Source organism: Onychomys torridus, chromosome 8 (assembly GCF_903995425.1).
Source record: "Onychomys torridus chromosome 8, mOncTor1.1, whole genome shotgun sequence".
NCBI classification, from domain to species: Eukaryota; Metazoa; Chordata; class Mammalia; order Rodentia; family Cricetidae; genus Onychomys; species Onychomys torridus.
Window position 1 is genome coordinate 77,055,900 of NC_050450.1, and position 63,021 is coordinate 77,118,920.

Sequence of the window (63,021 nt, forward strand, 5' to 3'; positions counted from 1 at the left end):
GTCCTCTGACCCCCACATGTGTGCTGCCCACCACCACACCCCTCATCCACACACTAAAAACAAAGTCTGAAAGATGTTATTGGGGTTATGAAACAAAATGAGAGTGCTTTCAATCAAGACAATGGGAAAGTAGACAGTACGGCTGCGCACATACACCAAGGCTCAAGTCTCTTACGTCAAACGGCATCGTAATTGCATGTAACCTGTGCCCATCCTGTACACTAGACTCTCCCTTGATTACACACAGCACCTAATGCAATGTTGCCATTAGACTATATTGTTTATGGAATATTGACGGGAGAGGGTGTGTGCGCATAGCTAACATGGCTACAATTTCTTTCCTGTCTACTTTCAAAATCTACAGAGAAATAGATGGATACTGGTTGTTGACTGTGTAGCACAGAAACCTGAAGAGAAGGAAGCGGGGAGAGCGAGGAGGCTGAGGCAGTTGCTGCCTATTCTAATGTGGCTCTAGTGAGCCTTCATGGAAGGAGCTAGTGGATGGACCAGAAGTGTGAGCCTGTTTCTAAAAGTGATAGCTGAGATAGCGATGTGACTACATCAGGGAAATGAGCTAGAAGAGGGCATGAGTGAGCAGAGTTCTCCAATGTAGCAGACAGTGTGTGTGTAGATTTAAGATGTAAAATAAAGAAATGTTGGCATTTACTTAGGGATCGGAACTTCAGGAACGGCAGCTCAGAGGGTGAGCAGCAGCTGCTCTGGGGATTGCGCTGGAAGAAAAGACTCCCTGACATAAATACATCCAGGGCTGAGGATAGCTCAATAGGTAACGTGTGTGCTGTGCAAGCCTGTTGACCTGAGGGTGGATCCCCCAGAACCCACATGAAAGCCAGGCCCAGTAGTGGCACACCCCTGTAATCCCAGCACCACTACCGGGAGATGGGAGGTGGAGACCAGGGCATCTCCTGAAGCTCCAGGGCCAGCTAGCCTGGTGCAAGTAGCCATGAAGAGAGCCAGTCTCCAGCAAAGTAGAAGGTGAGGACCAACCCCTAAGGTTGTCTTCTGACAGCCACATGTGGGCTGTGGCATACACACATCTACACACATGTCATGTACACACATATCCATACAAAATTCCACAGAAAGCAGTTACATGTCCTATGCTCTGTTGATGTGTGATAAGTAAAATAGAGATGTAGCAATCTGTGTCAGATTGGGAAGCACCCTGCTTCTGCTACGGTGATACCAGGAGGAGCTTGGCGCACCAGTGCTGACACCTGAGTGGGAGATGGAACAGAGAAGAGCTGGCAGGACAGCCTTGCCAGCAGCGTAGGGATCTGCAGGGCTAGCCCTTGTGCCTTCCTGTGGTGACTCTCCTTAGCCCTCCAACTAAGCCAGAATTCAAATGCAGGCAGTCTGCACACAATTCCACACCACAATGAATTTTCTTTAAAGCATATTCTTTTTTGTTTTTCAAGACCGAGTTTCTCTGTGTAACCCTGGCTATCCTGGAACTCTCTTTGTAGACCAGGCAGGCTGCAAACTCACAAAGATCCATCTATCTTTGCCTCCCAAGTGCTGGGATAAAAGGTGTGCACCACCACACCCAGCTCTAAAAAGCATATTCTTATCAATACTACATATTGATGGCTTTAAAGAAATGTGTTTAAATTACCTCTGAGCCATTCCATGCTGCTGCTCAATAATTGCTTTTCTATTATTGTTGTCTTTTCTAGGCTTTGTCTATGTGACACCCAATTTTACTTAGGTCTGATCCTTGTACAGGTTTGGAAGCATTCTTACCTGCCACAAATGGTGTTGCTTGCCTCATAATTATCTGTTTTAATGGCTGCATAATATGCGGGATCATTTTTAATTAATCACAGTACCCTGTGTTAACGGTTCATTATAATGTCAAGTATTTATTTTTTATTTATCTCCATTATGGGGCTGTTCCATTTACATAATGCTTTGTCAACAACCTGACATCTTCACAGTATATACCAGGGACAGACATAAAGCACTTTTTCCCCTTGAAAATGGGGAAACTAAGGACCGGAGAGATCAAGCATCATACAGACAGCAAGGATGGGGTAGCATGGGCACGGGCTTCCAGGGCCCTGGTCTCTATGCCTGCTTCTCTGGGTCTGAGCATCACTTGGCACATTCATGGCACCTGGTCTCTTCTACTTTACAGATGGAGATGCCAAGGTCCGGAGTGAGAAGATAAACTTACCCAGTGTTCCATGGGGTCAAACTGACTCCAAAGCCCGATCTCTTCCCCATAATCACACGACTGCCGAACTCAGAGGGACTCTCCCGTATGGCTCCCTACCTTGGATGTCATTTTCTTGACCTCTTCTACCTGTTTCTACACACATCCTGGTGAGCTTTGGCTGCACAGCTCTGCTTACTGTGTAGCCCTGCTGGCCTTCAACTTGACCTTCCTGTCTCCATCCCCCAAAGCGCTGGGATTACAGTGTGTGCCCTCACGACCAGTTTATGTGGTGCTGGGGATTGAACCCAGGGCCTTGTGAATGCTAGGCAGACAGTCTGTCAACTGGGCTACATCGTTAGTACTTCCTCCTTGCTTTTTGATTTCCAGCTTTCTCCCATTTGAGTAATTGGCACTTTTTCTGTGATAAAATACACACAGTGTAAAATTTACATTGTGACTGTACAGTCACAGGTTGTTGAGTGTGTTCACTGAGGGAGGCATAGCCATCAGCATCCTCTAGCTCCACAACTTCCTACATTTGCACAACTGCCCCATTTGCAAGTCTGTATCCATTAAACCCTGACCCCTCATTTCCCCATCTCTCCTCACGGGTGCCTCAGCCCTCATGCTAATTCTTGGCTCTATGAATTTGACTAAGTAGCTCATGTAAATGGAATCATGGAATATTTATCTTTTGTCTCTGGCTTATTTCACTCAATGCTAAATCCTCAAGATTAGTTATCCATGTTAGCAAATACCGGAATTTTCACTGGTGGGTGGGGGGAGAGACAGTGGGGAAGGGGAGAGAGAGTGAGCTGTCCAACAAGCCCCAGGCACCAACACTGGAATTAGAAATATATGCCACCATGCCTAGTTTTTTAAATTTTTAACATGAATTCTGGGACTTGAACTCAGGTCATTGGCTTGCAAGGCACACACTTTACTGACTGAGCTATCTCTATAGGCCATAAATTTCATTTTTTTAAAACAAACTTATTTTTTTATACATTGGTTTTTTTTAAAGATTTATTTATTTATTATCTATACAGTATTCAGCCTGCATGTGTCCCTGCAGGCCAGAAGAGGGCACCAGATCTCATTACAAGTGGTTGTGAGCCACCATGTGGTTGCTGGGAATTGAACTCAGGACCTCTGGACCTCTGGAAGAGCAGTTGGTGCTCTTAACCACTGAGCCATCTCTCCAGCCCTAAAACAAACTTTTAAGATTTATCTTTTTTATGTGTTTGAGTGTTTACTTTCATGTATATCTGTGCACCACATGTGTGCCTGGTCCCTGCTGAGTTCAAAGAGGGCATAAGATCACCTGGAACTGAGTTAAAGATGGTTGTGAACTACCATGTGCAAAAACAAGCGCTCTTGACCACTAAGCCATCTCTCCAACCCCAAATTTCATGATTTTTTTTAAAGCTCAATACTATTCCACTGTGTGTGTTCACTGTTCACTTATCCACACATCCATTAATGGTCTTAAGCACTATTGCCAATGGTGCTGATATGAACATTGGTGTATGGGTCTCTCTTTCGGTCTCCGCTGTCTTTTAGATCTCTGCCCAGAAGCTGATGAGTTTAAAGCAAAAGTCTTCCATTCTTTCTCCAATGTTACAGGAGTCACAGAGGGGAGTGAGCACTGTGTAGGAGTGGGTGGTTGGGAAAAGGGGATTGGATCCTAAGTGCACACTCGGGCATGCACATTAGTTTTTTGTTTGTTTTTTTTTTTTTCACTACTGTGACAAAATGCTGGACAAAAGCAATTTGAGCAGGGAGGGTTTATTTGGGCTCATGTGTTGAGGAGACAGAGTTTGTCACGGCAGGAAGATGGGTGTTGGAAGCCTGAGAAAGCAGACCAGGTGCATCCACAATCAGGAAGCAAATAGAAGCAAATGCTGGTGCTCAGCTGGCTTCCTCCTCGTCTGCTTTTTGTTCAGTCTAGGCCCCCAGTCCATGGGATGGTATTACCTACATCCAGGATTAGTCTTCCCTTAGGTGAGCCGCTCTGGAAACAGCCGAGGGTGTGTCTCCTAGGTAATTCCAAATCCAGGCAAACTGATGATGAAGATGAACCATCACAATGTGTATTTTAAAAACATCTCCTGAGCCAACAAGACAGCTCCACACATAAATGCACCTCCTTTCCCAGCCTGATGACATGAGTTCAACCCCTATGTTCCATGCGGTGGAAGGAACAAACCAGCTCTCACAAGTTCCCCTCTGACCTCCATTCATGCACCACAATGAAGGAATGAAATAAATAAATCAGTTCAATATAAGCTTAAGAAAAAGTTTGTGCTGGGTGGTGGTGGTGCACGCCTTTAATCCCAGTGCTCAGGAGGCAGAGGCAGGCAGAGCTCTGAGCTCAAGGCCAGCCTGGTCTACAGAGTGAGTCCCAGGATAGCCAAGGCTACACAGAGAAACCCTGTTCAAAAACAAAAACAAAAACAAAAACAAACAAACAAAAAGGAAAAAAATTAAGAAAAGAAAAGGAAAGGAAAGAAAAAAAAAAACTCTTGTGAGGTTCTGGATTTGTTTCCAGCCCCACCAAAGAAGGGAGAAAAACCCTCTCACAACTCATTAATAAAAGAGCATAACCCAATCTAAAAATAAGCAAAGACAGAGGGATCTTTTTCTAAGAAGATGAGCAAGTGGCAAATGAGCAACATGGAAAGATATTTTGTGATCATCAGGAAAATGCAAAATACGCACAGTGAGATTAGATGCCTGCCACCCCACCCCACCCCACTCCCCTGCACAGTGAGATGCCTGCCACCCCACCCCACCCCACTCCCCTGCACAGTGAGATGCCCGCCACCCCACTCCCACTAGGATAACCAGGATAAAACAATCAATAACAACAAGCATTGTAGAGGATGTGGGGAAATTAAAAGTCTTCTTTACTTCTGGTGGGAAGGCAAAGTGATAATTATTTTGGAAAATAGGCTAGCAGTTTACCATATGATTTATTAAGCACAGAGTTACCATTTGACCCAAAGAACAGAAAGTAGGCTCAGCTTTCACTCAGATAAAAATTTTCAAGGATGTTCACAGCAACACTCCTCACAAAAGGAGGAAGTCACCCAGTGGCCATCAGTGAAGTGGGTGAATATATCCATCCAGTGGAATATCACTGAAGCACCAAAAGGAATGATACATGGTAGGTATGTGGTTGCCCTAACTGGGAAGCAACCAAGCCTCAGTCAGCAAGTGAACAGGTAAATAACTGTGGCACAAGCTGACAATCAGATATTGTGGTGAGCTGACAAGGAGTAAGGGACCACACTGTGAGAAGACATGTCCCCAAGTAGAAGAAGCTGGGGTGAAGAAGACCCCAAACTGTGTGACATTCAGGAACAGGAACTGCACAGAAATGGTGAAAAGAGCAGCAATCGCTCTGGACGAGGGGACAGGAAAGAGTGCAGGGTCTTCAGGATGGTGAAACTTTTCTGTCTGATACTTTAAAGGTGGATACTTGTCATTATGTGTCATTAAAAGTCACCAAGAAAAAAGTGCAAAGCCAAGGGTGAGCCCAGCATGGTGACCCACATCTCTAATCCCACTACTCAGGAGGATTTCTGTAATTTTGAGGTCAGCCTGGTCTACATAAAGAGTCATTGAGCCGGGCAGTGGTGGTTCACGCCTGTAATCCCAGCACTCGGGAGGCAGAGGCAGGTGGATCTCTTGTGAGTTTGAGGCCAGCCTGGGCTACAGACTAGTCCAGGACAGGCTCCAAAGCTACAGAGAAACCTTGCTTCGAAAACCAAAAAAAAAAAAAGAGTCCTGGCCAGTCAGGGCTGCATATATCCTGTCTCAGAACAAAATAACACACACACACACACACACACACACACACACACACACACACACACACACACCTTTCAAAGATGAACCTCAGTTTACTCTATGGACTTCAGCTGATGGGTTGGCTCATTAATTGTAACCAATGTGGGCAATCTGATGTGGACATTGATGATGAGATATGGTGCATGGGAGGACATGGGGATGGGGTAGAATGGGAAACATCTGCTTTCTGTTCAGCTTCACTATGAATCGAAAAGTGTAACTGTCCCAGCAGATGTGATTTTTTTTAAGAGTAATTTTATTTTATATGAGTGGGTATTTTGCCTGCATGCATTGAAAGAAAGTCCCCCACAGGGGATCTTTCCTCAAGAGAGACCCCCAAACCCAAGGAACACACCGAGACCACGGATCAGATGCAAACAGCAAGAGGGTTTATTTGAATACACAGGTACCTGGGGCGACAAGTCTTTCGGAGGACTTGCGCGCCTTCCTAGGGGAAGGGGGACTTCTTATAGAGTCCTGGGGGCAGAAGCACGGTTATAGAAGCGAGAAGCATAGTTACAGGGTTCCCATTGGTTAATTCAAATAAGGCCAGGGTGAACTTGGGGGCTATCTTTAATTTTCAGGAATGTGCAGCTGTCTGTTCTCCAAGGCCAGGTAGCCAATTATAGATATCTTGTTCTGACTCAAGGTTTGTTCCTCCCAAGACCGGGTGTTTGATATCTCCTGCCTTGACTCAAGGTTATTTTCCCAATTATCTTTCTCAAGGCCGTTTCTTAGGCTAAGTTACTGAGACGGGGGGCCTTTCATTCCCCCATTTTCTTTTGTTTTAAATGGAATCTTTCATTTTAGGATGGAGAATAAGGGGTCGGCTCCATCTTTGATTCTCGGAGCCTCTGATATTGTTGGGTTAGGACCAAAGCCTGGACAACAGAAATCCTATCCTTGACAAATTGCACCAATCTGTTGAAGATGCCTGGCCCAAATAATAAAATGAGCAGGACTCTGGTGATGCCCCTCCTAACGTTAGGAGGGCTATTAGGGGGATTAGGGGAACCCATAGGTAAGTCTTATCTTTAGTGGGTTTGGGGAGCGTTGAACTTTCCATGTAGATGTCTTGGTGTTCTCAGCTTTGTCGGGTTCTTTGACGGCCTTCATATGTGACACGTGGACCCAGACAGAGTTTTCAATCTTGAATGGGTGAGACATCACCGGGCGATTCAGTTGCTCCCAGTAGGCATCTGCCTGGGGTTTCCACACCGTCTTTTGTACCAGTTGGAGGGCTTGAAGGTGTGCCTCCAGGGTAGGGCTAGTGGCAAAAGAGGAGATATCAGGGTGAAGGAAGTTTATTATTGGTGGGGGAGTCCCATATAAAATCTCAAACGGGGTTAGGCCGTGAGGCCCAGGAGTATTCCGGGCTCGGTAAAGGGCTAGTGGGAGTAGGAGCACCCAATCTCTAGTGCCAGTTGCGAGCGTTAATTTGGTCAAAGTCTCCTTAATGTTTTTATTTATGCGTTCTATCTATCCTGAGCTCTGGGGGTGGTATGCACAATGGAGTTTCCAATCGATCCCCAATAGCCTGGCCATCTTCTGACTTACCTGGGAGATGAAGGCGGGCCCATTGTCTGACCCCAATATCTGGGGCATTCCATACCTGGGAAAGATGTCATCCAGGAGTTTCTGGGTTACCATGGTAGCAGTTTCTTTCTTGGTAGGGAAGGCCTCCGTCCATCCTGAAAAAGTGTCTACAAAAACCAGAAAGTATCTGCATCCATATAGCCCGGGTTTTACCTCAGTGAAGTCAAGTTCCCAATGGACTCCGGGGTGGTGGCCTCGCAGGCGGCTTCCTCTGTTCAGATGGGTTTTTTTTCTGGGTTGACTTGGGCACAAGCAGGGCAGCTGGAAGTCACCTGTTGGAGGACCTGTTCCTGATTTAATAATACAGTGTTCGAGGCCTCATCAGTCAGACGGGCCTTCATCTATGATGTTAGCTTGTCGTTCGGGGCTCCATTCCACCCCCATTTTCTTTGCTAGTTCCTGGTCCTCCGGGCTGTAGAGCATGGGGTCCCTGTTTGGCTGTTGGTCGTCTTGCATGACCAGCAGCTTGTCACCCCTGGGGGTTGTAAGGCCATTGTCCAGGCCGTCAGATCGGCCAGCCGATTTTCCCGCGCTATTACAGAGTCATCCTTTTGGTGCCCGGGACAGTGTATGATGCTGAGCTGTCCAGATGTCAGCTGAACCTTTTTCTCGGTGGTCTATCGATATCTCCTGCTACCCGTGGCCCCCTGGACCAAAGCTGTGCAGTCATTGAGAGAACCTCCGGTGTGGGTCAGGACTGAATGTTGAGCTCCGGTGTCCATCAGGAAGGTCACTGGCTGCCCCCCGATCTTGAGAGTTATCCTAGGCTCAGGGGGGGGGCTCCTGGCCTTGACCTCCCTAATCTTCCAGATTGAGGAGGTCCGTGGCTCCTGTCTTAGTTTTTCCAGGCCCTCGAGGTTTCTTTGGGCAGTCACGAGCCCAATGTCCTCTCGCACTGGTCTTTGTCAAGGGGTGTCCTTCTTTGATCTTTCTTCCTAACTCCCTCCCTGACCTGTCCCTGAGACACTACAGCGGCCAGGACTTTAGTTATTTTCCTATGACGTTTCTTATCTCTTTCTTCCTGTCTCTGCCATATTCTCTCCTCCCGCTCTTCGGGAGTTTCTCTTTTATTAGAAGCTTTTTCTGCCTCCTTCAATAAATCTGACAAATTGAACGAATTCAATCCCTCTAGTCTCTGTAACTTGGCCCTTATATCTGGACTTGACTGATAGATGAAAGACAAGATGACGCTCGGCACCTGTCCTGGATCTTCCGGATCATATGGGGTATACATTCTATAGGCCTCTTTAAGTCTTTCCAGGAATGCTGCCGGCGTTTCATCTTTTCCCTGGATCATATTTCTAACCTGAGCCAAATTGGTGGGGCGCCTAGCAGTCCCCCGGAGACCCCTAAGAGCAACTGGCGAAAGAGACGTAGGTGCTCCCTACCTTCTGGGGTCATGAAGTCCCAGTTCGGGCGGGTGAGGGGAAAGGCTGCATCAATAACATTAGGCAGTTGTGTGGGTCTTCCATCATCCCCAGGAACCTGCTTCCGGGCCTCTAGGAAGACTCGCTGCTTCTCCTCCACTGTCAGGAGGTTTGCAGTAACTGCTGACAGTCATCCCATGGGCTGGGTGGTCACTAAAATGGATTCAATCAAGTTAGTCAAGGCAACAGGGTCCTTAAAGAAAGGAGGGTTATTGGCACACTGTATTACCCCACTCATATGACACTTGATCAGGCAAAACCTAGCAGTAACAATAGCAGCCATAATGTTGTTATGGGTGTATGGGTACTCAGAAGGGACATGAGAAGACCATGTGAGCATCAGAAATAGCCTGAGCTAGATAGTGATTGCAGGGGTACATTTTTTGTTTGTTTGTTTGTTTGTTTGTTTGTTTTGAGACAGGGTTTCTCTGTGTAGCTTTGCACCTTTCCTGGAACTCACTTGGTAGCCCAGGCTGGCCTCAAACTCACAGAGATCCACCTGGCTCTGCCTCCCTCGAGTGGGATTAAAGGCATGTGCCACCACCGACTGGCCATATTTTTAAAATGCATCACCCAAGGTCTGGAGAGATAGTATAAAAGTTAAAAGCACATATCACACTTTCAGAGGGCCCAAGTTCTGATCCCAGCATTCACATGAGGCAGCTCAAACCATCTGTAACTCCAGTTCTAGGGGACCTGACACCCTCTTCTGGCCTCCATGGGCACTGCACTCACTTGCACATATACACACAGAGATGCACACTTTTACAAAAATAAATAAAATCTCTATAAAAATCTGAATCATTATTAAACAAGGACTGTGATGAGATAGCTCAGTCTGTAAGTGTTTGCCATGCGAGGGTCAAGACCTGAGTTTAGATCTGCAGCATTTAGATAACAAGCTGGGTGGGGCAACCCTTCTATAATCTCAGCACTAGGGAGGAAGAGACAGGAGGGTGGTGAGCTCCTAAGACTCACTGGCTAGTAGTCTGGCTGATTCAGGGAATACCAAGTTCAGTGAGAGATAGGTGGGGATGGCCAAGACAGTTCAGCAGGTAAATGCATTGGTCCTACAAGCCTGGCAATGTAAGTTTAACACCTAAGTTTTTTCCCTTAAAGGTGGGAGAAAAGAAACCACTCCACATAATTGCCCTTTGACCTCGATATTTGTGCTCTGGCAGGAGTGCGCATGTGCACACAGAGACACCCGACAATAAATAAACATTTTTTACAGGAGTTGGAGAGCAAATAAGGATGACACCTAGTGTTGACCTCTGGTCTCAGCACATACACACTCACAAATGTACAAGCAGACCCACATGTGCACGTACATATACTTCAATTTTCAAAGAAAAAATGTAAACAACAGTTCTTGCATTTTGACTTCCTACAAATGTGACAGCTAACCCTGCAGGTGTCAGAATGATGTTAACAGCCACACATGCAGAATCAGCCTGACCCAGGTGCAGCTCAGTTTCCTATGAGATAAGGCATGGAAACCAATTACTTAATCTCCATGCCTCAGTTTCTAACCAGTCATATGGAGGTAATAGCAGGACCATCCTCCAGAAGGTGTTTGGAGAATACAATCAACCCTCAGCTCTGGCATTGGACCATGGCAGGTGCTTGGTGTGGTTCACAGCCTGACCATGTGATGGTGGTGGGTCATGGAGGCAGCAAGCTCTCGCTGTCTCCACAGTCCTAGCAAGAGGCCCTGAGATGAACGCCCCACATCCCATTTGCTCTCTCTGCAGCCCTAGGTCTGACACCAGCTGCATCCCTACACCTCAGGAGAAATGTGTTCTCATCAACTCACAAAAGCCTGGCCTCAGCCACCAGAGAGGGCCCGAAATGCTCTAAGGTAATACATCAGCTACAAGTTATCTAGTCCATCTTTGATTTGGGGTTCACTGAAGCATGGCTGATGCCTGGTTATCTTGGGTCCTATAAGGCTCTCCAGTAAATAGACTTTTGCAAGGAAAAAAAAAGGCTGTCTTGGAAAACCTGAAATAAATCCCACAACAGCAGGAGTACATTTTCTTTGTAACCATTCCCAAAAACATGGACAGGCTGGGGAACGCCCAGGAGCAGCCTGGTTGTTCATGTGTGAGCTCTTGCTTGAATTCACCCTTGGGAGCCCCAGTGCATGCCCTTACAAACCAGAAGTCTATAATGTTGGGTACAGACTTGGGGGCCAAACTCTGCTCACATGTGCTGGTTCACACCACCACTGTTGTGTGGCCTGGGACAGCAGTCTGGGCCACTCTAGAATTTGGTGTCATCTATCACGAAGGACAGTGGCTCCCACCTCAGGGACAAACCAAGATGACATCTGTGGAGTTCACAGGCTGGTGCCTGACTCTGTGGAGTTCACAGGCTGGTGCCTGGCTCTGTGGAGTTCACAGGCTGGTGACTGGCTCTTAGCCAGTACAGGAAACAATGTCTGCAGATCCAAGTGACTAGCATCATGCTCCAGTCACTCAGACCCCCAAAAGTAACAGTACTGGATATTGCTATTGTTATTTAGTCTACCCCAAGGACTTGGCTCATAGTGGATACAAACCCCTTCTATGGAAGCTTATAGAAGGTAGGAGATCCATGAGTAATACCAGTGATCAGTTGAGAACTACAGAAACCATCAATTAACTGAGCTCTCCTAATCTCTCCCACTCAAGATGACCACAGACCTCAGGGTCATTTAAACATGACAGCCCAAGACGGGCTTTGTAGCCAGGGAGTCCAGGTTTTCATTTACACATAAGGAACTCAAAGACAAAGGCAAGTGACTTTCCCAAGGTCACACAGTAAAACAGATGAGCTGAGCACATAGCTCAGGGTTCTGGCTTTACGTGGCCCTGCCCAGCCCAGCCCTGCTACAGCCCCTTTGCCCTTCTCCATCCATGGGCTTTCTTCCAGGTTACAGGCTCATCGGATTCTTGGCTACGTTCTCCTGGAGACCCATTTTTCTTACTGAATCAGGCCGCCATTTGGTCCTGAAAGCCTCATAAGTCTTCAAAGGATGAGCAGACTCCTTAATCTATTATCCCAGAGTTCTGTTTATATATGTTTATCCATATGGCTATATAAATGGGGCTTTGAGACATATACGTGGTGGGTTATTGCTGTAGCATGGTTGTTCTCCCCAAGAGGAAAACAAAAATGATCTACAGCAGAGGCTCTTTCCCAGGCGCGGGCTCCCGGCTGATTTATTAAGAGCTAGGTTGCAGTCACATGCTCTGAAGTAGGGAATCTATTACAAAGTGATCCAAGAACAAAACACTCTGAGCTCCAGACTCAAAAAAACGCAAGTTTAGGGATGGGAGAAATTCAGGGACAGCAGCCACTCCTTAAGAATCTGCTGCTCCCTGTATACAAACTGGTTTGTGTGTGTGTGTGTGTGTGTGTGTGTGTGTGTGTGTGTGTGTGTGTGTGAAAGCACAAACACGTGTGTACATGTATATGGAGGCCAGCAGTGGGCATCTGGTGCCTTCCTCTATTGTTCCCCATATTTATTTTATTTTATTTTATTTTTGGTTTTTCAAGTCAGGGTTTCTCTGTGTAGCTTTGTGCCTTTCCTGGAATTCACTTGGTAGCCCAGGCTGGCCTTGAACTCACAGAGATCCACCTGCCTCTGCCTCCTAAGTGCTGGGATTAAAGGCGTGCGCCACCACCGCCCGGCTGTTCCCTATATTTTTTATTATTGTTGTTGTATTGAGAGTGTTCTCAATATGTAACCTTGGCTGGCATGGAACGCACTATGTAAACCAGACTGGACTTGAATTCATAGAGATCTACCTGCCTCTGCCTCTTAAGTGCTGGGACTACAGGCATGCATCACCATACCTGGCTATGTGCCTTGTTTTTTGAGACAGGGACTCACACTTAATCTGAAGCTGGACTGGCTGGCCAGCAGGGATCCCTCAGCAACACTCGGGTTGCAGGTGTGCACCATGCCCAGCATTTGACATGCTTTCTGGGGATCCAGACCCAGGTCCCCACGCTTATATAGCAAGCACTTTCCCAGCCATCCATTTCCCTCGCTCTCCCAATCTAGTGGTTTTCCGGTTGCAAGTTTAAGTTAAAAAGTTGACACGGGGAGCTTGGGTGTCTGTGGAGCAAGGACAAGAATGGAGGCAGATGTGGGAGGAGCCTTTCTCCAATGCCAGGCTCGCGGCAAGGTGAGATGGCTTTCCATTTCGTTCACAGTGCAGACCTGGGAAGGCCTCAGTCCCTCTGTGTTTCAACGTCTCCATCTATAAAATCAAAAGCTAAAGAAGCTGGTCATGGTGATGCAGGCCTTTAATCCCAGTAGAGACAGAAGCAGGCGGATCTCTGTGAGTTCGAGGCCAGCCTGGTCTACAGAGTGAGTTCCAGGACAGCCAGGGCTGTTACACAGAGAAACCCCGTCTCAAACACACAAACAAACAAAAAGGAGTTGGTTGTTACTACTATTCACCGACAGATTCTGGGTGCCTAATCAATGCCTGTCACATGGTCATGTCCAGTACCCATCTATTGGGTAAGGAAATGGAGAACTCCCCCAAACCTGAGGGAAGATTGATTGAGATGATAAGAGTCAGAACCTGAGAGCATTTGTGGGTACAGCTCTGCCACCCAGGGTTGATATCTGTAGACACTTGGAACAGCACCCGTGTGTACAGAAGTGACTTGCCCGAGATTGTGAAGTAGCCTGTTAGGTGCCTTTTTTTTATTGCTGTGACCAAATGCCTGACAAGAAACAACTCATGGAAGGAAGGGACATCCAGTCCATCATGGCTGGAAGGCAGGCAGCAGAAGCCCAAGGCGCTAGTCACATCTTACACAGTCAGGAAGCAGAGAGAGAGAGAGCAGGAAAAGGGGCTGGGCTATAAAACCTGAAGGTCCGCCCCCAGTGACCCACTTCCTCTAGTGAGACTCCACTTTTTTTGGTTTTGGTTTTTTGAGACAAGTTTTCTCTGTGTAGCCTGGTTGTCTAGGAACTTGCTCTGTAGACCAGTCTGGCCTCGAACTCACAGAGATCTGTCTACCCCTGCCTCCTGAGTGCTGGGATTAAAGGTGTACACCACTACTCCCTGGTGATACTATAACCTTCCCAAATATCACCACCAGCTGGGGACCCTGTGTTCAAACACATGGACCTCTGGGGACATTTCACATTCAAGCCACAACAGGTAACAACCTGGGTCCAGTTATCGCCAAACATGGACAGGAAGGTCGGGAGCTAAGAAGAAGGGGGGAGCGTGGCATGTGGGCAGGGTGTGCATCTACAGATCAAAAAGTCATCAGGTTAGCTGACTGCACACCCAGGTAACACCATCATGGTAGCGCAGACCTGTAACCCCAGCTACTCATGAAGCTAAAGTTGGAGGGTCACAAGATCAAGGCCATACTCTCTTAAAAACAATTTTAAAAAAGGGGCAGGTGAGGTGACTCAGTAGGTAAAAGGTGCTTGCTGGGTAAACCTGACATCCTGAGTTTGATCCCTAGATCCCATGATGGAAGGAAAGACCTGGCTCTTGAAAGTTGACCTCTGGCTTCCACACACTCATTCATGGCTTGCACATGCCTCCCCCCTCCCTGCCCCCATCACCATCATAATTTAAAATTTTCAAGTTGCATTTATTTGTGTGTATGTGCTCATATACACATGTGGAGTTAGAGGCCATCTTTCAGAAATCAATTCTCTCCTTCTTCTACCAGATGGGCTTCAGAGAGTGAATTCAGGTTTCCAGACTTGGTGATAAGCTCCTCTATCCACTGAGCCCTATTGTTGCCTCCTGATAATATTTTTTTTTTTCTCGAGACAGGTTTCTCTATGTAGTTTTGATGATCTTGCTCTGTAGACCAGGCTGGCTTCAAACTCATAAAGATCTGCCTGGCTCTGCCTCACCAGTGCTGGGATTAAAGTCATGTGCCACCACTGCCCAGCAATAATTTTTTTAATTATGAAATTAAAGAGGGGCTAGAGATCTAGTTTAGAAGCGGGGTGATGGACACTTGTAATCTCAGCACTTGGAAGACCAAACAGGAGAATGGAGAGTTCAAGGTCATCCTCAGCTACAGAGTGAGTTTATGGCCATCCAGGGCTATGTGAGACTGTCTCAAAACAAAATCAAAATCAAAAAACAAGTCATCTTTTAGAATTATTTTAAAACTGCTAACAACAGCAACAAAAAACCCCACACCCCCATGTCCTTAACAAATGGTGACCTACAGACTTGCACTGCACTAACATAGTGTCTACACCCCTCCGTTCTTCTAGGAATTCAGGGGGTCTGAGACCACAATGCAAGGAGCCCTCCAAATCCGATGCCATTTTCAACAGCTTGATGGTGAGAGGCAAAATTTCTCTCAATATTGTGGAGTCAAAGCAAAGGGTAGCAGTAATTGGTGAATAGAAGGAGCTCCTTGCCATCCGTAGCCAGGGCCTTGGATCTTTATTTGTCTGTTTGTGGAATCTATTCACGGATGCCATAAAGGCTTGGAGAGAACGCTTTCCTCCATGGTCATTTCTATTTGCAGGAAAATGGCAGCTTCTAAGTGAGTTTCCTCAGCACTGTTTTCTCCGAACACTGCCATTGAACATAACGTAAGTAACACAGCTCGGCCCTCAGAACTGAGAGCCCCCGGGGCAGCTGTGAAAAGGGGACTAACTCCATTGTTTCTTCAGTCTTCACAGCTTTTCCATTGAGGGCCTCCTCTTCTCAGGTTCAATCCCGACATCACATCGAATTTAATCCAATTTGTGTTCTCATCCGTCTCAATAACCTTCATTTAACAGGTAAATTCCTATACACATCAACATGCAAATGTGCTTGATTTTTAACTTTTATTTGTTATGGGCTGAGGTCAAACTTCATGCATGTCAGGCAAGTGCTCTACCACTGAGCTACACCCTTAGCCCAAGCATGGAAACTTATACAAATAAAATATTTATTTTGTATATTTTTCATAATGGAGTTTGGGAAGATTTCTTTGAAGAAAGGAAGAAGAAATCCATTATAAAAATATTCACTGGGCATGTTGGCAAAAGCCTTTAATCCCAGCATTCTGGAGTCAGAGACAGGTGGATCTCTAGTCATTCCAGGCCAGCCTGGTCAACATAGGAGTTCCAGGCCAGTCAAGGTTGCATAGAGAAACCCTATCTCAATTTTTAAAAAAAAGTTTATTCACTCTGCTAAATAGTTTTATGTCAACTTCACACAAGCTAAAGTCACTTGAGTGGAGGAGCCTCAATTGAGAAAATGCCTCCATCAGGCTGTAGGCAAGCCTGTAGGGCATTTTCTTAATTAATGGTTGATTTGGGAGGGCCTAGTCCATGTAGATGGTGCCATTCCTGGGCTAATGGTCCTGGGTTCTATAGGAAAGCAAGTTGAAGCTGGGCAGTGGTGGTGTAAACCTTTAAACCCACCATTCAGGAAGCAGAGGCAGGCAGATCTCTGTGAGTTCAAAGTCAGCCTGGTCTACAGAGTGAGTTCCAGGACAACTAGAGCTACACAAAGGAACCCTTCGAAAGAAAGAAAGAAAGAAAGAAAGAAAGAAAGAAAGAAAGAAAGAAAGAAAGGAAGGAAGGAAGGAAGGAAGGAAGAAAGCTGGAAAGATGATTCAGAGGTTAAGAGCACTGACTGCTCTTCCAGAGGTCCTGAGTTCAATTCCCAGGAACCACATGGTGGCTCACAATTATTTATAATGAGATATGATGCCAGCAGAACACTATACATAATAAATAAATAAATCTTAAAAGAGAGAAAGAAAGAAGAAAGAAAGAAAGAAAGAAAGAAAGAAAGAAAGAAAGAAAGAAAGGTTGAGCAAGTCACACAGAGCAAGTCAGTAAGCAGCACTCCTTCATGGCCTCTGCACCAGCTCCTGCCTCCAGGTTCCTGCCCTGCTTGAGTTCCTGTCCTGATGTTCATCCTCCAGTGATGAACAATGACATGCAAGTGTAAGCCAAATAAACCCTTTCCTCCCCAAGTTGCTTTTGATCATGGTGTTTCATCATGGCAATAGGAACCCTAACTTAACACATCATCCATCACTTTTTTTGGCCTGGGAATGGAACCCAGGGCATTTGGTGGCACATACCTGTAGTCTCAGTGCTCCAGAGTCTGAGGCAGAAAGATTAAAAATTCAAGGTCATCCAAGGCTACAAACACATTCCACTGCACTTTCAAGAATGTAGCCAGGCATGATAGCATACTCTGGTAATTCAAGTATCCAGGAACGAGGAGGAGGAGGAGGAGGAGGAGGAGGAGGAGGAGGAGGAGGAGGAGGAGGAGGAGGAGGTGTTCATTGCCATTCTGATCTACAGAGCAAGTTCTACCCTAGCCACGCCTACACAGTAGGATCATATCTATATCTATATCATCTATCTATATCTATATCATCTATTACCTATATTTATATCTATGTCATATTATCTATATCATCTACCTCTATATCATCTATTATCTATATCTATATCATCTATATATATAGAGAGACAGGGAGACAGGGACTGCAGCCAGTTGAAAGCACCTATAAACCTCAGGAGGCTGAGGCAGGAGAGTTTCTGTTTGAGAACAGTCTGGGAAATTAAGCAAAAATGTCTCTCAAAATAAAAAAAAGGGGGGGGGGGGTGGGGACTTAGCTCAGTGGTAGAGTGCTCGCCTAGCAAGCGCAAGGCCCTGGGTTCGATCCCCAGCTCAAAAACAAACAAACAAACAAACAAACAAACAAATAAATAAATAAATTTTATAAAGCTTCAAAGGACTGGAGCTGAGGATGCTCCTGGGAGCAGTCTCGAGTTAGGGGCCATACTGCAGTGTCTCCTAGCCAGCCAGCCGCTGCACAGGACCTGTGAGTGGTCCTTGGTCCAGAGACCTCTCCTCATCCACCACCCATCCCAGCCTTCTCTTTTCCTGCTCCCTTGTGCCCTCCCTCCTCGGTGCCCCTCCCCATGGGGTCCCTTCCTCTGTACCTCCAGAGCATGATGTTTTGCTGGCCCACAACCGGCTCCTAAACTCTCCAGTGCTTGGCAACAAGAGGCTAACAAGGAGGGCAAGCCAGGGCTGCCAGGGCTGCCCTTGTTTGTTTCATTTTCGGCCTCCCACACAGCAGGTCTCTAAGCAAGTGGAGGGTGCACCTGTCTCTCTATATTTACATGCACACTTGCCCCCAGACACAAGAAATGGGGCTTGAGAGCTGAGGCCAGCTCTCCTGTCCCCTCCCCTGCTCTACCCACCCCCATCCTTTTCCTTCCTCTCCCCTGCTCTCAGTTCCCCTTCCCTCCCCATGCTCATGGTCCCAGTCCTGGTCCCCAGGACCCTGAGGATTCCTGTCTAGCCCCATCCTCCTCTGGAGCGTCTCACTTCCTGTCCTAAACTGTTGCTCTGAGCCCCCTACGTCCCCGTGCTTTGCCTCTGAGGGCCCCGTTTCTTGAGTAAGTAGCAAGCCAGCCAGTACAAAGGCTGAATAAACAGTCAGTAGAAATTAACTTGAACGTTCAGGGAGGCGAACAAAGACTTCCGACGTGGGCCAGGGAAGGAATGGTAATTGCCAGAGAGAGCGAGGGGCGGCTGGGAGTGAGCACGGGTTGCAGGAGACAGGAGACGGGGGAGCAGGGATGTTGACAGTGGCAGAGACAGGCAGGCTCGATGCTGACTTGATAAGTGGGAGAGTGAGAATTCTAATTCAAGGAAGATGCTGATAGAAAGGGGAATGGGGACGGAGAGGAGGGGCAGCTGAGGGGTCCAAAGGCAAATGGTGAAAAGTCCTTGCTCCTGCCTGGGCATCCTTGCCAGGGCCCCCAGCCCAGCGTGGATGTTCTAATGGGAACACTAACAACAGCTGAGCAGATGCGCATGGAGACTCTAGGGTAGGGGGACAGGCAAAGGCAACTGGCATTGTGTCTCCAAGGGTGGGAGAAATGATGAGCCCGACGGACCCAGAGAACGGAGGAGTGCCCCCACCCTAGGGCCCATGGGAGCAGATGATGGGGACCCTCTTAAGAGACTTCTACAGAGAAGCAATTGGTGGGTCCTATTCTGTGCCCCCCCCCCCCCCCCCCGTGTTGTCTTACAATCGGGTGTGAGTGTTTGGGATTCAAGTTCCGAGCCAAGCCCGGAGAAGGACGCTTCAGGGCAGAATCTTAAAGAAGCGTGCATTGTGGAGAAGGGTCCTCGGGGACAGCCTGAGATGAGAGAACAGGTTTCAGGTTTCTGTAGCTTGCAGGAACTCAGAACTGAAGGAAAGAGAGAAGTGGAGTCCGGAAGCTGAGGAGGCTGGACACATGGTGTCCAGGGACTTCTGAGGGAGGGGAGACTGGTTGGTCCCAGCGTCCATCCCAGAAACGGGACAGAAGGGAACTTCCTGGAGAGTCTCCCTTAGCAGAAAGGAGGCAGTTCCCCAAGTCTGTGGTTGGGTCTATCAGGCTAGTCTGAAAGATCTGAGCGCCAGCATTTGCTGGAGGGAGGCCACGCCAGGCCACCCAATCTCCAGGGACCAACAGGAGGGACGGACAACTGGGTCCCTGTTGCCATAGGTGTCCTACCAGAGTTCACATTCTTTGCTTCTGGACACAACACACATATTCATGGCTGGAAAGTCAGGGTGACTGCCCACGAGCTCAAGAAGCATCCATGGGAGACAAGCAGGCTTTCATCCTTGAACGACTCAGGCCTTTTAATGCCGGGTCAAGGCTCCCAGGAAGGGCTCTACCTTTGAAAACCCCGGCTTCTTTCATTTGTGTGGCAAAAGACATCTCCATGCTCTGTGGCCTCTTAATTCCGTAGATGGTAAAGTGCAGAGAATTAGAGAATCAATGGGCAATTAAGGAGGCACTGGCAGGTTCTGGCCAAGAGCATATTATTTATTTATTCAGCCAGCCACACTCATTTTTAAGGAGCTAACTTCCATTTTGTTGCTGACATCAAAAATAAATCAAGCTAAAAAACTGTACACATCATAGCTGAAAAAAAATTATTTGCATGATATGTTACCCCTTTGAAGCCTCAGTAGCGACCTGCAAAAGGAATTTTTATCAGTGTCAAAAAAAAAAAAAAAAAAGGTAGATATGAATTCATTCTGCACTGGCCTTCCCCGAGGGTACAGATGGGATCGAAAAGACAAAAATAAGGTTTTAATTCGCTAGTGATTTTCCCACCCCCATCTCAAGCTTCTTTTTGATTTCTGAGCATCCATTTTCCGAGGCTGTCTTGGGAGGGTTGCAAGATTTCAATCCATTAACACAGTAGTAGGCTGGTGCAATTTCAGAACAGGCTGAGATGAACGGCCACAGTGAGGACACAGACTGCCCTGGGGGTCCCGGCAAAACTCAGACAGCCTGTGTTCCAGCTCCTAGCTCACGATCTGTCTCCCTAAAGGAGGGGGGTCCCTTTGGAGAGCCCTCCTTTCTCTCCACTACTCCCCCAACCCCACTTGAATTTACCCCATTTGGAAGAAAAATAGCCTTATTCCTCAGTCAGTCCCCATCAGCTTCCTGTTTTGGACAGCTCCTTGGCATTAATTATACCTGCATCAATGACCTTCTTCCACCCTCCACACGCCTTTCCTCACCATCCCCCCCCCCCCCACACACACACCAAACAAGCATTCTTGGCTTCCTATGGCCATACTTCCCAAGGTACCCCAAGGTTGATTCTAGGATAGCAGCTCTCAAATTTAAGTCTGCATCTAAACCATCTGGACAGAGTGCTGCATAGTTCTCATTCAGTAGTTCTGGGGTACTCGCTGGAAATTTGCATCCCTAATAAGTTTAATAATGAGACCATGCTTGGAGAACCTCTGTTCTCAGATAGTGATGAGGCCAAGGGAGGGAATAACTACATTACCTTGTGCTGTGGCGCCATCTAGTGGCTGGAGATCGCAATAGCAGCAATCTGCCCTGTGCAGATTCAAAAACTTCAAAATTCTTCAAAAACTTCAAAAACATATTCTCTTTTATTGTCTCTACTTTTTAAGGCAGACTTTTTACTGTTTAAATGACCCCTTTTCTATCACCTCGAAATATACAGGAGAATAGGACCATTACAAACTATGCTCTGCCCGTGGTAGAAATGAAACAGGAGGCTGGGTGTTGTGGGTCTAGAAACTTAACTGCGACAACCTTTGATAACTGTGCTCCAGGTACATTTGACCTAAGGCATAACACCAAACACACGGCAGAAAGCAGACCAGCACCCAGATTACACAACAATTAACTCCAACTCCAAGCCAAGTCACCGCAGTAACCAAGGATTCCATTTGTCTCAACCCAGAGAGGGAACATACCTGCTTCAGAAGAAACTGAGGCCCAGGGATGTGGCTCTGTTGGTAGAGAACGTGCCTTGCCTATGTGGAGCCCTAGGTTTGCTCTCCAGCGCCACGTAATCTGGGTATAGCGGTCACACCTGTAATCCCAGCCCTGGCAGTGGCGAGGGTTAGAAGTTCAAGGTCATCCTTCTATAGAGGGAGTTTGAAACTCAAACTCAAAGGAAAAACAATAAACAAAAGGAAAGGGCAGGGTCACAAGCTCAGGGCCTGCCTCCACCACCTGGACTACAGAGTGAGTTCAAGGTTGCCTTGGACAACTGTCTCAAAACGAAAATGTGAAAAGGGCTGGCGATGTAGCCTAGTGGCAGAGCACGCGTGAAGGCCCGTGTTCGCGCCCCAGAACTGAAAAATAAAATGTAGGTTTCAAAGTCCTACTCTTTTTGTTTGTTTGTTTTGTTTTTCAAGACAGGGTTTCTCTGTGTAGTTTTTGGTGCCTGTCATGGAACTCACTTGGTAGCCCAGGCTGGCCTCCAACTCACAGAGATCCACCTGGCTCTGCCTCCTGAGTGCTGGGATTAAAGGCGTGCGCCACCACTGCCCGGCTTTCAAAGTCCCATTCTTTTTTTTAAAGGTTTATTTATTTATTTATTTATTTATTTATTTATTTATTTATTATGTGTACAGTATTCTGCCTGCATGTGTCCCTACAGGCCAGAAGAGGGTGCCAGATATCATTACAGGTGGTTGTGAGCCACCATGTGGTTGCTGGGAACTGAACTCAGGACCTTTGGAAGAACGGTCGGTGCTCTTAATCACTGAGCCATCTCTCCAGCCCCAAAATCCCATTCTTAAGAATTACTGGTTCTGTGGGCCTGCGCCAGGACCCAGCCTCTTGCAAGCATTATAAGCAAACTGAAGCAAATGGTCAGTGCCTCTAATGTGAGCCACTGACTAAAGGGCTGTGACCTCCTGTCACTCACTATCCAACAGAAACATATGTGCAACACGGGCTGCACATGTGACCATGCATGTCCAATTAGCCACCATTTAAACATCAAAGGGGTGGAGGTGGGACTGGAGAGGTGATACAGTTGTTAAAAGCACCGGGTGTTCTTCCAAGGGATCTAGGTTTAAGTTCTCAGCACCTACAAGGCAGCTCACGACCATCTGTCACTCCAGTTCCAAGGAACCTGCTGATGTCCTCATATGACTTCTTCAGGTACCAGGCAGGCAAGCACACCCATACACATAAAATATTTGTTTTTAAAGTCAAAGAAGGAACTGGGCATGTGGCTGCATTGGTAGAGTGCCTGCCTACCATGAATGAAGTCCTAAATTTGATCCCTGGCACTGCGGAGTGAGGCATGGTGCTGCATACCTGTGTTCTCAGCACTTCTGAATGTGTGCGGTGGTGTAAAAGAAAATGGCCTCCAAAGAGAGTGGCACTATCAGGAGGTGTGGCCTTGTTGGAGGAAGTGTGTCACTGTGGGGGCGGCCTTTGAGGTCTTTTGCTCAAGTTTCCCTTAGTGTAACAGTCAGTTGACTTCTTGTTGCCTGCAAGATGTAGCACTCTCTGCTCCAGCACCACATCTGCCTGCACACCGCCATGCTCCCCACCATGATGATCATGGACTGAACCTCTGAATCTGTAAACAAGCTGCCCCAATAAATGTTTCCTTTATAAGAATTGCTGAAGTCATGGTGTCTCTTCACAGCAATGAAAACCCAAACTAATACAATGTGGAAAGATCAGAAGTTCAAGATCATCCATGGCTAACATAGGGGATTCAAGGCCAGCTTAGGCTACATGAGATCTTCTATTGAAAACCAAATAAATAAATAAAGCCTGTCTATTTTACTCACTGTGTCCAAGATACTATTTTGCAATCATGCTTTTTCTGATACAATCTACTTTACATTTGTCACACTGCCATCAGCTACCACAGTCACTAAGAGCACTAAGCATCATAGTAGCTTTTATACATAATGGCCTAAAACCAGCTTGAATGAACATGAGCCGAAGGGTGGGTGGTCAGTGAACTGCAGCACGTTCTGAGTGAGATATATACATGCACCAACTCACACATTGTTGAGTGGATACAAACCAAACAGAAACGGAATGGGATTGACTGGACAGGGCACAAAGGAACTCTGGGACCCTAGAAACAACCCGTCCGCACCTTCTGAAGGTCACTGGGATATGTGCAGAAGTGAGAGAGGGAGGCACTCCACACTTCAGACTTTCATGTGTTTGTTATATTCCAAAGGTAATAACAGGGAGGGCAGGAGTGGACTTGCATGTGAGTGCAGTGCCCTCAGAGGCCAGAGACATCAGAGACCCTGGAACTGGAGTTACATGTGATTACGAGCCTGATGTGGGCACCGGGAACTGAACCCAGGACCTCTACAAGTACATTACATGATCTTAACCACTGAGCCATCTCTTTAAGTCCCACCCTGGCTTTTTTATGTGGACTGAGGATTAGATCCTCAGACATGCTCAAACAATCATTTTACTAAGCCATCTACCTGCCCTCCAAATAATCTTTTAAAATATGTCATTTTATTTGTGTGTCTGTATGTATATGTGCATGTGTATGTAAGTACCCACAGAGGCCACTAGAGGGCATCAGACCTCCTGTGGTTGGGGTTACCATGTGTAGCTGCTAGGAACCTGACTCTAGTCCTCTGGAAGAGCAGCAAGCATTCTTCACTGCTGAACAGTCTCTCCAGTCCCCCAAAGGTAATGATGTTGAATTATCACTGTGTGTTGCTTCATTTCAGACCAGTTCAATCTGCATATCTGAGAGTGGGCCGCAAGCATTTGGAGGTTTCATGGTAAGTCAAATCTGTAGCCATCATAGACCTCCACAGCTCTGGGGAAGTACTCAAACTTTGATGATGAGCAAAGGAACAGACTCTGAATCATTAAAATGAAGATAAAGAACCAGGTATAGTGGCTTATGCTTATGAAGGCTCAGTTACTTGGGAATTTTGGCACCCAAGCACCCATAGAGAGCAGATTCTGAGCCTAGTCCCTACCTCACCAGAGATTACCAGGATCCCATACAGAAGTGAAGGAAGGACCCTACTTAGACTAGCACCATCTGTTAGAATCACTGGCACACTTCCTCAGAGATGCTTCCTGAAGACTCTGGGTTTGTCTCAGCTTTGCAGCCCCCAGCAGGCTTGGCGTACATACACGGGCACTTGGTGGAGAAACCCACAGGAGCAGTCAGATGCCTTTGCTGTCATCCTGCCAGGGAGACCAGAGAAGACAAGAACTCCATCCCAAGCTCAGGTAGGAAATACCAGCCTCCCTTGCCCAGGGCACCAGGGCTTCTCCAATGCCGTCTGTCTCCACCAGATGTCAGCTGGGCCTGCTCTATCAAGAAACAGCCAAGATCTCGCTTATAGAACTCTTTGTAACGCTACATTAAGAGGAATCTTCAGTTTGTCCTTGTCTGTGGAACAGACTAGCCCCAAATCAAACCTGGCAAGTTCATCAACAGTCACCTTCATTTAAAATATATAGGTAAAAGCTGGGCTGTGGTGGCACACACCTTTAATCCCAACACTTGAGAGGTAGAGGCAGGTGGATCTCTGTGAGTTGAAGGACAAAGCACCAGAACTGGTCTACAAAACAGGCCGTGTCGGGTTGGGGATTTAGCTCAGTGGTAGAGCGCTTGCCTAGCAAGCCCTGTGTTTGATCTTCAGCTAAAAACAAAACAAAACAAAACAAAACAAAAACAAACAAACAAAAAAACCAGCCCGAGTTATTACACAAACCATCTAAAAAAAACCGTGTGTGTGTGTGTGTGTGTGTGTGTGTATACATATATATGTGACTATTGTATGGTGTGTGCGTCCAGGAGCACACTAATGTCACAGCACACTTATGGATGGAGGTCAGAGGACAAGTGTTGGACCCCGAGACAGGTAGGTTTGCACATTGCTACACCAGGCTAGCTGCCCCAAGAGCCTCTGGGGATTGTGGTCTCCTCCTCCCATCGTGGGCACACTGGGATCACAGGTGCACATTACAACATACAGCTCTATGTGGAGTCTGGGATCCAAACTTGGGTCCTCCCATTTGCAGTGGACCATCTGCGCAGCCCATCACCTCCAGAGTGAGAATTATGGGAACAGAGAGCAGGGAACTTGCCCAAGTCAAGCAGAATATGGTGCAGATGACCCTGTGGCCAGAGTTCTGTCTTCGGGGAAAAGGTTGGAGGCTGTGGTTGTTTGAATAGGAATGGCCCCATAGGCTCATAGATTTTAATGTTTGGTCACTAGGAAGTGGAGCTACTTGTCAGGGATTAGGAGATGTGGCCTTGTTGGAGTTACTAGGAATGGGTTTTGCAGGTTCAAAGCCCAAGCTAATCCCAGTGGTTTAGTGTCTCTTCCTGCTGCCTGCTAATCTGGATGTAGAACTCTCAGCTACCTCTCCTGCACCATGTCAGCCTGAGTGGTGCCATGCTTCCCACCATGACAATATATATATATATATACACACACACATATATACATATATACATGTGTATATATACACATATATGTGTGTGTGTATATGTATGTATGTATGTATGTATGTATGTATGTATGTATGTATATATATATATATTTGGAGACAGGGTTTCTCTGTGTAGTTTCGCACCTTTCCTGGGACTTGCTTTGTAGACCAGGCTGGCCTCAAATTCACAGAGACCCACCTGCCTCTGCCTCCCCCACCATGATAATAATGGACAAATCTGTGAAACTGTAAGCCAGTCCCAATTAAATGTTTTCCTTTATAAGAGTTGCTGTGGTCATGGAATCTCTTCACAACCATAGAACATGGACTAAGACAAGTGCCTAAACCACCACCATCAAGCGGGCTGAGCTAGAGCAGATCACATGACACACAAACCCCATCTTGGTGGCTTGTGACAGTTCTGTTTCTCACCCCTACCTCCATCAAGGGTTAGCTAAGCATGGCTGACCCTGAGCAGGAGGAAAGCCCAAACTGCTCTTGTAACTATGGTCCCTGAGACACATGTCACCTCTACCTCCATCGGCCAGAAGGGGCCCTAAGTCCAAAAAGAGCTGAAGGGCACATTTTTGTTGTGGAGCGGACAGAATTCCTGGCAAGGGACACCCAGCTAATGAGAGATGTCCAGGCAAACAAGGCTGCCTGGCAGGTCAAGACGACACATGTATTCTCACACTGAAGGCTCCTCTGTCCTGACAACAAAAAATTCAGTCTGAAGGTGAGTCAGATGAAAACTCAGGAGCAGATGTGTCAGACACAGGTGTGCAGTGAAGATCACAGCTGGATCAAATACATTTTATGTTGACCTTATTATTAAAGGCATGTGGTGGCTGGGCGGTGGTGGTGCACGCCTTTAATCCCAGCACTCGGGAGGTAGGATCTATGTGAGTTCGAGACCAGCCTGGGCTACCAAGTGAGTTCCAGGAAAGGCACAAAGCTACACAGAGAAACCCTGTCTCGAAAAAAAAAAAAAAAAAAAAAAAAAAAAAAAAAAAAAAAAGGCATGTGGTGGTGGCACATACCTTTAGTCCCAGCATTTGAGAGTCAGGTGGATCTGAGTTCAAGTCCAGCCTGGTCTACAGTGTGAGTTCCAGAGCAGCCAAGACTACAGAGAAATCCTGTCTTGAAAAACCAAAAAGAAAAAAAAAAGATCTTTTCTTTTCTTTTCTTTTTTTTTTTTGGGGGGGGGTGGCTCTTGGAAAAGCACTCACCTTTCCTTTGGCTCACTGTGGGAAGTTCTCTATACCCATTGTAGCCTGTGATGGCTACAAGTGACTTCAATTCTCAGGAGCTGGATGCTGATCCTGGGTAACCAAAGCTGTACTTGCTACATCAATAACCCCAGAATCCAGGCTCTGCTGTAACCAGCCATACCTCCCTCTTTGGGTTCAGGGGATACTAACCCCTGCATCGAACTGGAAGGAACTGTGGCATCACAACCCAGCCCTTCCATCCCCAGCAATCACGATCTCTTCTCCCATACACTTCTGGTTCCTGCGAAGATGTTTCTTGATGTAATCCCACTAGTAAGTAACAGGAGTCTCAGACGAGCTTGCCTGGAAAACTCCAGAAACCTGCTCCTTTGCAGAGTGACTGAAGAGTACATGGCTTTCATGATTGGCCCTCCCACCTTCTGTCCCTCCCCAATTCCCAACCATGTCCTATGGAACCATCCTTAAGATCTGAGGGCCCAAGAATCCACCTCCTCCCCAGACCCTGCGGCTTTGGCCCAAGGGGTCTGTCAACACTCTGTCCACCCCAAGGGAAGCACTCTGATGTCACAAGGACTGTGGAGCCCTGTGCCTCTCTATCCCCCACCTTCTGTATCCTCCCCTACACCAGACCCTGTACTCTGAATGTAGAAGCCAGAGGAAGCTTGGCCACCACCTAGTGAGGTAGGATGAAGGGTAAGAGCTGGCCAAAATGCCTTCTAAGAAGATGGGGTCTTCTTTTATGAGGGTCTTTGGAGAGCCATAGCTGGGCCCTCTACAGACCACACCACTCACAACCACCCTCCTCTGTCCCTACCCCCAAATCTTTGCCACAACTGAAGAAAAATGGACTCAAAGATATAGTTTATACAATTCAAGATTTATGTAAGTCCAAGATACTTAAGTTATTCTTAAATTGCACAATGCTAAAGACAGTCTATAAAAGAGTCAAACACACCATTGCAAGATAATTCAACGAGTTCTTTTTTTTTTTTTTTTTTTAAATAAATGTGTACAGAAAAAAAAATCCCCAAATGGCAGTCTCCTCATACAGCTTCCTGTGTGTGCACAGGAAGGCGCAGGAGCCCCGGCTGGAGCAGCGGGGCAGCGGTCCCACTCTGTGGGATGGATTTCTATTGCCGGGTGAAGAATGTGGAAGAGTTTTGAGTTCCCTTTGTTCTCCAGTGTGTCTTGTACAAAATATTACATTTTAAACATATATTTACAGAGTTTGCACAAATAGAAAATGATTACAAATTACAACCAGGCTTGGCAAGATACTAGCGCCCCCTCCCCGACTCTTAGAGGTCAGGTGTGATGGCTACTCCATATTTACATCTACGTTTAAAAAGTCTGAGCTCCTAGACTCCTGGAGGAAGTACATAAAACTGGCTACACACCAACAATTCATCCATATGAGCTCTACAGGGATCACTAACAGCCAGTCAGCCCAGGTCTCACTCCCTGAATAAGGACGGAATAGGCCCTGTCAGCCAGCCCCACACCCGCCTTGGCCTGCCTGCTGCAGTGTGTGGGGTTTGGGTGGAATGGGAACAGGACAAGCTGGTGAAGCGATCTTCCTTCCAACAGCCTCCAGCTGGGCTAAGGCTTTGAAAAGAACCCACAGCTCCTCGGGGAGGAAGCGTCTTTTTCGCAGGACTACAGAACGGGGAAAGAAGACTCGAGAACAATGTTTGTTACTCTGATGTTAAATCTCTGTCCTGAGTGCCAAGCCCAATCTCAACAGTGCAAAAAAGCCTGGTGTAGCCCAGGGAGCCGAGGTCAGAGGTTGGCATAGTAGCTGTCCACCCACTGTGCAAGGCCTCGCTCCACCAGCGACCGGTTTATCAGCACCACCTGGAAACAGAGTGTTCGTGAGAGCGCGTGGCAGCTCGGGGCTGGGTCTGAGACAGCACGGGTTCTCCTACCCACGTTCCCCGTCATCAGCCGGGGCAAACTACAGCAGGGTTCTTCCTTACACACTGTTGCCACTTTGGCCCGGGCTTCTAACAGCTTGAAGAAACCTGAGCCTCGTCAGTAAGGGCCGGGGCAATAGACAGAGATCCTGGAAGGCCTAGAGCAGGGTCTCCCCAGCTTGGCACAAAGGGTACTAGGTGTTGGAAGAGGCTGTCCCCAACATTCCACGTCAATAGCACTTCCAGCTTCTACCCACTCCATGCCACTACTCCCAACCATGGAACCCAGTGTCCCCTGGTGACACTGGTCCACGACACCAGAACAAGTTCCCAGTTAGCACACTGCTACTGACAGCAGCTGGGTGGCAAGGGGCAGACTCACTTCATCTCCAACCACACTCCATAGCTGAATCAGAGGAAGGCCATTCGTACTGTAGCTTGTCACCTGGAGGGGCATGAGCAGAGAAGACATCTTAGGCTACACCGCGCGTGACAAGTTCTACAGAGTGCTGGGGTTACTGGAGTGTGCCGGGTTTGGCTTCTGAATTTCTTTAAGCTTGCCAGTCACTCCAGGCTCATGAGCACAGGACAGAAGGAATTGAAATGTGAGATCCCCAGAAGCCCAGACACTTGGTTGCACTAGGTAGGAGCCTCTACTGCCGGCCCGGCTGCTCTGCCAGCCTCCTGCCCAGCACGTACCTGGGCCAGCAACGCTGTGTTGCCTGTCATCTCGCTCATGGCCGCGTCTGCCTCGGCTGAAAAGTGCTCGTCATCTTCGAGAGGAGAAAAAGGGAGAGCGTTCAGATACCCACTGGGGCCAAACAGTCTCGTCACCTGCAGGCTGCTCCAGATGCTGCTGACTTCAGGACTGGTCTAGGAGAGCCACCTTGCCAGTAGAGCCTATGCCTGTGACTTCCGGTGGGTGAACAGAGAAGGCCCGGCTGCACGCATACCCCAAGGTGTAGGGCAGACAGAAAAGCTGCCTTAGATACACACGGGCCTCATCTGGGGGCCAGCTATGCTGAACAAGGGTGTGCACCTCCACCACACCAGCAATGCCCCAGAAGACAGGAGGGCGTGCCCACTTTACAGGCAAAGGCTGATCCCCAAAGGCCAACCCAGCTCCCACCATGGCACAGGCAGCATTCCAATCCAAACGGTTGGTCCGGTATAGGCAGCCACCCTCTAACAGGCAGGACACTGAGGTGCCTTCTACTGTGATGTACAAGAACATGGCCAAGGCAGGAAGTGGCAGGGTGGAAGGCAAGAGCTTGCAAGGTGTGGTGGAAGAATCTTGTGATAAAGAAGGGCCTATTGGTGGGTCTGGCCAGATTGCTTAGATGGACAGAATGGAGAAAGGCTGGCAAAAAAAGAGAGGAAGGAAACAAGAGAGCCTGCTAGTCTCCTGACAGGACTCTGGCTAGACTGTGTGATGTTTCCATTTTACTTTTTTTTCTAAGAGTCTTGTTGTCTATGTAGCTTAGGCTGGCCTCAAACTCACAGCAATCCTCCTGCTCTGGCCTGAGTACTAGGAATACAAGTGTGGAGCAGCATGCCTGGCTATACAGTAGTGTGTCTACACAGCACAGGATCTGCAGGGGCTGCATGGGAGAGGGGGTGACGATTAAACACTTGTACTCACAACCAGAGCAGCTGTGAGCTGACCCCTTCCTACATCAACATACATGTGACTCTCACAGCTACCTGGAAGACAAGCGCCACCCCCTCATGCCAGAGGACAGGCAGGCTGAGGAATGCCAGCCCTCTTCCTCCAGCAATGCTTCCGGTCTCAGAACCTGTCACAGGTCAGCACAGTCCCCAGCACGCTCTAAGGAGAGGCCAATGTACTGAGCAGCATGCTGACCTCCGGCCTGGCTCTCTGGACCACATGCTGAAGTACCTCACTGGAGCCTCTCAAGCTGGCAGCCGGTAAGGTGCAAATCAGCAGATCCCAGGTAAGGGGCCACAGCAGTATTGGCATTGCCTGGGGACTTGCTAGAAATCCAAGATCCTGGGCCTCAGGCTAGACCTACTCAACCAGAGGCCAACAGTGGCACCAACCACGTTGACACAGGCTCCAGATGAGAAGGAGGAGGCGTCAGGAAAGCCCAGCGCCCACCAGTGCCCAGCCCACAGTTTGAGGCCCTGCCTGTTACCTGACAGTGGGACCACACTGTCCAAAAGGACTTCTGCTCCTTGGAATGGCAGGGTCACAAAGTCAGACCTAGAAAGGCAAGAAAGGGATGAGTTTAACACGGACCACCAGTATCTGAATTGACCTTCTAATCAGCACAACAACCTACAAGCCAGGATGACGTGCACACCTAACGCAGGGCACTGGCTCACAGGGACTTCCTTCACCAAATCACTTTTGATGCCTGACACTTGGGGCTTCTCCCACAGACCGGCCTTCTAGTTCTGTGTAGCTGAGGCAGGCAGGCCACCGTGTTTCTTTACACCTGACTCTGTTAACACGAAGTTGGCAGCAGGAGGAAGATTCCAGACCCACCTGAAGCTGGGTAGAACTGAGCCATGCACCCCAGGTCATGCAGGGGTGACTTGTGGCTGGCCAAGAAATCCCACTCACCTAATTTGCCGGAGCACGTCGACTTTCACCCTCTTATATCCACCATAGTCCACGTAGCGAATCTCCACCTCATTGGTCTCCTCATAGGAGGCCACTACTTGGGCTCGCCACCAGGCCCCGTCCGCACCAGGGGCAGCGCAGATAACCGTTACTGCAGGGCAGGAGGACAAGTGTGTGGAACACGGCTGGCCTAGGGCAGGGCTGCGAGGGCTACCCTGGTCATTGCTCCCCAACTTCCCACATGGTCAGAGACATGCATTTCCATGGGCAGCGGACAAGGACAATAGGAATCCTCCACAAAACCTCTCCCAGAGCTCAAGACGGACCAAGGAAAACCCAGAACACGGGAAATCCAGCTTAACATATTCCCAAAGCTGCCCAACCCAGAAGGGCCTTCAGTTTCGAGCCATGACTCTGAAATCCACTGCATGACTCTGAAACTAGCACATGAACCAAAAGAAGCCAAGTGAAACAAAGCTCAGCCAACAGGGTGAGGGCCTGCTTTGTGTGTGTCTGTGCATGTGTATGGAGGGCAAGGATAACCTCGCTGTCATTCCTCCGACACTGTGCCTTTTTGTTTGTTGTTGTTTTTGAAATGATAGCTGGCCAGTGAACCCCGGGATTCTGCCTATCTCTGCCTCCCTAGTACTGGGATCGCACGCATGCACGCATACACACACTCGTGCGCACCGATACATCTTTTTAATAGGGAATCAACTCATCCTGTGGAAAGCATTTCACTGAGTTACCTCCCAACCCCGGTGCCTAAGGAAAAGTCCCCAAGGAATCAAGAACTGCCAAGCACAGCAGAGCTCAGTGGGCCAGTGCCTAGAGTCTGGTCTACTCCTGTCCACAACAACTGATGGAAAGCCTGACCAGAAGAACATCCTAGGTCTGTGGCTCACACCACCTAGCCTCTGCCTCAGGATGTAGAGTGTCCCCAGGCAGCCATCAAGCTGGGCATCCACTGGAGAAGGGTCACAACAGCACCCCTAGAACCTCCAGCAGCCGATTACACTGGTCCTGATCCAGACAATGACGCCCTGGTGCGGCCACCCTTGGGCAATGAAGAATCTGATGAAATCTAAGCCTCATTCTTCCAAAACTGCTACAGAGAACGTCCAAATGTTCTTCATGTCTCAAAGCCTGTGAGGAGAGTGAGAAGAACCTTCCGACATTTAGTCCCCCTAGCCCCACCAAGAAAAGCAACAAAGGTAGTGAGCGGGCTAGCCCAGTGTTATCTGCTCAAGTCCCTTCCTTTCAGAGACGTCTCCTCACCTGTCATGCGGCAACATCAACCCACTGTACAGACGACAAACATATACCCGAAGTGCTCTCCACGACAGACGGCACATCACTCTACTTCCGGTGGGTGAGCCTGGGTAGCACTGGTTATCACACCACTTACAAGACACAAAGCCCAGGCTGGAGAGATGGCTCAGTGGTTAGGAGCACTGGCTGTTCTTGCAGAGAACCTGGGTTTGATTCCTAGTACCTACATGGTGGCTCACAACCATCCCTAACTACAGTTCCAGGGGACCTGAAGCCCTCTTCTGACCTCCATGGGCACCATGCACACAGGTGGTACACATCCATACATGCAGGCAAAATACTTACATATAAAATGAATACATGTGATTTTAAAAAATTAAAAAGAAGACATAAAGTGTCAGGGCTATGATCTGAGTCCCCCAGAAAAATGGCACTCCAGTTCTCCAGCAAAGCTCAACCCAGCACGATCCTATGACAATGTAAGAACTCTGGGATGCCGTCATTTGAGGGAGTCCCAAACAGTCTTCTGGTCCAGACCGAGTGCGGAATGGGCAACCCAGCTGGCCCACATGTCTTGGCCTGACTGGAACCCAGGACGCTCCTTGATTCTCTAGGCGGCACTTACTTTCCACTGGGGTGGGCAAGGTGGGGATTCCAGGCTGAGAGTAACAGAGGTACATCTGCTGGTCCAGGCTGCGTAATGCATGGAAGGTGGGGTGTGTGTGCTGCTGTACAAACAGGTGCCCCGCATTGACCTGGTTGACCACAATGACTTCCACGGTGATACCATCAGGCAGCATGAGCTAGAGAAGGAAGAGGCAGCCAGCACCATGTCAGTTTTTCTCATGTCTGGGATACGCCCAAGGCCCCAGGGCAAGTCTATGGATTGACACAGCCATCAGTAGCAATATGGCACCCAGATAGCAAAGTTCTGTAGGCTGTTGAGTTGTAATACTGAGACCTGCCATTAGGGGCAGCCTCACCTCAGGATAGGATAGGGAGACCCCCTAGTCCAAACTAGGCAGCCAGAGGCCAACTGTATATGTAGTGCTGGATCTGAAGATCCAAGGGTCCACAGCTGGGCAAGGGTCCATCCCCTGGAGCATGTCTGCCTTCCCTCCCTCCCACTTCTTTTGATGAGTCTGTAAGACTTAAGGAAGGCAAATATGAGAGTGAGCAGCTTGCTCAGGACATGCCGGAGAGCACTGGGTGGGCAGCCTCAGACCCCTTTGGAGCTTACTGCCTGAAAGCATTCCTCTGCTCTGAAGAGCAAGCGGCACCTCAGTACAGGGCTGCTAAGGTCTGCTGAGCTGATGTCCCATTTACTCTGTGCCTTCTACTTGGCCCCTAGATCATACTCCCTCCACAGATGTCCCCTCATCTCTTGGCTTTGGGTGGGGGGCCTGTATGTGTGCTCAGCTGCTGAGGCCTCAGGTGAAAGGTTCTAGCAAAGGTCATGGGGCTCTCTAAAAGGCTTGGGCTCCAGCACCATTTTTCCCAATGCTAAGTTATAGGAAGCAAAGCAGGGCTCTGCACCATGGAGGATTTGGATCGCACCTTCAAGCCTGGGGCCCCAAGAACTTCCTTTGACTTCAAGCACTTAGAGTCTCACTAAGCAAGCAGAACACAGGGGAAGGCAACCTCCTACACTGGCTACTCCTCCATTGTTTAAGAAGAAAGGGTTACCTCAAGGCTCCTGGGAAAGCCTCTAATTCAGGCATCAAGCATGGAGTGGGGCCCAGCACACTCCTAAAAGGCCCACAGTGAAAGAAAGGAACAGCACCACCCTGCACTACTGCACAAGGGTCTCTGGTGGGGGAAGACAGCTGAAACACCTACTGTCCTAAGCAAAACCCAAAGAGGCAATTTCCCTGAAGTAGCTTGCTCAGCCCAGCTGTGGAATGCAGTCAATGTCTGTGGCAACAGAACTCTGTGCACCTACTCCCAAGGACAAGAGGCCCAACTGAGGGTCCAAGGCATGCCTGCTCATTGCTCTGGAGACATGAGCTTCTCTTCTGCTGAATGCTAGGGCTTCCAGCCTGGGGACTCTGCATTTCCCAACTCCACTCTAGGCAGTTCCTGGGGAGATGGAAGGAGGGAATCCTTCACCAGGGCCACTATTCAGCTCAGCTGACTAGAAAGAAGGTTAACAACCCTTCTAAAGCTCACCAAAATTCCTTCTCAGCAGATCCTACCCACAGCCTCTGGTGCTGGGCAGTAACTCTAGGTACAGCCCCAGCTTTTTAGGAGCCCACACCCAGTCTCCTGGCTCAGTTCTCTTTAGGCAAATGCTTAGAAAAAAGAAAGCATGACCAAGTGGCAGGAATCTATAGCCCTCCCAGTGTGGGGTCAAGAGGCCCCAGCCCCTTGCCAGTGTCCACCCTGCCTTCAGAGAACATGACAGCCGGCAACAGAGCTGAGCATGCACACACTGTGGGCCTGTTGGCCCATGCTCTAACAGTCTCTCTACCGGGATAAGTTTAGGAGAGGGACAAGAAGTAGGATCCTGGCGAGCATGCTCACCCAAGACGTCATTGGTAGGGAAGGCAGCGCCATCGAAGGCAGTGGTGGAGCATAGATATTGGTGAGGTTCAGCTCCTTAAACTTCTTCCCAATCAAGTTCAGAGCTTTGTCTACATGATGCTGAGAGCCTAAGGGCAAGGGACAGGACACACAGGCACTGTAAGAGAAAAGCAGCAGCAAACACAGATCCACCCACATGCCATTCCACAGGATTCTCACGTGCCAGGGTTTCTAAGGTGCCAAACACTTGGCTTTGCTTTAGGAATGAAGTTTAAACCTTTGTCGACCTGACCCATGCTTTCAACACAAAGAAGCTGCCAGATGGCATGAGTGGCTTTGGCCTGAAGGTCCTTGTGCTGTGAGGGAAATGTGGGTGACAGACACTGTGCCCCAGTACCCTGGCCCTGTCTATTGAGCACCCATCCTTATCCTTGGCCAGACAGAGGTGGTGCAGAGGGACAGGCTCCTGCAAGCAAGCCTCTGAACTGGAGGAGCCTGAAGGGAAGACACCCAGTGTGCCCTCTACCTAGAAGCCTACAGTGTCTGTTCAGAGGCTACCATTCCAAATGGATAATTGCAACCTGAAGCTACTGCCTCAATTACACTTCAGGCAAGGGGACTAAGCACAGGGCGGCACCCCACTGACCTTCTATGTGGCAGATCTGGATGTTCTGGGTGTAAGGCAGGGTGGAGATGTAGATCTTGGCACCAGATGTCTGCTTCAGAAAACTCACGTACCGACCCTGCTTGCCAATCAGTCGACCCACTAAGTGCTTCCAGGGAGAGAGAGAGAGATGAAGTAGATGGGAAGCCAGCTCCTTGATCGCTGCTCAAAGACCTAGCTTGTTTTGTGTGAAGTCAAGCTCACACTGTTGGTGCCAGCACTTATTTTTCAGAACTGTTCTAAGCACTTAGGTTCAGTCACAGAGCCTACGGGATAGACAACTTGATCATTTTACACATGAAGAGAAATGAGCTGGGACATGCCCTGGGGCCCACCCAAGACCACACAGCTGCTGAGCAGCTGAAGGGGCAGTCTGGCCCGGGACTCAGCATTTCATCCCAACCATGTGGGTGAGACCCAGGACATTAAAGCAGTATTCCTCCTACACACACACACACACACACACACACACACACACACACACACACACACATTTTCACTGCTAGAAGGGTCAACTCCAATTTCTCACATCCCTGCCCCTCTGAGTCCACTAGTAGCCAAAGAAACAGCAGGTTGGACAACGAAAGCCTGAGGACACTCAGGCTCCCACCCCACTGCCAAGGGACAGCATGTACAAGGGCCTAGTGCACCAGAGTTCAAGCAAACAGAAGACTCCAGACTTAAGCATCATGTAAGACAAGCTCTGCAACAATTCTAAACGACCCCAGCCCTGGAGGGTGGCAAGGGACCCGGCCCCTACTCATCCAGAGCCTGACTCACCATGCCCTCTGTGACCACTGAGGGCAGAATTGCTAACTAGGTCACTGGGGAAGAAAACTACCACGGGAGCCAGCAGCCTGGGGTCAGCATAGGAGTCTTGACCCAAGGTTCAGAGTGAGCCAGGTCTCCAGCTCAGGCACGGAGCCCAGTGCCCTGGGAGTAAGCAGTCTGCCAATCACTACTGAGCCCCAGTAATAAACACTAATAAGTTAGGTTCTAACAGCAGGGGGCTAGAAACCACTCAGGCACTGGGGACCAAGGAAGCAGCAGACATTCAATGAATAATGCAGTTAAAACTGTAAAGACCGGCGCGGGAAAATGAACTTGTTAAATATTTAGAAGTATTAATTAAAACACCACAACCTTGGCTTTAACAATCACAGAGTGTGAGGTGAGAGGGGTGAGCATGCTCCCGGCTGCTCCCAGGCGGAGCTAGAGCCTGCCTGCCCTTTGCTTATCTGTTTCTAGGCGTTCCATTGTCTACAGCAGTTTAGACGCTCCACAGCTGTCTAGGACACTTCACAGTGCAGAGCTGGGGAGGGGTCTCATGCCCGGTCCTCAAGCTGACGTTTGCCAGCTTTTCTAAGAAGATCTGAGCTGCAGCCCACACAGAGGAGCCTGGGGGACTAGCCAAGCATGTGGGTGAGGGAAGAATGAATGTCAGATGGCCTGCCCCGCAGCTGCCCAGCCTGGCCCATCTAATTCACTGGCCTTCTTTAGAGCTAGCATTAAGGGAGCTCTGACTTCTCCCAGGACCCAGTCTAAAGGAAAGTCACCACCTTACCTTTGGCACCTCAATCTCCCAGATGATGAGGTCAACCTTCTTAGGGTTGGAGCTTGCCTGGACATTCTCGAGGTCGTCAGGCTTTTTAAGCCCACAGCAGCTATCCACTGAATCCATGCTGTTCCCGTCAGAACCTACAGGGGAGGAAGTGGTACATATACACACACACACACAGACTCCAGCTCAGCCCTAACTATCACAGCTTCCCAAGTCCACAATACGGGAAGGCCCTGCACACACACACACACACACACACACACACACACACACACACACGCCTCTGCACGCCCGGCGAACACCACTCAGCTCACAGCTCACGAGAAGGCTCAGGAAAACCCAATGGACGGAGGCCTAGGGCACCATCCACCTAATTTTAGCCTGCCACTCAGCGGTCCCGCGTGCTTCTTTGGCAGCCGTCCTAGCCACAGCTGCTGGGACAGACACACACATAGTAAGCTGGGAAGAGACAGACTCTTCACCCAGGGAGAGGCGTATGCAGGGTATAGTGGGGAGGGGGCTAACAAAATGACGACCCACAGGCCTACTCGGTCCCAGGAGTGGGCCTTGACGCTCTTGTCACAACCACCCTGCTCTCTTTCCCAATGTGCCAGCCTCCCAGACCAAGGGTCTCTAGTCTCCAAGGCCCCAGGCCCCAGGCCCCAGGCTGGGGGCACGGGGAAGGGGTAGGTGGGCAGTCACAGTGATAGCCTACAGAGGGCCCCATTCTCAGTTCTAGTCAGGGCCCGCTGGTCTTGGCCGGGTGTGGACAAAGGCTGGTGGGCTTCTTCCCTTCCCACTGGGCTTGGCTTGTGAAACTCTGATTATGGGGTGGCTCAAACAGCCCTGGGTAAGTGAGACAAACCAAAGCTCATTATTCCAGGAGGACAGTGGGGATGTGACTGGCACCAACTTAGACTGTTCAACTCTTCCCTAGGACATGACTCAAGAACCCCTGCAAAAAAGGAAAAGGAGAAAAGGAAGACCAAACAAGCACCAGGGACCAGCCAGGGCAAGTGAAGAGACTCCGCTCTGGCTGAGATACCAACTTAATGGCCTGAAATAGATCACTCCTGAGAGCCAACTAATTAGGCTATTTTCCACCTGGTTTCCCCAAACTCAGGACATAACAGTTTTCCAAGCAATCCATATCTGTCTGGATATAAAAGACAAAGGCCTAATGGAACTCTCCACCCTAGACGAAGAGTCACCTCCAAAGTAGTGTCCCTCAACACTGGCTCTAGGCAAAGACCCCACCCACCCATTTACGCACCCAAGAAAGCTGCTTGGCCAGCTTTCTGGAAGCAAATCAGGCTGGTCAGGGTTTTACTGCCACACAGCCCTGGTCTCCGTCCAAGACAACTGGACTGGTTAACACCTGCATCTCAATGGATCCCAGGAGTAACTCAGAACCACAGCAGGCCTTCAGCAGGCTGCAGTCACTGGCCAGTTTCCAGCTTCCTCAGCCAGGCAGTCCTGTTCCTGTCTCCCCTGAGCTTCAGCCCAGGGCAAAGCCCAAAGTAGGGTCAAGGCTAACCTGAGAACACCAGCGCCACTTGCCCACCTACTTAACCAGTTCCTATCCTCGGGCTATGACCAACGGGCCACCCTGAGCCTCCCACCCATTTATTATGGTCTCAGAAGCCGCAGGCATCTGCACAGCTACTACAATCTGTCCAGAGCTGGAACAAGGCTGCTCATCAGGCAAATGGAAACTCCTTTATTCTTGAGATTTTTCTAAAAACCTTCCCTTTTGCCCACTTTAAGATGCAAATTTTTTCTTAACATTTTAGCACTCCAGCATTGGGAAGCAGCTTATAGTGTAAGGATTATGTCCTTAATTATGTCACTAGCCTTCAACGGCGTCCCAGCCTAAAAAGTGGGTGTGCCCTCTGTGCCCTCTCTTTCCACTCTCCTTCTGTATTCTCCCTCCTCCACGCGGTCTTTCTCTCTCTCTCTCCTCCTCTCTCCCTCTCTCCCTTTCTCTCTCAATAAAGCTCTAGAAAGGTAACCATGGCTCATGACTCTTCACCGATACATCCAGCACTCTCCTCTGTCGGCATGGCCGCTAGGGGCGGCAGCCAGCCACAAGCACCGCCTCTTAACCAACAATCTGGCCTCCCACAGTTACAATGGGCAGAATTTGCTTTCTTTTAGACATATGTAAAATCATCATGGTCTTGATCAACAGTATCTCAGGGTGACAAAATCCAAGGTGTGGTGCCCCCCAGATTCTAACAAAAGTAGTAAAACACCCAAGAAAAACGCCCAAACTGGATGAAACTGAATGGTTGGGGATGCTCTAGGATAAACAAGCCATGAGCCCCTTGGAAGTCACTGGGAGATAATCAGTACCCCTGGGGGGTGTAAAGCAGGGTCAGGAGCTGCTGACCTGTAAGTTAGCGGTCTCAACTGTCTACGCTGGGCTCAGCACTCGAAAAACCCAGTGCACCCTTCGTTACCAAAGTGCCCTCTTTCCCGGGGCGGAGCTGCAACTGCACAGAAAAAGGACGGCTGAGGCTCTGCAGAGGAGGAGGGCACACAGCAACAACCACAGCAGCGCGCCTCCCGCCAGTGCGCAGGGCTGCGGCTGTCCTGAGGAACTTACCCTGCGAGGGCTTCTGGAGGAGAGCAGGTGGAGACACGGAACAGGCACGTGAGTAAAGGAAGTCAACCATTAAGAGATGCTCACCCATCCCAGGCGCTTGGGAGGTAACATCAAGGGGGCCTCATCCCCAAAGGCCCACCAAAGAGTGGGTGTCCAAAGAGAAGACGACACTAAGGCTGACTGGTGGACCCCCCAGTCCTGGTCCCTTCTAAAGGGTGGGGGTTTCCCTGGCTAGCGAACCCATGGACAACTCTCATAGCCTTGGGGTCTCGTGGTCACCTGACTTCTTGGGTACCCACCAGCTACCTGAGGTGCCCAGTTGTGCAGGTGGCTGGATAGCGGAGTGGGGGATGGGCAGCATCACTCTGTGGCACCAGTGGCAGAAGGGAAGGGTGGCCAGTAGCTTTTGCCTAGCAAATAATGGGAGCCCTCCCAGATCCACCAAGAAAGCACCAAGACCCTCCTACCTCCTGAGTGATCTGCTTCTGCATCCATGGTCCATCCATCCTCAGTCCCCAAGTCTGAGAACTCCTCCTTCAGCACCCCATTGCTGAAGGGCTCAGTACTGTCTGGTAGTGGTGGGGTGATATCTTTGCCTCCAGGGCTTGAGATGGTCTCTGTGCAAGAGTCTTCAAGCCCCGAAGTACTCAAAGAATCTGAGCATGGCCCCGAGGAGGTCACTGAAAGGACACTCTGCCTGTTGTTGGACATACAGGTGACAAAAGTGTCATCTCCTCCCGGGGAACTTGCCCCATCCAGAGACTGACTCAGGCGGGTAACTGGTGGTGGGCAGGGGGCCAGGGAGATGTGGTGTGCAGAGATCTTTGGCTTCTCCTTGGTGGGGCTGGACAGAGGACTGCTGACATAGCTCACATAGGTCTTTGGTGGCAGGGCTTCTGCTAATGGGCTGGCAGCGGCACCTGTTGTAGTGGAAGCAGGATCTGGGGTATCTTGTCCCAGGCCAGTTTCCTGGATGGCTGGGACACAGGTCTCCTTCAGCTCCTGGGGCCGAGCGGCCGAGGTCGGATGTACCTGTGCCATAGTCTTGCCCATCGTGGTGGCCCGCATCTCTTCAGTCGCTTCCAAGATCACCTGGGAGATAATCTGGAAAGCAGCCTGCTCAATCTCATCATTTTTAGGCAAGGTCTCCTCTCTGACCTGTTCTCTAGCCAGGTCTCTGTCCCAAGTATCACTACCTCTGACCTGGGATACCAACGCTGCATGCTCATCCTTAACCAGCTCTGAGTGAACTGGCTCCACAAAGCTACTTGGCAACTTCCCGACAACGTATTCTTTCTTCTTTACGAGCTCAGCCACCTGGGGGGGGCCATTGCTCACCTCCTCTCCCCCACCTCCCCAGGGGGCCAGGCTTGGGAATCTCACTCTTCTCCACTTCTGAGCCACACTCCCGGGACAACAGGCCTTCCTCGGGTACATTTTCCCCCGACACAGCGTCTCCAGTCCCCTCGACTCCGCCTGTCTCTCTTGCTTTCTCTCCAGAGGCTGCACACTGGCTGAGCCAGCCCCTTCCAGGTGTTTTGCCCAATGCAGACTCCTGCTTATACCCTTCCGCTGCTTCAACGGGGAAGGGCACATCTTTTGGGAGAAAGGGGCATCCAAGAGGCATAGATTTGGCTTCGTCCCCCATCAGGGAGAGCTCCACCTTTGAATTGTCATCTCTACATGGCTGCAACCTTGTGTCTATGTTGCTGGGGAGGCTGCCTGAGGACTCTGATCTTCGGCGAACCTGACGTGGCCTTGGCAAGGCTGGGGGTTCTGTTGAAGACTTGCCCCCAGAGAGCTGTTCCGTTTCTGGAAACTGTGTAACCGTGAGGGGCACAGATAGAACTTTAGGACAGGCCTCTTCACTGGGGAGTCGGTCCTTGATGGCAGGGCCAAGCTTCTGCGTCTCCACCTGTTTATCATTGCTGCTGAGTCGATCTTTTTTACGAGAGAAAAACCACCAGCAGCCGAGGAGCGCTAGCATTCCAGGCAAAGCCAAGGGGAAGAGTGAACGGAACTGGATTGCCATCTTGGAGGCGAGGTGAAGAAGCTATGCCTAGGGAGAGTGAGGAGAGGAAAAGGGGTGTTACAGAAGCCAATTCAGCAGTACAGGAGGCTGGGCACAGTGCTGCACCCCTTGAATCCCAGCACTTGGGCAGCAGCGGCAGCCAGATCTCTGTGGATTCAAGGCCAGCCTGGTCTACATGGTGAGTTCCAGATGAGCCACAGCTACATAGTGAGATTCTGTTTCAAAAACAAAACTGTTCTGGTGGGAGCGCACCTCAGCCCCTGGCACCCATCTACCCAGAGTCTGGAATGTTCTGGTGGGAGCTCCACCTCAGCACCCTCCCTCATCTCTCCCCAAACCCTGTCCACCAAACACAGCCCCCCCAGAGATGCTCAGGATCACTCCTACAGGGTATCTAAACTGCCCCCCAGAAAACAGACGTGGTTTTTTGATCTCCCCATCTCCTCTGGGAGCATTTCACCCATTAAACCTGGGCTTTTTCTAGTTTGACTTGATTTGGATTGCTGCACTGGCAGAGAGGCTTATTGGGGTGCAGAAACTTTTCAAAAACCAACAAACCAAACCAACTAGGGGTGTGGGCACTGTACACTTATAACCACCTGACAGCACAGGGACTGCACACCACAGTACATTACCGCTGCACACAGGTGTGTGTTTGGTTAACGCCTCAGGCCCTGGCTGGCTCTAACATCCAGTAGAGGCTGGGAACGCTATTCTAGAACTATTGTTTCTTCAAGTGTGATCTACAGAGCAGTCGCTACCCACACCCCAGAACCTGCTAGAAGTGCAGCCCTACTGAACCACATTTGTGCTTTAACAACACTTAGGCCCACTCTGGTTAGGAGGAATGCTGGAGACTAGGAGGCCTAGCTACCCCCAATGAAGGGCTGACAGGAGTGCAGGGGAAGAGGTCATTGCAGAAAGACCTCTAAAGGCAAGGAGACTGTAAAATGCAGAGTAAGGCTGAGCAGTGGCCAGGGCTTGTAAACATCCCTGTGTGGAAAACTTCCATGGTGGTACCTGTGGCTTCAGATCCAAACAGCTCAATCTTTTATCATTTCATCCTCAACCTACCCATCCATCCTTGTTTGGAACCTATCGCTACCTGGGTGGCTAAGTGACTCAGTGTAACGCAGCTGAGGAATGGGAACCTAGCTTCTATCTTACTTGTCAGTTGCTCCATGAGGGAAGATGTGCGGTGTGAGCCAAGAACAGGGGGAAGTTCATACTACCTTTTAGAGCGTTAGGAACAGCCAGGGAAACACAAGCATACCCTATGATCCACCTGCAAACAACATAAAGCAAATCTGCCTGTCAACAGGCAGAGGCCCTTAAGAACCCCTACCAAGGTGACTGTTGGCTGAATACACAGTAGAGTCAATCACTCCGCGGCAGTGCTGGTGTTACAGAAATTGTGCACTGACAGAAAACACCAGAATGAAGAAAACTGACTCAGACTAAGCCTTCGGCTAGAGGAGAAGGGCAGTTTCTGCAAACTGATTTTGCACAATGCAACTGCGAACTCATTACTAGTGTGGTCTTTTTGGTAGACCTGCTACAACTTCTATTTACAAACAGAAAGCACTCTACAGTCATGGTTTTCCAACTTGGACCCACATATTGTTTAGTTTCAAACCTGGGACAAAGGCTGAGCTGCCTATTAAACATATCAAAGCAGACCTGGCCGCCAGGTTCTCTCAGCATCCCTCAGTGTATGGGTGGCACAGCCTACCCAGTACCCTGAACTCTCCAGTCCAGGGGCTGGGCCGCCCTTCCCGCAGAGGCTCCTCCCTATAATCCAGACATTTTGGTTACCCTCCCCTCCTGTACCTTTGGTCTCCTGGCTGCTGCATCTAGTTCCCCTCTCCTTCTCCCACATGGCCCAGCCCAGCCTGGTCATGTCCACTCTGGACTCTTCAGATGGCCCTGCCTCTGCCAACACTCCCCCTTTTATCTACAATAAACTTTCTCCTCCACCACACCCAGAAGAGTCAAGTCTTTGTATTTCTTCTTTTCATTCACATATATCACTGAGGAAGCCTTTTAAAGATTTATTTTGTTTTAAGTGTTTTGCCTGAATGTATGTATGTATGTGTGCCTGATGCCCTCGGAGGTCAGAAGAGGGCATCAGATCCCTTGAAACTTGACTCATGGGTGGTGTGAGCCACCTGTGGGTGCTAGGAACCAAGCTCAGCCCCCTACAAGAGCAGCAAGTGCTCTTGAGCACTGAGCCATCTTTCCAGTTCCCCCACAGAGGAAGTTTTTACTTTATTGGCAGCCCAGGCTGGCCTTGGACTTTCAATTCTTCGCTTCAGCCTCTCAGCTGCTATGGTTATCACTGGAGTTACAAATGTGAGCCACCACACCCAGATGCAAGGAAGCTTTCCAGAGCCTGAGGCCAAGGTGGCACCCCAACCAATTAAATCAGCATCTGAGGGGGAAGATTCAATACCAGGTTTGTCCAGTTTTAAACCCAGGTGATCCCAGTATCCAGTCAGGCTTGAGAATCATTGTAACATCTTCCACACACTCAAAAACCAGCAGCAAAGTGAAGTTCCCTGGATCCATGCTCAGTGTCATTCATATAAAGGAATAGAAGTAATGGTGTGTTAGGACTGAACTGGTGTGTTGGAACAGCCTAGAGCCGGGACAGCACATGCTGACAGGAAGTGGTGCTGGAATCTGAACACAGCCATACATTTCTAAGTCTGACTCCTTTCTAACTAGGAAATCCCTTCCCAGCAGGACTTACATTTGTAATTCCTACAAAATTCTAGATGTTCTCTGGCCTCAGGAAAAAGACTCGGTGGAATGGGAAAGACACTCAGAGAGCAGCTATCCCTTCTAACACAGAGAAAGCCAAGACCAAGATCATGATGTGTGTGATAGATAGCCTGGTACCTAAGACAGAAATGGCTTCCAGTCCAGTTGGGAGGAGCTCTGCCCTGTGGTGGTCTTGTGTTCCCCGAAATATTGTGTGTTCCCCAAAATAAACTTACCTGGGGTCAGAGAACAGGATGGCCACAATATTAAACATGATAGGCAGTGGTAGCACATGCCTTTAATCCTAGCATTTCAGAGAGTTCAAGGCCACATTAGAAACAGCCAGGCATGGTGACACATGCCTTTAATCCCAGAAAGTAGAAAGATATATAAGGCATGAGGACCAGAAACTAGAAGCATTTGGCTGGTTAAGCATTCAGGCTTTTGAGCAGCAGTTCAGCTGAGATCGATTGGGATGAGGACTCAGAGGCTTCCAGTCTGAGGAAACAAGACCAGCTGAGGAACTGACGAGGTGAGGAAGCTGTGGCTTGTTCTGCTTCTCTGATCTTCCAGCATTCACCCCAATTCCTGGCTCAGATTTGATTTTATTAATAAAGACATTTTAAGATTCCTGCTAAACTGCCCCCTTTGAAACTAAACTGATGCCCACAGTCCCACCCTCTATCTCAGTTGTAGGTCACCCCACTCTTATGTCCTCAAACCCCAGAAGCTAGCTACACAATAAGGAAAGGCCCAACAGCATGCCTTCCAATCTAGCTGTAGTCTGGCACCTGGCTGATCCACAGTCTGCCCAAGGTCCAGGCCAATCATGGCAATGGCCTCCCTCCATCACTTCACTAGCTGTCCCTAGTCCTAGCTCAGACAGAATGCCCAGGACCAGCACTTTCCTGCTGCTCTGAGCTCATCATGACCACTGCCTACCTAAGGCTCCCTCCCCGCTGGCCTTGTTCTCAGAGATTGAGGCTCCAAGCCTCAACCCTACCCAGTGCAGAGAAGTCTGCTGTACACTTCAGCTGAAAGTACAGCCCAGGAGAAGAGCTGTGGTGACATTTCCCATCCGGTCTCCCTGTCTTGTGCCAGCCAGCCTCCTAGGTGGTACTGACCACTTCTAACCAGAGACCAGCCAATACAAAGAATAGAAGAGATTCACAACACCCACCGTTCCATAGCCCAATCTGGGCTGGGGCCAGAGATGCACTGGGGGGGGGTGGGTTGCGTGCTCGGGACAAAGTCCCTCTCTCCAGAGCTGTTTCCGGGCAAAAATCAAAGATGTGTGAGGGAGTTCCCCCAAGAGCCCTATACAGAGCAGGGTTTCTCTGTCTCCTGCTTCCAAGACAGCATCTATTCTCCACAAGAATAAAGCCCCTGGGATCAGGAGCTACACACCCAAAGGCCTTGAATGCAACTTACCAAACCTAGCTGCCTTTTTAAATGTCTCGTACCAGGAGGCACCCACAGGGGGCTCTCCAAAGCAACTGATGCCCCTCCACCAACTCCACTTCCTACCAATCAAGAAAATGGCCCCTCTCTTCCTCACTGCAAGCCAGGCTCATGTCAGCCAAACAGCCTTCTTGGGAATTTTTAAGAAGCCACTCCCCCATCCCCACCCCCAATTTACATGGTCTGACAAGTCTGTAAGGGGTGACATATTTAAAAAAGAAAGAGGTGACACAAGATAAACCAACCTCCTCTGACAGTCCAAGTAGAACTGCTGTGCATGACCCTGCATGCATGTGTACGCACGCACATGCATACACACACATACGCATACACATACACACCCACACACACCCTTCAGCCTCACAAGGCTTCCTTCCCACCACCTTCCTTCCCTAACAAAGTTTGTTAGTTGCTCTTTGTCCCGGGCGTTTGGGTTTGGGTTTTGGCTTTTAGAGACAGGGTTTCTCTGTATAGCCCTGGCTGTCCTGGAACTCACTCTGTAGGCCTCAAACTCACACACACAAAAAATCTGCCTGCCTCTGCCTCCTGAGTGCTGGAATGAAGGATATGCAGCACTATTACCAGCTGACATTTGGGGTTTTTGTTTTGTTTTTTGTTGTTGTTGTTGTTGTTATTGTTTCTCTGTATAGTTTTGGTGCCTGTCCTGAATCTCGCTCTGTAGACCAGGCTGGCCTCAAACTCACGGAGATCCGCCTGGCTGCCTCCTGAATACTGGGATTAAAGGCGTGCGCCACCACCGCTAGGCTGGCATTTGGTTTTTAAAGCTGAACTTCCCAAGATATAAGGGGACTGAACACAGCATGTCCCAAAGCCCTCACACTCTGCACTCAGAAGCAAACAGGAGGCTGCCAAGGCCACTTTTTTCCCCCAGGAGGCAGGCTGCCTGCAGTCAGGGAAAGCCTCCCACAAGGATGCTTCACAGCCCTGCCCTAGGCTGGTGAGGAGGACACTCAGCTATTTTGAATCTGCTGGAATTAAACTGCTGCCTACTTATTTTTAGCAGGTCCATTTGCCCAGGAATAGATGCATGCTGGCTTGTGGCCAAGCAGTCACACAGAGCTGAAGGCAGGCACGTGCTGCGGCCAGCAGGCCTTCGCATTCATCTGCTCACTCCAGGTTCTAAAAGGATCCCTTCTCTTTCCAGAAGTACCTGTGGCTTCTCTGAACGGCCTCACTCCCAAACCAGCTGATAAACCTGTAACCACAGTCTAGAACCTTCTAAACAAGAAAACATTCTCTGGGGATGGCACAGAACAGTGTTGGCCCTGATGACTAAGTCAGTTTTGGCTGCAGTTACTGGGAAAGGGGCTACCTGTAACCCATAGGGGAGCCAATCATAAAAACAATAGCTTAGGAGCCAAGAACCCAAGTCCTGTGTGGGCTTGACTCTGGTGGGGAGACTCACACCACTCTGTGCGCTGGGCAGCTGTCTACACACCCTCCTGATGTCCACCAGGAGAGTGTGTGCCCCGGCCGCTCTGTCTCCACAGCAAAGCACAGCAAACTCTTGCTAATGTGCCTTCCCTTCAAGAGGTCTCCCCTGGGCAGGCAAGCCAAAGTGAAAGTCCAGCAGGCTCTCCTGTATGTCCTGTATGGAGAACAGCAGCAGCAGGCTGCTGGCTTCCACAAGCAAGTTCCCTGGAGTAGGAGTTGAGGGGAAGACGACCAGGCACTCAGGGTTCCCTCTAGTTTCCATCAGCGGCGTTTTCTGAACTTCCAGGTCAGTTGCTCCCTTGCTTACTCACATATTCAGACCTGTGCATGTGACTTATAAGGAGCAGTTCTTCTGCCAGAAGCTCAGGGTCCAGGGAGATGACTATCTCAGACCCAAGCACACACCCTTACAAAAGTATTGGTAGAGCCTAGGAAAGCTTTGTTGAAGACCAGGATTAGAGTGGGAAGATGGCTCAGTGGTTAAGGGCACTTACTGTTCTCCCAGAGGACATGAGTTCGGTTTCCAGGACACATAAGATGATGTATAACCATCAGTTCCAAGGTTTCTAACATCCTCTTCTGGCCTCCCTCAGCACCAGGCACACATGCAGTGTTCACACACACACACACACACACTCACACACATAAAATAAGTACATTCTCTTTTTAAGACCAGGATTTCTATAGGTTACAACAGATACGGGGGAGAAATGACATTGTTACGGTTCTGATGTCTTTAAGAGTAGGAGAGGGGAGCAAACTCCCTGAACAGAGCCGGAAGGTGTCCTCGGAGCCGACCTAAAGAGCCAGGGAGGAAGCCTGGCAAAATAAGTTTGTGACCTTTATAGTCAAGGCAGTGGCAGCCTGGTCAAAGTGAGGCAGATCACCAGAGGGCACTCCACATGTGGTGGTGACTGTCCCACGCTGGCAGTCAGCCACTTAGCCACAGGTTACTGAACACTTGAAATATGACAAAATGTGACTCAAGAACTCACTTTCTAATCTTATATAAAGTTAACTTAAATATCCACATGCTGGAGGCCACAGCCCAGAGGCAGCACAGTACTAGAGGGTTTTCCCGGAAAACCCCAGGACGTGAGAGCTCCAGGCCAGAGTCAGGAAGCCAATACCTACCTTGCTGGCAGAGTGCACTTTTGCCACTGAGGTGGGGGGTGATGGTGAGCGGGGACCACTCTCCCACAGCAGCATGGCTGAGGCCCAGGATCACAGTGATGGAGCCATGCCTCAGGTGTGCCGGTCTTAGCCCAGCACTGGTCTTCCCTTCATCCCTGGGGGGGCTGAGCAAGCTGTGACTCATGAGAGCACCCTCAAGATTCTGAGTTAGCTCATAATGGGCTAGCTGGCCTGCCCAGGGTTAGCCCTACACACCCTCATTGTGACAGTCTCACTGGACAGCAAGCAAGCCAATGCAGGCAGGCAGACAGACAGATGGGTAGCTCTAACTCCTTGTGTAGGTGGGTCAGCTATCAGGACATCATGGAATACTTTCTAAGGGGAAGACCTGCTTGGTGAAACTTCTCTGGCCAAAAAGGAAAACTAAAGTCTAGAAAAAGGCTCAGGTAAGAAGAGCTAGGAGCTCAGACTCCTATTCTAGACACGCTGTCTTCCTTGCCCGCCCAATCGGTAGTTAAATAACTTCCAGTTTAGAGAATTTGGTAACAAGGGCTGGAGAGATGGCTCAGCTGTTGAGAGCACTGGCTGTTCTTGCAGAGGTCCTGGGTTCAGTTCCCAGCACCCACACAGTGGCTCAAAACCCTCAGTGACTCCAGTCCTGGGGGAACTGACAGCCTCTTGTTTCCTGAAATCACTGTACGACATGGTGTGCATACACAGATGCAGGCAAAGCACCCACACACAGAAAACAAAAATAAAGGTCAAAGAAAGGAAACTTGGTACCAAAGGGAGCCAAGCACACAAGAGCAGAGCATCTGCCCCTCCTCTGCTGACAGGTCTAGCCGCAGTCCTCTCCAATGACGTTGGAAAACTGCCAAGCCCTTCTCCAGTGGTCTCCCCAGCTGCTTCACCCTGGGTAGGGTGTGGTTTTGCAATTGTTAAAGACTGTGTCCAGTCCATCCTGGCCCTCATCTTAGGTTTTCTTATTACTTGGCTTTGCCAGTGACTTCTGTCAGACTCTGGGGGCGAAGACAAAGCAGATGCAGGAGTGTGCTCCTGGTCCCTGGAGTTCCACCTCAGCACAGAAGGCACCGCCCAGGCCTGCCCCAGAGCTAGGAGCAGTGATCTGACAAGAAACATACTTAGAGGTCACAATCCAGCTCTCCAGAGGCTGAGACAGCAGGATCATCCGTTAGAAACCCTGTCTCAAGACCAAGCAAACACAAACTAAAAGATGGTATGTGAGACAAGGCAAAGATGTTGATGCAATGCCAGGAATCAAGAAATCACACAGGTAGAAGAGGAACATTTTTATTCAATAAATATTTATTGGCAACTCCAAGTACCAGGCAGCATAGGACAGAAATGAATGAGACACTCTTGAACTTTCCAGTTTTTTGGAGGTCAAGACCCACGACCTCTTCCCTAGTGAGCTGCTTACACTGCCTACTGACTGGTCCAAAGGACAGGAAAAGTCCCTGGTGGTTGGAGGAACAAGCAGAAAACACAGTGCCACTTTCCTCAGGCAGGGATGTTCTAGTGTTCTTGTGTGGGGAGGAGAGGACTTTAGACTGGGTGCTGAGGAGCCAGGCAGAGCTAGCTTGCACTCTGGAACCACTTTCTCCACCTGGGGACTCAAACCCAGAACTCTCTCTCCTTCACAACTTCCAAAAGGTAAAGCCTCTGTTAGCTTAGTTGTCCTTGCTGAACAGCCAGTCCTGCGTTGAGTCCCATACCCACAACGCAGACCTTCAGAGGTACCTGCTCGCCTGCGCACATCAGCATACTTCTTGCTAGCCACCCACCTACGTCCACACACTTTCTCAGCAAGGTACTAAAGGATGTGTTCTGCCAAGACATAGGAGTAAATCCAGACAGGAAGAACACACAGATGGAGAGGATTCCCAGGAGGAAGAGGAGGCAGAACCAACAGAAAAGGCTATATCCCCAGAGCAACACAGAACTCTTCGGAGGACCTGATATGCTCAGTCCCAAAGCCTTCCCATCAACGGCACAAAGCCTGCTTCGATGGCCAAGGCTCAGGAAAGCAGGGAGCTAGCAAAGACACAGAAGTCTAGAAAGCAAATAAGGCTAGGCATGGTGGTGTATATGTACAATCCCTGTACTTGGGGTGGGGCTGGGGGCTGAGACAGGAGGATGGTGAACACCAGACAAGCCTGGGCTACACAGGGAAAAAGGGGGGAGGAAGGGAAGAAGGGAGAGAGGGGGAGAGAGAGACAGAACTTGGTAGCCACAGAAAATGTTTATAAATAGCAACTATCAAATTATGCTACTATACTGAGAAAAAGAGAAAGAAGGTGTAGGAATGAATAGATTGCTCACTTTCTTTCACAGTAGAAAACTAGACAGTATTTTCTAAAGAAGAAGAAAAGGAGGGGGAATCAAGGGAGCAAGCAAGCAGACTAGCAACAGGTAAAAGTTGACAGGACAGCTGGAAGCCAGCTCACGCAGTTCTGAGCATGTACCACTCTTAGAGAGGACCTGACTTCAGGTCCCAGCACCCACACTAGGTGGCTCACAACCACCTGTGAGTCCAGCGCCAGGGAACACCATTCCTCAGGCCTCCTTGGATACTCTCACACAGGCAGGCACACATACACACAGAATTAAAAATATAAAGAGAGAAAAAGGAAGGAAGGAGGAAAGGCTCAAGGTGGCTTCCAAGGTGCTCTCACAGGACAAAGGACTGTCTGGGGCTAATACCCGGGGTCTGTCTGGTGCATTCTGAACAAGCCCTGTACCAACGAGTTACAGTCCCAGCAAAGGACTGTCCCTTCAAATCTTGTGAATAATCAAAAGGTCAGTGTGGCCTGCCAAGGTATTGGATCCAACCCCCAGAACAATAAATAAACAAATCAATCTCTCTCCATAAACTATACTGAGACAGACCTCACTGTTGATCTAGGGCCTTAGTTTGGTTTTTGAGACAAAGTCTCACTATGTAGCTCAAGTTGACTTTAAATCATAACCTTCCTGCCTCAGCCTCCCAAGCATTGGGATTACATGCATATGCCATCATGACCAGCTAAAATTTCATGCTTAAGCTACATACAAGTGGCAAGGGATGCTCTCTTACCACACAGTACGTCTTTCTTGCTGACCAAGATAGATATGCAGTAGTGTCAGCTCATGTACAAGCTTGTAATGCTCTCTTTTCTCATAACTGATGGCATTTTGCTTCAGATACCCCTAAACTGACATAGCTGTAAAAATCAAGAAGAGAACATGTTCACTGAGAGAGCTTTTGGGAACCATGGCAACAGTCTCCCCACCTGTAGCCAGGTAGCAGGACCCATCATTTAATAAAGGTATCAATACCCACCGTGAGCTAGCTCCTTGGGGGCTGGGGAGAGTTGTCTCAGCAGCAGAGGTGGAGGCAGGGATGGAGACTCAACTTTCAGATAATTAGACAATGCAGTGAAGAACTTCATGTGATATGCCTGTCGTCTCTGAACTGGTCGAGAGCACAGAGGCCTAAGGCACCCCTGGCACAACCCCCATGCATGGAAAAGTAATGGGAGGGCTAAGGAATGCTCCCTTGTCTTTTCTGGGCCCTGTGGTTGAGATGAGAAAGGCTAGCTGGAGTCTACGGGATAAGAAGCTCTATGTAGAAGGGTGAGAGAATTATGCCTCTTGGAAGAAGGACCATGGGGGCTTCGGAACTGAAACAGTGGGGAGCCATGCCAGGATGAAGGTGGTTCGGAAAGGGAGAGAAGTCCCAAGCAGAGAAAATATGTGCCAAAGTCCTCAGGCAGGAACAAGCTTGGCTAGCTCAAGGGACAGACAGCAAAGAGAGGCCAAGATAGGGTCAGAGGAATGGCTGGCACACATCCCCCACAGAAGCTAAGGAACCACGGGACTCAAAAACATGTGGGAACATACTTCCAGAGGGCCAACTGTTTTCAAGAGTCAGGGTGCTGTGTTCTTAATTCATAAACTGCCTCCAGAATCCAGTCCAGAATCATGATGCCCCTGGCTAGAAATATAACAGATATGTTTTCTGGGTAAACCAGCTTGTTTTTTACCCAGAATCTCAGCACACATGCTTGCTAGGAAGCCCTGCAGCCACACTACACATTAGCTTAGAGAGCTCTCACGTGGGTCCAGCCCCTGGAGGTAGGTGTGCCCATGTACAGTACACACACACACACACACACACACACACACACACCCTCCCTCACATGAGTTCTCTCTAGTCCTTGAGTCGGACCTTGCAACAACAACCTTGCTCTCCAGCCAACATAAACCATAGGCCACAGAGGGCCTTATATGGCTTGAAGCTTTCTTAATCAGAAACAGATAGATGGGCTGGAGTTGGCAGCTGAGTTAGAGGGAAGGAGGAAGGGGGAGAGCGGAAAGAAAAGTATGAGGAACAGGCAAACTTGTCAAACTTCTTTTTCATCCCTCTTCCGTCTCAGTGGCTTCCTCCCAGCAAAAAATTTCTAGTGGGGGTAGGGGTATGGGACTGATGATGTGCCCCAGAGTAGAGCCTAGCACACGAAAGTTCCTGCGTCCCCCCCCACACACACCCTCCTTCCCACCCCCTTCCACCAACCCAGCCCCACACACACATACACACACACACACACCCCTCCTTCCCACCCCCTTCCACCTACCTAGACACACACACACACACACACACACACACGCACACACACACACACACACGCACACACACATACATACACACACACGCACACACACATACATACACACACACGCACACACACATACATACACACGCACACACACATACATACACACGCACGCACACATACATATACACACATACATACACACGCGCACACACACACACACACACACCCCTCCCTACTGGGACCACTTGACACCTCCTGTGCTTGGATTTTGAGGAGAGCCGAAGACAGCAGTAATTGGACCTCCAGTCAACACAGTTTCAGACTTTTATGCTATTTAGTGACCAGCCCTTACATTTCAGCAACTTCACTAAAAAGGTGGGGATAGGTGGGAAATTCACTGCCAGGGTATCGAGGGGCCTCATTTCCTAAGACAGTACCTGACCCATCTCCCTAGCTCACTGATGGCCTCAGTCACATGCCTGCCTGGTCCTGCCCCAAACCCAGAATAGAAAAGACAACCTCAGAGACCTCTTGGTGGGCCAGTGCTCAGAGGCTCCAGCAATTTCTAAGGGTGCCTTTAGTCTTCTCCTTCCCCGATTAGGTAGCAGTGGCCCCCTAGGACCTGCCTGGGCACTTAAAGCCACATGCACTTGACTCTCCTGAAGGATGCCACCTGCTAAAAATAACCACAAGCTTGGTGGAGTGGGTCACACCGAAGCCAAAGGACAAAGCTGGGAGGTTATTCTCCAGAACTGGTCTCTCTCCAGGGCAGCTGGACAAGTCAGAAGTCACTCCTGCTCCTGCTGGAGTGACAAGAAGAAAGACCGGCGGACAGGAGCTGCCTCCAAATGGAGTGCCATCTCTCACCCTCACAGAGGCACACCACACTCTCTCAAAGCCAGACCAAGGCTGGAGAGAGGGTCTGGGGGCTGCCTTGGACCGATCTTGCTGTCTCCTCCTCTCTTGGGTAATAGCCTACCGAGGGCCAGAGGATGGTCTCATGACCTCCATGTGAGGTCTGACAGGCACTGTTATTATTAGCCAAGGAATGAGTGACTTCAAGGTTGTCTTGCATCCTGCTCGGTTTCCCAGACCCTGAGGCTCCTATTCAGTAATTACTTGTGCATGTCAAAGGTGCATTTCCCTAATGATGACAGGGCTTTGTAAAGAGTTAAAAGAATAAGATCTGAAACAGGACCTGAAGAGCTCCGCAGGGTTGTAATGAGGCTTAACTGGCTCAAACTGCTTAACAGGCTCAGTCTGTGGGACAAACTTTTCATTCTTGAAAACTACAGCTTCACACTGTGGATGAAGAGGAGGTGATAATGGAGAAGTAAGTACAGTCTCAAGGACAGACCAGTATGGAGAAGTAAAAACCACATCGACTCAGATCCAAAACTGGGGGTGTCCTGGGGTCACCTTACCTACCCTCTTTGGGGGGGTCTCAGTTTCAAACTAGAGATACTTAACCTCAGGGATGAACAGATAAAGACAGCATGGTTTAAAAATAAAAATAAAAAAGACCTAGATAGTTACAGCGATAGGCACAGGTAGTCTTGGCTACTTGGGAAGCTGTGGAGGGAAATCCCTTGAGCCCAGGAGCCTGGGACCAGCCATGACAACACAGTAAGACTCCACTTCAATAACTAAACTAATATTCTAAGAAGTGCTCACCAAATCCAAGCTGCACATCTGTAACATTAAGTTCAAGGCCACTTCGGGAAGGTTCGAACAAAGCAGACCCAGGACCAGATGGTTAAGTTTCTTCCCAGATCAAAACATCCTATCCTACAGGGCAGCTACTTAAACAGGGATATAAACTACTAAAAATTAGCTTCAAGAATTCCCTGAAATGGAATAGATTTACTAGGCTCCTCCCAGTCAGAGTAAATTATAAAAGCTGAGAGTCCCTCTCAGAGGGGAAAAAGCTGAGCTACAAAGAAGCCTGAGAAGAGCTGCAAAGATTCAGACCAGAGCAGCTGCCTGGAAGAAGCAGAAAGCAGCCGCGCTGCACCCAAGAGGTCTAGACCAGAGGCACTTGGAAAGGATTCTCTCCAACCTGTTGAGCTGCCTGCAGGCTGTGCAGAGAGATCCAGGTCCCCAGCTTCTGCGAGCTGTCACCCATGCTGGGGTGGGCCTTGGTAATACAGCTGATACTGTCTTTGAGTAATTTCTGCTCCTATAAATAACCCCTCACCCCAATAAAACTCATTGGTTCACTAAGCTGGACTTCGATGGCATCCACACTTTGGTCTACCATGTGACCCCTAGGTGGGGTAAGCAAACGTCGGTCCACTCCCCACAGATTCATCCCACACTAACATTTCAGGATCAACACCAGAGCCACTATTTTCCCATCGACTCTGTAAAGGTACACCTCTTAACATCAAGATGGACTGCTAGGAAGCCAGACACAGTAGCTCTCTGTCATCCCAGCACTTGGAAGGTTCTCACAATCATCTGAGGCCAGCTGGGGCGATACAGTATACCCCTGAGATACACAGACAGACCCTGTCTCAGAAAAAAATGTATTATAGGCACAGGATAAAAATTCAAACTGCTTTAGCAGAGAGGCTTCACACAGGTTCTTCTGGTGACATATGACATTTGGAGACCAAGGACAAGGAACACAGATAGGTCTTAGAGAACCAGTAAGATCCTTTAAAGTAATGAGCAACGCTCTAAATAAAAATAAGGGCTTCAAGTCTGGTCGCTCTGCTCCATGCTCACTCATGCCCCCAGGCCTCTCACTAAATTCATTTCTCAATCTCTTTCCTAAGGGACCACCCCCATCCCCACTGCAGACCAGAACTTGCTTCTTAACATTCCATGAAAAGAAAAACTGTCACCAAAGCAATTGGGTTTGTGAATTCTTAATACTAAAACCTGGCCGGGCAGTGGTGGCGCACACCTTTAATCCCAGGACTTGGGAGGCAGAGCCAAGCCGATCTCTGTGAGTTCGAGGCCAGCCTGGGCTACCAAGCGAGTTCCAGGAAAGGCACAAAGCTACACAGAGAAACCCTGTCTCGAAAAAAACAATAACAACAACAACAACAAAACCCTAAAACCCAAACATGATGTTTTTTAATAGAGATTTACAGGTGCGGCAACTAAGATTTTAGAGTAGGACAAAGAATATTCTAGACCTGCACCAGCCAAAACTTTTTATGGTAACGGAATGTTTGTGACTTTGCGCTGACCAGCGTGGCAGCCCAACCACATTCCTCTAGCAGCCCCCAGGTACCCACCCTGCCCTAACTCCCAGGGCATAATCAGTATACTTTTTAGGTATAAGCCTGAGACTACCCGCTCTCTCTCTCTCCAGCGCACACTCAGAATACCTTTAATGCCTTTCCTTCACCAAGTCTTTTTTTTACCAATTTAAAAAAAAAAAAAAAAAATAGACCCTAGAGGGCCAGCAGGCTGATCAGAGCTTGAAGAGCTATGGCAAGCCCTGAACTCTTGCCAGCTAAGGCCAGCAGCGACAGGCCTTCCTCTACCCTGAGCACCCCATGCTTCCCCTCCGGAAGTCACCTTGTTGCCTTGCTTTGCTCCTGATGCAAATGGGCCTCAATGACAAGGCTCAGTGAACACAAGTGGTCAGTATACAGGACAGGGAACAGAACATTTATAAACATGAACTGCAAGAGCCTCCAAATGGCAGGGACTTGGACAGAATGGCATGCACCATCAGGAGGGAAATAAAGGTGAACAGTGATGCTGTATGCTTGTAATCCCGCACTTGGAAGGCTGAAGTCGGAGGACTTGTGAGTTTAGGCTGGCCTTAGTTACATAGCGGGTCTCAAAAAAAGAAAAAGAACACTTGGGGCTAAAGTTCAAAGACACAGTACTTACCATGCATAAGGCCCCTATGTTCAATCCCAAGTACTTGAGAAGGACCGAGAGACTGACTACACCAGGAAGGAGAATCAAAACTTGCCCTATGAAGCCAGATTTAGCACTTAAACACACCCCACTATAGAGATCAGCAACTTTCAAACATCGTAAGATGATTTCAGCGGGGCATGGGGCCCACAGAACCCATGCACCTCCCCATAATGAAGTTCCTAGGATGGCTATTCAAAGAAACAAATGCCAGACACAAACTTCCCCCAGACAGGAAAAGACTGGGCTGCAGAGAGGCCCAGGCATGGCAGACTCACATGGAAGATTAGAAAGGAGTGGCCACGGAAAACGGGACAGCTCTCCAGGCACATGAACTCCGATGCTTTAAAATGCCAGTTTGATCAAGACGTGTTGACCCAGGAGGCTAGGTGGCAAAGCATGGAGAAACCAATTTGTCTTCTCTTTCCTTCTAAGCAAGTTACTAGGTCAGAGGCTGAGGGGGTGGGGGGTGGGAGTGTTTTTATATTTAAATAATTAAATGACTGAGCCAGACAGAGGGATTCCTTGTGAGTGAGGGATACTATACTTAAGTGCCTGCCATATACCAGGCATAGTCCCCAGTCTCAAATATGATCACCATCCATACTTAGGATGAGAAAGGAAAAACTGGAAATTAAAACCACCTTCCTCCATAAACTATGGCTATGACCAGTCTCTGGATCAGGTCCAAGTATAATCTGGCTTACTGGTTAGCAAGACGTTATTGCTTTAAAGTATTGATGTTCAGCAACCCGACACATCACTTTCAGCATCTGAGCAAGCAACGTACATCAGATAGCTGTATCTCGGCTGTCACCCTGCAGTGGCCAAGTGTGAACGCAATTTCTACAAACAGCTGGGAGATAGGAGAGACTCCGATGAGGAGTTCCATGTAAACACAAACCACTAGATCCAGACCAGGTCTCACCCACTGGGTTAGATAGCACACTCCACAGAACAAGGCCTACTGAATTAGCAAAAGAACTGAAGCTTTAGTGATTTGCATACCTGTAGGGTATGAGGACCTCCTCTAACCCAAGGCCATTTTCCATATTTCACAAGACTATACCCAGGAATTAACCAGAACCTACAAAACAGGTTAGAGGTGAAAGAAAGCTCAAGTCCAAAAAGCTCCCAAACATAACCTCGCTTGTTCCTTAGGCTCTGGGAAAAAAAAAAATCCTAAATAATCTACAGGTGAAGAACCACTTAAATGCCAATAACAGAAGAATCCGATATGAGAACAACTCCTTCACAGAGTCCCTAGATGCTCTGTACCTTTAAGAGAGGAATAGGTAGGTAAACCTAAGACTCTATGCCTCACTTTCTTTAAAAATAAATAAATAAATAAATAAATAAATAAATAAATAAGTTTAAAACAAAACAAAACACCCCACAGTCACTAATTTGGGAAGGATTCTGCAGTTAAACGAGTATGTAAGGTTAATTTCCTGGAGCAATAGCTTTTCGTGAACTGTGTTCTGGAAAGCAACTTCAATACTTGGGTATAGAGGGAGGTGGTAAACCAACAGCGATGGTTACATCAGGTCCAGCGGCCCTAATTTCACTGCAGGAATTAAATTTAAACCCCAAGCAGCCTCCACCTCAGTCGGGGAAAGATCGGCAGTTTAACCTCACTAATTGCCCTACACATACACCCTAACCTACTGGGTTTGAGAAGCCTCCACTCCCACCTGGAGCGAAGTCCACCGGGTTTGTGTTAACCACAGCCCAATGGTAGAAAGTTACGAGCCATTTCCTGGGGGAGAAAGGTCCCGTTATATACAGGGCTTCCCAGAGGTCTCTTCTGCACAGCACAATACCATCAGCGCCTTCCCTCCCGCGGAAAGGAAACAGGAAAAGCCCTAACCTAGGGCACGAGAGTAGTTGACACCGGAATGTCGGCCTGTTAAGCGTCCAGAGGTCTCTCCAAGTACATTTTTACCTATGGCCACCCCCGCCCCACCATGACTCCTGCAAAGTCCCTCCAGTTCACCAACCTGGGACGGGAAGGAAGATGGAGCGTGACAAGTGACACTGGACTTCCCCCCCCCCCCCCGACCCCTGCCAGAAGTCAGCGGGCACCTGGAGCTAGAGGTTCTCCACCTTTCAGGACAGGCTTTTGTGGCCACAAGCCCTAATCCCCTTTAAGATACCCAAGTCTCGACCTCCGGATCCTAACTCGGTTCTTATGGTCCCTCCACCGCCAATAGGCTTGGGACCTGTCTCGCATCCCATCCTCCCCGCTGCGACCGCAGAGCTCGCTCCAATAGTTCATGGCACTGAACTCAAGAACCTTGTGGGTTTGCCACCACCACCGGGCCAACCCAAAACGAATCAACCGGGCCCAGAAGTTAGATGAGGCTCTGAAAGTGACCAATTCCAACTCCGATCCCTCAGCCAAGAAAGGGATCGGTCCCCAAGGACCTATTCTCCCGAATTGGGCACCAGGTCCTGGACAGAGACCGCCCCGCTGCCTCTTCTCCACGCTCAAACTGGGTACACACGACCTTTGAAAAGTAAACGAGAGCGAGGCTGGGCGACCTTGGGTGGGACGCGCTCGGGATCGCTACCCAGAAGGGTGAGCCAGCCCTGGGAAAGTTGAGGCGCACCGGGACGCCCGGGAGATTACGCCCTCATCCCCATCCTAGAGGCCAGTGACGTGCCGGGGATGGGAGGGGGAGCCGCGGCTCAGAGCTGCGCCCCAAGCTAAGCGCACGCGATCTGTCAGCAGCGGCCCGCGGGGCAGACTGCTCGACCGGGAAGGAGGAGGACCAAAGGGCGCCCGGGTCACTGAGGCACAGACCCGCCAGCTTCACAGCGGGCCCCGTGCACACACCGCTCCGTCCCCGGAGCACCTGGCGCGCGCGTCGCACCCGGCACCTGCACCCCAGGCTCCCCATCACCCCAACTCGCTCTCCCTCCGGGCCCGGCAGGCGGGTGCCCGCGCCAGCCGCTACTTACCTGCTCCCGGGCGACCGTCTAGGTACACAGTCCTCCCGCCACCGCCCCCTGGCCCCCACCTAGCCCCGCGGCCCTGCCCTGCAGCGCTGCACCCCGCTTCGGCCGCTCCCCCACGTGCTAGCCCAGGCCGGGCGAACACAGAGACATTAAATACTGAGGACGCGCAACGACGTGCCCGCGGCGCGACGCAAAGCCCCGCCCCTCGCCCTCGGGCCCCCGCATTCTCCCCCCCCCCCCCACTCCCGGCTCGCTCGACCTCCTGCGCGTGCGCGACACCGGCCGCTCCCTCCCCCTGCTTGCGCGCGCGCCTCTCCCATCTGCGCCAAGAGGGGCGCGGTCTGGAGCGCTCGGCTGAGATCCCGGCGCCGCTCGGGCCCGCCCGGCTGGTGCTCTCGCGAGAGGAGCTGTAGTCACGGCGGGCGGAGGAGATGGCCGTGCGTCCCGCGCTCGGGCCGGGGTGGGTTACCGGTGTCTCCGTGCCCGGCACAGTGAACTTGGCTTGCGTGGGGTCTCTGCTTCTTCCCAGGTGTCTGGCAGGTTCCTGCCTTCGGATAGTGTGTATCCTCTGGAAGAAGCCAGAGAAGCTGGTGAGGGACAAGGCTCCCCTTGTCTCGGATTTTAGCTTTCCCGTAACCTTGCGAGTATAACGTAGCATTGCGAGGATAATAGGTGGCCATTAAGATTGCTCAGTAATATGGATACTGTGTAGCACTCGAATGCACGTTGCTTTCCCATTTTCGCAGATTTAGTGATGTCGAAGTGACTTTCCTCTAAATGGTTCGGGTTTTTGCAAAGTTTGCCTTCGAAGAAGTGGTCACCGTGAGTCCAACAACTTTGGAAAATAAAATATCTTCAGACAGTCTGATAGGAATATATATATTCTGAGACTGTCTAGTGTAACCTGCACTGGCTTAAACCTGCAAAGGTAGCTGAGACTGACCTTGAACTCCTGATCCTCCTGCCTCCACCTCCCCGAATGTTGGCATTACAAAGGCAACATGGTGCTTTAAATGCACATTTTAAAAACAAAATATAGAAAAAAATACCGTATTAAGAACTGACCATTGCTTGGGAATGAGCAAGAAGCTGTGGCCATTGATTCGAGACAAGGAACGACCTGGCACTCGGGGACTCTGAGGGGGATGGAAGTAGAGGGACAAGACTCACTCATGTTGTTAAGGAAAGCGCAACGTGGAATGACAGTCCTTCTGGCTTGAGTTTCTGTGGGAACCAAGAACAGGAAAAGTGCTGTTAGACAGGCATTTGGTTTATTTGGGACCCATTAACTTTGGGCTGTTTTTGCAAATAGCAGCTGAGTTGGATGCGCGAGCTTGAAGTTAAAAGGAGAATAGGTAGGAAATGCAGGTATGTAAAGTTATGTAAAAAGGGAATGCACACACATTTATGCACATGTTTGGGGATGTTTTGTTTTTGCTTCGCTTTAGATCAGTTCTTACTAGGTAACTCAGGCTGGCTCAAATTTGTGATTTTTCATATTAGTCTCCTTAGTGCTATGATTACCACCATACTTGGCTTAAAGTGGGGGATACTTTAAAGAAGAGAAGGAAACAAGCGAGAAAAGAGAGGGAAAAGTTACAAATAGAGGCCTAGAGAGATAGCTTAAGGTAAAAGGGGTAAGGACATTTGCTGTTCAGGCTTGATGACTTGAGTTTGGAACTCCAGCACCCGTGTTAAAAGTTGGCTGTGTAGCTGGCGGTCATGATGTATGCCTTTAATCCCAGTACTCAGGAAGCAGAGGCAGGAGGATCTCTGAGTTTGAGGCCAGTCTGGTCTACAGGGTGAGTTCCAGGACTGTCAGGGCTACACAGAGAAACCCTGTCTTGAAAAACCAAACCAAACAAACAAACAAAGCCGGCTGGGTAGGCCTGATGGGATGGCTCAGAGGGTAAAGGCACCTGATGCCAAGCTTGAAGTCCTGAGTTCTATTTCCAGAGCCCACTTGATGGAAGAAAATAACCAAATCCTAAGAGTTTTCATCTCTCCCCTGTCCCCCCCATTTTTACCTCTGGAGCGCTGGTGTTACAGATGTGCATGACAACCCTGGATGATGTGCCCAGGCTGGGGATCAAACCCAGGGCCTCTTGCATGGGAGACCAGCACTCTACCAACCTGGCTACATCCCCAGCCCCTTGTGAAGCTCTTTTGTAAAAAGTCAGTGTCTCGCCAGTCTCTCCAAGCTCAAGGTCACACCTTTGAGAAATGCCGTAGCATTTCTGTTGGAAGAGTCCACAAAGACCTTTCAAGGGATGATAAATATGAGCTGTCTACTATGTGTACACATTAGAGGAGCCCTCCTGCTCTCCACTCTACTCCCGATTCCCTTACAAAGAAAATGCATTCGGTTATGTCCCAGGCTTGTGTGTCTGCAGGGGATATCCCTAGGGATGTCAATGAGCAGAATCGGGGAACAACTCTAACTGCACATGACTAACTAGTACTCCCCAACACTTAATCCCTGGCACGGAGCAAAGGTTTTTGTCTTAAGCCTCCACCAACCTCAAAAACTCT

At 49.3% G+C, this 63,021-nt stretch overlaps 1 protein-coding gene across 1 annotated transcript; it reads right to left on the reverse strand.

Moving 5' to 3' along the window:
* Positions 1 to 27,907: 27,907 nt before the first annotated feature.
* Positions 27,908 to 60,570, reverse strand: Akap1 (A-kinase anchoring protein 1). Its single transcript, XM_036195922.1, is given in 12 exon segments — positions 27,908 to 28,905; positions 29,347 to 29,409; positions 29,664 to 29,737; positions 31,121 to 31,188; positions 31,552 to 31,702; positions 33,449 to 33,626; positions 35,347 to 35,474; positions 35,993 to 36,119; positions 37,575 to 37,708; positions 40,647 to 41,556; positions 41,558 to 42,238; positions 60,493 to 60,570. Coding segments are annotated over 11 exon segments (2,562 nt in total). The 5' UTR covers positions 42,212 to 42,238; positions 60,493 to 60,570; the 3' UTR covers positions 27,908 to 28,830.
* Positions 60,571 to 63,021: the final 2,451 nt, after the last annotated feature.